Here is a 72089-nt window from a genome sequence, read left to right on the forward strand (position 1 = left end):
GGAAAAAATATTTTAAAATTTGAATTAAAATGTAATGATTACATGTTTTCTTAATAAGTTGGCCTTTCTATAATGAACAAACAAATTGAAACGAAGTATTATTTTTCATCAATATTAGTAGCACTATGATTTATGATATGCAGTCATAATGTTAGGTGAAATTAAACATCAAGATAGTACAATGTATGTGATAACCCTGTTCCGTATTATGCTAATTGATCCTTATTACGAATGTGATTATGTGTCTGATATGATTTTGTGTGCCATTTATATGAATATATGTGATTTTGAATTTCTATCTGTTCACCGTAGGAATATCTATTCAACTTACTGTTATAAACTGAAAATTGAAGGCCTTATCGGCCCTAAAAACCAAAATTGACTACGCCTTTGTGATTAGCGTAATTTTTAGAGCCTACGGTGAAATTTAATTAAAAATTAATTCGGATCAAAATAATTAGATTCAGAACAATTAATTAAGTGCCATTAATTGGCTATAATCAAATTTGATTAGGAGGGGCTATATAAGGGCCATTATACACTCAATTCCTCTCCTTTTTATTCAATTTGGATGAAATTATGCTCTAGAGAGAGAGAGGAGCCGAATCTAGAGAGAGAGGGAGCTCAAGATAGAGATTTGGCTAAAGAACTTGGTGATCTTGAAGCTACACTCAAGAATTGATCATAATTTGGAAGATTAAAGCCCTAGGTGAGTAAATTCATGAATTTGAACTTGTGATTTTGTGAATTGAAGTGATTTGGTAGCTCATGGCAAAGATTTAGTTGAAAATGAAGTTAGAATGTACATGCATGCATAAAATTATCATAAATTAGCAAGGATTGTATGATCTATCATTTAGCTTGTTAATCATGAAAAATTGAGTTGTTGGATCATACATACAAGCATGATTTGAATGAATTTCATGTGTGTAAGCATCACTTGACCCATTTGAAATGGAATTGGAGTTAAAAGATTACATGCATGTTTGATTATTGAAGATATGGAGCTCATATGAGGTTTGAAAGCATGAGCCACGACTATACAAAAAATGTTGATTGATTTTGAAGAATTGAACCATGATTTTGAGCAATTGGCCTCATATTGTTTGTGTACTCATGATATATAAAGTGTTTCCTTATTTTGGTACCTTAATTTGAGCTTTGAAGCCTTTGAATATCAAGTTTGAGCCTCAAGAACAATTCGAGATTTTCCAGAATTTGGCATGTCCGCTCGAGCGGGGAAAGCGCCGCTCGAGCAGGAAATACGAGCTCCCAGAAGTTTTGCAGACATGGGTGTCCGCTCGAGCGGGGATATTCACGCTCGAACAGGGAGCCATGTAGTGAGACCTTCAGCTCGAGCGCCCGGCTTCATGCTTGAGCGTAAAAGCGAGGCAACCAATACTTTTGCAGACCTAATGGTTGAGCGGGCAAGTCCACGCTCGAGCGGGGACCCCTGTTTCTGAAATTTTGTAAATGTGTTATATGTTTCATTTTTCGTTCTCTTTCATTTTTAAGCACTCTTAGGCATGCATTGAGCATCATGAATGAATTAAAAGGATAAAAAAGAAGCCTAAGAGGAATGTATGAATTAAGAACGGATTGAATCGTTTGTGACCCATATGTGTTATGTAATGTGTAGGGTCAAGCTCAAGGGTGAATCCACCGACAGAACACTGTGAGTAATATCTTGATAAAGATATCTGAAGTACGTTATTTGTCCAATTGCTCACTTCTATGTAAGTCTTATAAGTTCGTTAATTTGAATGGTGGACAAATGTTTGCTGCCGAAAGGTTGGGCCAAAGACCAGTCTGACATGAATGAATGGTTGGGCCAAAGGCCAGTCTGACATGGATGAAAGGTTGGGCCAAAGGTTGGGCCAAAGGCCAGTCTGACATGAATGAATGGTTGGGCCAAAGGCCAGTCTGACATGAATGAAAGGTTGGGCCAAAGGCCAGTCTGACATGGTTGAAAGGTTGGTCCAAAGGCTAGTCTGACATGAATGGAAGGTTAGGCCAAAGGCTAGTCTGACATGAATGAAAGATTGGGCCAAAGGCCAGTTTGACATGAATGGATTAGGCCCGAGGCCGTCTGATGTGTTTGGAACCGCAGTTACTTGACCTATATATATATACTAGATAGAAATATGAATTGGACCCAAGGTCGTTTTGTGCATGTCGTTCTAAATATTGTTCGTGTACCTTCTTTATTTGATATTATTCACTGGGCTTTCGCTCACGCTCATTTATGTCTATGTAAGTGAGCCAAGGGATGTTCAAACCCAGCTTCAGTGAAGTTTGTATAAAACAGTCTAGGTGTTGAAGAGTCAGCCCAAACGTCTCACACACGAGACTTGTCTTCGCCTATTTTGCTCTTTTGATATGGTTTTGTTATATTGGCGAAAACATTGGATTACCTTTGTACATAAACTTTGGGTTTCACCGATTTGGGCTTAATGATCCTGTATGTACAGAACCTTGTGTTATTACTTATGTTGATGTGAGTTATTAACATGTATACGTATGGATTGTTATGAAGTGTCATGTAAGCACAGCTTTATGGACAAAAGTTTTGATTTTGCTTCCATTTGGCCCCTTAACTCTGTTAAAATATATTTTCTTTGGTTTGAGGCCGTAGGTGATCTCGTGATTACTGGCCAGTTATGTCCTTAACCCATAGGGGCGGGTTCGGGTCATGACAAAGTGGTATCAGAGCACGAGTTAATAACTCACACACTTGTCCAAAAGAGCAATAAGCATCTAGATAAGAACTAGGATGCATTAATGTGATAAGTATGAATCTGAAAGCATTAAGAACATGCTTAAATGTTTCAAAGTGAACAACTATGTGCTATAAGTTTGTGAATTGCTTGCATTGCAAATTATTTGAATATGTATGCTCTTTAGTATATGCATACCCGTGAATCTTTTGTATAAAGTGTAATGCAAGTTTAATCAGATGGTGAAAACAAGAGGTGATGAGATAGAGGAGTCTTCTACTGCCAGAATGGATAGAATGGAAAGATTGATTCAAGAAATGGCAGAGACATTGAGGCAACAACAGTAGTGGCAACAATAGTGGCAATAACCACACCCTCCGCATCCCCCTCTGGTACCACCTGTGCAAGATAATCAGACTGATGACCGAATAATAGCTCTCACCAAAGAGTTCAAGAAAATGTAACCGCCACATATTCATGGGGGATTAGATCCATTGAAAGCCGAAGCATGGGTCCTCGGCATCGAAAAGCTATTTGAAGTGTTCCCTTGTTCGGAGACACAGAAAGAACTTTTAGCCACCTTTATGCTAGAAGATGAGGCAAGAAGATGGTAGATGTTAATACGTGAAAATCACAAGGATGTTGACTGGGTCAAATTTCTGGAAATTTTCTATGATAAGTACTTCCCTCAGTGTGTCTGGGACAGGAAAGTATCAGAGTTCATGGAACTAAAGCAAGACAGCATGACAGTGGCTGAGTATGAGGCCAAATTCACCGAATTGGCCAGGTTTGCCCTACATGTAATTGATACCGATTATAAGAAAGCAAGGCGTTTTGAAGGTGGGCTTCGAAGCGACATTTTAGAAAGGGTGAATGTCTTGAAGCTAGAAACCTATATTGGGGTGCTAGACCGGGCCATAATATCAGAAGCTAACATAGCTAGGTAGGCTAAGTCAACAACTGACTGGAAAGGCAACAAAAGGCAAGGCTTTTTTTCAAAGAAGAAATTTTCGAAAAAGCAAAACACGGGCTCCTCAAGTACTTCGAATTCTTCCCTAGATACATCTCCTATGTGCAATATTTGTAGTAAAGGCATCGTGGGGTTTGTTACCGTGTGTCGGGAGCCTGTTTTAAATGTGGTAAACAAGGGCATATGGCCAGAGATTGTAATCAAAATAGTGGAAAGCTAGCTGCTAGCTCAACTGCATCAATCCCGAAGCCGGGAAATACTATGAGGACTACTACCGCCAGAGATACCGTGAGACAAGGGAGAGTTTTTGCGCTTGTTCTAGGCGATACACAGAACGCTAACGCAGTTGTCTCAGGTACTATTCCTATATGTAATCAGGATGCCTTTGTGTTAATTGACTCTGGATCAACACACTCTTTCGTAACATGTGCATTTGCATCTAGACTGAGTAAACCCCTAGAATTATTGTCATATCTGCTATGTGTATCTGCTCCATCTGGGGAATCTGTATTGTGTGAATCTATATATCGATTTTGTGACATGCGTATTGAGGATGCTATCCTATATGTAGATTTGTTGCCCTTGAACTTTAGACATTCGATGCAATTTTGGGCATGGATTGGTTAACTAAATAGTGTGCCACTATTGATTGCGTAACAAAACGGGTTGTGTTTAGACCACCAAAACAGGAAGAAATTGTGTTTGTGGATAACGGGGTAGTACCTCCACCTTATTTAATATTTGCAATGAAGGCATGTAAATTGATCATGAAGGGTTGCCAGGGTTATTTATGCTGTGTTGTCTGAACAATCTGTGAATGTTGAATTAAACAGTATTCCTATTGTTAGAGAATTTCTAGATGTGTTTCCAAATGAATTACCAGGGGAATTGGTGGACAGGGAGATAGAGTTTACAATTGAAATTATGCCAGGCACCCAGCCTATTTCTAAAACTCCCTACAGGATGGCTACTGATGAAATGAAAGAACTGAAAGAACAGTTGCAAGACCTACTTGACAAATGGTTTATCTGACTTAACACTTCACCATGGGGCGCACTGGTGTTATTTGTGAAAAAGAAGGATAGGACCTTGCGCCTGTGTATTGACTGTAGAGAACTGAACAAGGTGACAATAAAGAATAATATCCTTTACCTCGTATCGACGACTTATTTGACCAATTGCAGGGATCACAAGTGTTTTTCAAAATTGATTTGAGATCCGGGTATAATCTGTTGAAAGTAAAAGCAGAAGATGTTGAGAAAACTGCGTTTCGAACAAGGTATGGCCATTATGAATTTCTTGTTATTCCATTTGGGGTAACTAATACTCTGGCAACGTTTATGGACTTAATGAACTGAATTTTTAAAACCTACCTTGATGAATTTGTTGTGGTTTTTATTGATGACATTTTGATATACTCCAAGAATAGACTCGAACATGAACATCATTTGAGGACTGTCCTACAAACCCTTAAAGAAAAGAAACTATTTGCTAACCTAAAGAAATGTGAATTTTGGTTGGATGAAGTTATCTTTTTAGGGCATGTGATCAACAAGAAAGGGATATCAGTGGACCCGCAGAAAATAGAAGCGATTGTGGATTGGCCTACACCAACAAATGTAACAGAGGTCCGTAGTTTCATGAGTTTAGCTGGGTACTACAAGAAGTTTGTGAAAGATTTTTCAAAAATAGATGTACCTCTTACCCAACTGACACGCAAGGGACAACCATTTGAATAGGATGACGAAAGAGAATCTTCCTTTCATGAACTGAAAACAAGATTGACCACTGCACCAGTTTTGACACTACCATCAGGTTTGGAGAATTTTGTGATTTTCAGTGATGCATCATATAAAGGTTTGGGTTGTGTGTTAATGCAGAATGGGCGAGTAATTGCTTATGCTTCCCGACAATTGAGACCACACGAGAAGAACTACTCAACACATGATTTGGAACTAGCTGCAGTTGTTTTTGCTTTGAAAATCTGGCGGCATTATTTGTATGGGGCAAATTGTGAAGTCTACACGGATCACAAAAGTCTGAAATACTTCTTTACGCAGAAGGAGTTGAACACGCGACAGAGGAGATGGCTTGAATTGATAAAAGATTATGATCTTGAAATCCAATACCACCCCGGGAAAGCTAACACAGTTGCAAATGCCTTGAGTAGAAAATCAATGAGGAGTATGGCTTGTTTGCTTACTGAATAGAAAGAGATCTTGCAGGATTTCGAGAGTTTTGAAATTGAAGTGGTATTGTGTGAACAGGGCAGATTGATAGCCGTTATTTTAGCCGAGCCGGTGATCATTGAGGAGATTAAACAGAAACAAAAAGAGCATGAGTTCCTCAAGAAAGTGATTGATGAATTTGAGACAAGTCCGAAAGCAAAGTTTAGCATTGAAAATGAAGTGTTGAGATTTCGGAACCGAATGTGTGTCCCAGATATTTCAGAATTAAAGAAAAGGGTTTTAGATGAAGCCCATAAATCAGTGCTTGTTATGCATCCGGGTAACAATAAAATGTATCAGGATTTGAAACAAAGCTATTGGTGGCCTAAAATGAAGAAAGAAATTACAGAATATGTGTCCAAATGTCTTCAATGTCAGCAAGTTAAAGCTAAACATCAGAAACCGGGCGGTCTACTTCAACCTCTCTCCATTCTTGAATGGAAGTGGGAGCATGTGACTATGGATTTTTTTATTAGTCTACCTCGAACACCTCGAGGTATGGATTCTATTTGGGTTATAGGTGATAGACTGACTAAGTCTACACATTTTTTACCTGTTAAAACTATATTTAATGCTTATAGACTGGCTACGATATATGTTGACGAGATTGTCTGTTTACACGGAGTTCCGATATCTATTGTGTCGAATAGAGATCCGAAATTTTTATCTAGATTGTAGAAGAGTTTGCAGGAAGCTATGGGGACAGAACTGAGATTTAGTACTGCATTCCATCCACAGATAGATGGGCAATCAGAACGGACCATACAGACATTAGAAGATATGCTAAGAATGTGTGCCTTAGATTTTCAGGGGAGTTGGGAAGACTATTTGCCACTAACAGAGTTTGCATGCAATAACAGCTTCCACTCCATCATCGGCATGGCACCATACGAGGCTTTGTATGGTAGAAGGTGTAGATCACCAATTTGTTAGACAGAAGTCGGGGATAGAGCTTTGCTTGGGCCCGAAATTGTGCAAGACACTTCTGAGAAGATCAAAATTATTCAACAAAGGCTCAAAATAGCTCAGGACTGACAAAAGAATTATGCAGATGTTCGAAGGAGACCTCTCGAGTATGAGGTTGGTGACCATGTGCTTATTCGTGTGACCCCAATGAAATGCCAAATTAGGTTTGGAAAGAAGGATAAGTTGTCGCCCTGTTACATTGGGCCATTTCAAATTCTAGAAAGGCTTGGTCCAGTTGCTTATAGAGTTGCTTTGCCGCCGGGATTTGAGCAGATCCATAATGTGTTCCATGTGTCGATGTTGAGGGGTTATCTTCGAGACTCGTTTCATGTGATTGACTACCACCGGGTAGCTCTTGATGAAAATATGGAGTACGCTGAATGGCCGGAATGAATCATTGACAAGCAAGTGAAACAATTGAGAAGCGAGTCCATCTCAATGGTGAAAGTGGAATGGAAAGAACACTATGGGACGGATGCCACATGGGAAAAAGAGGATGAAATGCGACTACGCTATCCACATTTGTTTCCCGACAAAGGTAAAATAAGTTTGGAGGACCAAACTTCCTAAAGAGAGGAAGGTTGTGATAACCCTGTTCCGTATTATGCTAACTGATCCTTATTACGAGTGTGATTATGTGTCTGATATGATTTTGTGTGCCATTTATATGAATATATATGGTTTTGAATTTCTATCTGTTCACCGTAGGAATATCTGTTCAACTTACTGTTATAAACTGAAAATTGAAGGCCTTATCAGCCCTAGAAACCAAAATTGACTACGCCTTTGTGATTAGCGTAATTTTTAGAGCCTACGGTGAAATTTAATTAAAAATTAATTCGGATCAAAATAATTAGATTCAGAACAATTAATTAAGTGCCATTAATTGGCTATAATGAAATTTGATTAGGAGGGGCTATATAAGGACCATTATATACTCAATTCCTCTCCTTTTTATTCAATTTGGCTGAAATTATGCTCTAGAGAGAGAGAGGAGCTGAATCTAGAGAGAGAAGGAGCTCAAGATAGAGATTTGGCTAAAGAACTTGGTGATCTTGAAGCTACACTCAAGAATTGATCATAATTTGGAAGATTAAAGCCCTTAGGTGAGTAAATTCATGAGTTTGAACTTGTGATTTTGTGAATTGAAGTGATTTGGTAGCTCATGGCAAAGATTTAGTTGAAAATGAAGTTAGAATGTACATGCATGCATAGAATTATCATAAATTAGTAAGGATTGTATGATCTATCATGTAGCTTGTTAATCATGAAAAATTGAGTTGTTGGATCATACATGCAAGCATTATTTGGATGAATTTCATGTGTGTAAGCATCACTTGACCCATTTGAAATGGAATTGGCGTTAAAAGATTGCATGCATGTTTGATTATTGAAGATATGGAGCTCATATGAGGTTTGAAAGCATGAGCCATGACTATACAAAAAATGTTGATTGATTTTGAAGAATTGAACCATGATTTTGAGCAATTGGCCTCATATTGTTTGTCTACTCATGATATATAAAGGGTTTCCCTATTTTGGTACCTTAATTCGAGCTTTGAAGCCTTTGAATATCAAGTTTGAGCCTCAAGAACAATTCTGGATTTTCCAGAATTTGGCATGTCCGCTCAAGCGGGAAAAGCGCCGCTCAAGCGGGAAATACGAGCTCCGCGAAGTTTTGCATACATGGGTGTTCGCTCGAGCGGGGATATCCACGCTTGAGCGGAGCCATGTAGTGAGACCTTTAGCTCGAGCGCCCGGATTCACGCTCGAGCGTAAAAGCGAGGTAACCAGTACTTTTGCAGACCTAATGGGTCCGCTCGAGCGGGGACCCCTGTTTCTGAAATTTTGTAAATATGTTCTGTGTTTCATTTTCCGTTCTCTTTCATTTCTAAGCACTCTTAGGCATGCATTGAGCATCATGAATGAATTAAAAGGATAAGAAAGAAGCATAAGAGAAATGTATGAATTAAGAACGGATTGAATCGTTTGTGACCCATATGTGTTATGTAATGTGTAGGGTCGAGCTCAAGGGTGAATCCACCGACAGAACGCTGTGAGTAATATCTTAATAAAGATATCTGAAGTATGTTATTTGTCCAATTGCTCACTTCTATGTAAGTCTTCTAAGTTCGTTAATTTGAATGGTGGACAAATGTTTGTTATGCCGAAAGGTTGGGCCAAAGGCCAATCTGACATGAATGAATGGTTGGGCCAAAGGCCAGTCTGACATGAATGAAAGGTTGGGCCAAAGGCCAATGTGACATGGATAAAGGTTGGGCCAAAGGCCAGTCTGACATGAATGAATGGTTGAGCCAAAGGCCAGTTTGACATGGATGAAAGGTTGGGCCAAACGCCAGTCTGATATGAATGGAAGGTTGGGCCAAAGGCCAGTCTGACATGAATGAAAGATTGGGCCAACAGCCAGTTTGACATGATTGGATTGGGCCCGAGGCCGTCTGATGTGTTTGGAGCCACAATTACTTGACCTATATATATATATACTAGATAGAAACATGAATTGGGCCCAAGGCCGTTTGGTGCATGTCGTTCTAAATACTATTCGTGTACCTTCTTTATTTGATATTATTTACTGGGCTTTCGCTCACGTTCATTCATGTCTATGTAGGTGAGCCAAGGGACGTCCAAACCCAGCCTCAGTGAAGTTTGTATAAAACAGTGAAGGTTTTGAAGAGTTAGCCCAAACGTCTCACGCACGAGACTTGTCTTCACCTATTTTGCTCTTTTGATATGGTTTTGTTATATTGGCGAAAACATTGGATTACCTTTGTACATAAACTTTGGGTTTGACCAATTTAGACTTAATGATCCTGTATGTACAGAACCTTGTGTTATTACATATGTTGATGTGAGTTATTAACATGTATACGTATAGATTGTTATGAAGTACCATGTAAGCATAGTTCTATGGACAAAAGTTTTGATTTTGCTTCCGTTTGGCCCCTTAGCTTTGTTAAAATATATTTGCTTTGGTTTGAGGCTGTAGGTGATCTCGTGATTACTGGCCGGTTATGTCCTTAACCCATAGGCGCGAGTTCGGGTCATGACAATGTAGCTGTGACAAATTTAAGCCTTTAATTTGATAGTTTTTAAGAAATGGGTAAGGACTCCTCTCCAAATGTAGGGAATACATGCAGAGCAATGATGCCATGAACCAAAGTAATCAAAATTTAAAATATATGGATTAAGTATGTTTTGAGTGTAATTTACACCGCATGAAGTTTAATTTTACATTATTTATTTAGAAAAAATCTCTAAACATAGAAAATAAACTCAAAAACTTATTCGAAAATGCAAATTTATAATGTAAATTAAATTTTCTTTATATGAGCTCTTTTGTTTTGTATTATGGATGAATTTTTTATTTTTCCCCCCGAATTTATAAATCCATGATTAATGCTAAAAATACAAGCATTAAACACAAAATAAGATACATATATATCACATAAGATGAAATTCAAATTATGGGAACCCTGTGTATGGTAACTATCTCATGTGAGATATATTTACCCTAATTTTTATTTGGTGGCTGTGTTGATTTATTGCTTTTCTAAACCATCTTCATTTTGTTTTCTTTGTTGGTACAAACACAAAAACGAATGACCCAATCATTTTCATCTTCTTTGATGACAGTGGATCAACAATAGTATCTCTAGTCTATTCAATAATCCCAGGTAAAAATTATTCATAATTCTATAATAGTGTTAGGAATACAGGTCTTGTTTGGTAAGATTTTTTTAAGTTAAAAGATGATAATCAAAAAGTAAAAAGTAAAAAGTTAAAAGTATCTATTTCTTAACTTTCAAATAATTAATTTTTTTCAATTTATTTAATTTATTTAAGTCTAAAAAGTTATACGTAGAAGCTATAATAAATAGTTTGTCACAGACTTTCAAATTAAAATAAGTTATAATCAACTCTCAAAAGTTGTAACAAATAGTCTCATTAATTTCAACTAACACCCCAAATAAATATAATGTTAGGTGAGAGTTATGCTAAGTGGTGAAATCCATTTGTATGTCACGTGTCTTAATTAGTGTGTTAATTTATATACTAAGGGAATGTTTGGAAAGTAAATATTTTACTAAAAAATAGAAAAAAAAAAGTCAAAAATTAGTTCCTTTTTCTCTACTCTTTTTCAAATTTTGTCATAAAAAGTTAAAAAGTCATTCAAAAACATTTTAATTTTTTTTCATCTCATATTTTCGTCTAAAAGTTAAAAAGTCATTAAAATAGTCATTTCGCAAATCAATCCTGCATAACATTATTATATTGGGAGACTTACACTAATACGATGTCAGTGAGAAATAATTACAAAAAAATAAAAATATTTTAAATAATAATAATTAAAATTATAGACTTTTTCATTTGTTTGTACATAAGTTTTTCTGTTTATATTGTTATGTTATTCCCCCTATTATAAATAACCAAAAGCATACAGTGGAATTTGTCTAAATATGGGGAACAAAATCATCTTTACACACATGCATAGATTCTAAAAAAATATTTTGCTATTTAGATACATCTAAGTAAGGTGCATCTAAAAAAGTAAAAAAAAAAAAAATTATTTAAAATTTCAAAAATATTCACTGAAAACAAAAAAAAATACAAAAAATAAAAACTCAATTTTCAAAAAACTTTATTCAGAAAACTGAAACTAAACATATTGATTATTTTTACATGTATTTAGGTTGGTGCAGGAGTTTATAACCCATTAAAAGTACATTATGTGTATTGTTTTAATAATTGTATGGAATTATAATTTCTTTGATTTATGTATAAATAAGATATTTGTGTAATTCTAGATGTGTGAGTTTTAGAGGGTTGAGACGTAGCGGAGACACACAAAAAAAATTAAAAAATTAAAAAATTAAAAATAATAATAATAATAATAATGACGGCACCAGGGTGTATGGGAAAATGGGTGTAATTTTAGGCTTCATGTTTTTGGTGTTTTTTCAGTCTCACGATTGCATTTTTTTTTTTTTTAGTTATATGGTGATTTTCTCACCCATTAATATAAGTAATTGGTTTGAACTTTTTGACCAGCACCCTAAAAATAACGTTCGACTTACATGTATAAAACATTCTATGTGATTTTTTGCTTTGATGCGTCAGGTTTAGGAATGTCTAATAATCTTAACATAAATAACAAATTAAACTTGAATAACTTGATCTTTTCAGGTTTGGGAATGTGTAATAATCTCAACACAAACAACAAATTAAACTTGAATAACTTAATTTTTTTATAATATTTATAAACTTATTGAACCAAATAATAACTTGTCAAAATTTGACTTGAAAATTTAATAATATTAAAATATATTTAACCTTAACTTATTTATATAACGAACCGATTTCGAACAATTTTTAACGTGTAACGCCCTCAAAATAAACACATAAATCATACATTCATGATACAAAAAAGAGATATCATATTTCATACATCAGAATATTAAGTACAAAAGTATTATATGTTGACGACAAAAGTAAATGTCATGCGAGCTAACAACTTTCCAAATAACACTTGGGTTCAACAAAAGAAGAGTTCTAACTCTTTATACAAATAAGCTATTGGCTTGATTTACATTTATTACAAGAAGATTACAACAAAAAAATCTTTCAGCCTCTAAACCTCCCAAGCTACGTCCTTGGAGGTGGCATCCCATCTGTACCTGAAAATGATGTCCCATAAAGGGTGAGCCAAAACCCAGTAGAGATATACTAAACTAAGTATGAGAAATAACTAAAACATTAACATTCGAGAAATGGTTAACACTTGTAAACCAACTTACAACACAACCCAGTTCCACAACGTACTCATCTGTGTTTCATTCCACTTTCCTTTACTTATCCAATTCAAATTCATAAACATGCCTCATTACCTAGCCAAACAACTAAATGAGACTACAACTCATATTAAGACACTTCCATCATCCATAATTCAAATGAGACTACAACTCATATTACAACATTTCAATACTTCAATTATCTACATTATGCAAACGTAATTAGGATTTCGGGACTTTCACTCTGGACACTCCGGCCAACTTAGTTATCAATGGAGTCTATCCTCTATCTCCTCCCAAACAGGTTTGAGAGTACATCCCCTATCTCCTCTCAAACCTTGGAGTACATCCCCTATCTCATCTCAAACAAGATACATATGCAATGTATTTAAAACAGTTTGTCATATACAATGATCAACCCAAGCACATATTCAATGTGTTAATTCAACCGTCATATTCAATGACTTAACCATTTGATTAGTTTCAGTTTTCCCTAATCATCATACAGTGTCTACAACAACCAAGACTATCCTCCACCGATAACCCAAAGCAGTTATCTCTAAACAGATAATAAATTCACCAAACAGATAAATTATCAACATTTTCATGAGTGAGTGATTAATCAATCCACTACCATTCAATTCCATATTTCCCCAATTTCATGATTTCTGACTTAATTTCATATTTCCCCAAATTAATTACTCAAATTAATTATAAAATATAATTAAGGCATTTTTCCCCTTTTTCAAATATCAACCCTAAGGCCCAATTTCATCACTTTAACAACAATAATTCTATTTTCCAAAGTCTCACATACACATGGAGTTTAACCATTGAAAACCCCCCTTTTTCTATCTTTAAAACAAACCCTAATTTTCCCAAAATTACCATAATCCACCATTTATACAAAATGACTAAAATCTATGTCAAAACTCATAAGAAGGAGTAGAGTATCCCTACCTCAAATGAAGAGACCAAATGGAGAAGATGAAGAAAACTCAAAATGCTCCAACCCAACGATTTTCGGATCAAAACGTAGCCCACACCAACCTCCACACTTTTTACAAAGGGACTAGAGTAAACACACCCAAGAACCAAGGGTATTTCTAGACAGAAGATGTAATATAAAGAGAGAGACAGCCGTTTTAGGGTTTGAGAAGAAAAGGAGTTCAAAAAGTGAGAGAGGAGACTGTTGTTGCAAACTGATATAATCGAGCCTCGCTTGAGCAAAGGAACGGTCGCTCGAGCGACCGGACACAAAGAAACCTCGCTCAAGCGCAGAAAGCCTCGCTCGAGCCAACAATACGAAGTTTCAGGTCTGCAACCCAGAAGCACGCTCGAGCGCAAGAATGCTCGCTCGACCGAAGAAATCCAAAACATAGTCCTCGCTCGCTCGAGCGAAAGAAAGCTCGCTCGAGCCAAGAAATGCAACCTTCAGGTCCAAAACTACACGCAGACGCAAGCTCGAGTGCAAGACTTCTCGCTCGAGTGAAGGAACCCTGGCTCGAGCGATGGAACTAAAACACAGAGCTCGCTTGAGCAAAGACACCAAAAACTGGGCAGCAACCATTTGTTTCAAAACACACCCAACCTGTTACAAACCTGCCCAACACATCCCAAAATTCAAATACAGATAATTAAAGGACGAAAATGAAACATATACAACAATAGGCATTTACGAAACCGAGTCTGGAATACAATAACTAATGGAAGGGAAAACCGGAATCGCTATATAACATATATTTTAAAATATATTATTAACATCAAATAATAATATATAATAATAATAATAAAAAAATTAGTACATATTTGAATTTATAAAAAAATTTATCAATATTTTACTTTTTAATTCTATTTAAATTATTAGATATTAGATTTTCATATAAAAGTATATTTTAAATATAAAACATGAAGAAATTTTTGTATCTTTAATCACCAAAATTGAGAGGAAAAAATAATAATAAAAAACGAAAAAACAAATTTAAAAAATAAAACCAACGAAAGTGGTTCTTGTTTAGAATTGTTGATATTATACCTTGGTTATTAAAGTACCATGTAAAATATTACAGTTCATAAAATATAATTTAAACAAAAAGAAAGTGGATGAAAATAACTTCAGAATTTTTAAGATGCAGTACAAATATCTGTTTTTAAAAACGCATGCTTCCTCTGTCTAAATTCGAACGAATGAATACAACTTTAAGATTAACCACAATTATTTACAGTGATTTGGTCCATGATTAATAATTGCAAATATTATGTATATCAGTATAGAAGCTGACACAGAAAATAAGAAAAAATAAATATTTTTTATTCTTCAATCATCATCAATGTAAAAAGGAGACGATTTTTTTTTTATATATAAGAAATGAGACCGTTTATTTATATTTATATAAGACTCTGGAAACAAATATATATCGTTTTTTAATATTCAATTCTAAAAATAAAGAGATAATTAATTTATATAGAACGTGTTATAACTTTTAAAAAATATAATAAATTTAAAAAGATAAAATTAAAATTTAGAAAAAATAAAAAATATTGCAAACTCTTTACACCTTTATTATAATAATAATAATAACAATAATAATAATAATAATAGATGATAGGTGAGTTGGCTAGATCTTCCGCCCTCATCCCAAATCATATTGGGAACAAGGTAGTTGAGAGTAGGTTCCTATCCAAAAAAAAAAAGGCGAGCACAGGTTAATTTTAGGATAAATTACAAATATACAGATTTCCTTAAAATATAAATTATTTTTTATGATTTAAAAAATTATAAATATTCTTTTGTCATAATTTTTTTATTTAATAAAATTAACTAAAAAATGAAATTCATAATTGCTCTCCTATACAATAATAAAATTATTTATATTATTAATTGAAATATATTTCTAACGTCATTAAAAACTGTTAATTAACTTGATTATTTATTAATAAAAATGACGATTTGTTATAAAATTAGAAATCTTAGAAGGTGGACTATAATTTCGAAAACTATAGGGGACGATTTATATTTTAATTAAATTTCAGAAAGTGTACTTATAATTTGTCCTTAGTTTTATTATGTTAGGAGTGATAGTATTAATAAAAATGAGAAATAATGTTATATTACGAATAATTATTCATAAATGATAAAAATTAAAAGATGTGGGATGAAAAATAATTTTTTAAATAAATAAGCATCTTGAGGTAGAATATTTTAACAGTTTAGAGGATTTTTAGAAAGCAAAAAAAAAAGTCAATGTTTAGCTTTTTACCCATTTTAAGTCAAATCGCCTTTCACATTTTTTATTCACAAAAAGAAAAATTAGATTAATAAAGTCAAAAAATTAAATTTTTATTAACTTTCCAAAACACTCCTTAGTTGTGATATATTGAAAAAAAAAATTAAATTAATATTTTAATAAATATAACTTGAGCTGGGCAATTAGAGTTTCAAATTTTTTATCAGGATGGGACAAGGTGAAGTGATTATCCCTATACCTAACTCATACTAACGAAAAACTATTGATTAATCTTACGTGACAGTTTTTTTCACCAATTATAAATCATTATTTTTTTTTATATTTTTTAATTATTCAACAGAAAATTATGAATTCAATCTCTTTTATCTTTCACCATACCATTAAAATATTAGTGGTGCTACATGCATTAATTAATGCATCAACTAGTATTATGACATTATTACTGACCCTAAGTATGATACAAATTACAAATACTTAAATTTTTAAAATTATATTGCATCATCTATTAATATAATAATTGATACATATGACATTATTCTTAAGATATTACTCAATTATGTCTCAGAAAATAACTTCTCCATACTAAATCATTTAAATCCATTCATTTGCATCACATATACACATGTCACATCCTCACTTTCATGCAACAAAACTAAAGTTAATCAATCTCAACGCAATTCACATGTTGCACGAAACTGGCCCTCTTCCAACTAATGCATTAAAGTGATGAACTTTTTTTTTTTTTTGCCCCGGGGGAGGGGGAACCTCCAACTAGTGCATTAAAGTGATGAACCTTTTTTTTTTTTTTTTTTTTTTTTTTTTAGGGGGGAGCGATTTAAATTTACAGTAATGATTCAGATTCTCATAAAATATCACCTTCACAATTTCTACTAATTTGTAATTGATCCAAGTAAGAAAAAGAAAATATATATATATATATATATATAAATACATCATTAGTCCATATCACTGTGAGGTACAGAGGTCTCTTCAAAAGGGGATCCCAAACATTATTGTTAAATTTATTTCTTTAAAAAACAAAATACATACATACATACCCACTGACTCACACTCACAGCACACACACTCTTTCTCCGTCCTTTCTCACTGACACGCACATGTTTTGACAACTTAATTAAAAATTAATTTTTAATTTTTAGTCCATTTTAAGTAATATCATCTCTCACATTTTTTATTCATAAAAAGGTAAAATAACCAACAAAAGTTAGAAAGTTTGTAATAACTCGAAATTTTAAATTGCCTCTTAAATTTTATATTAGTATTATTTAATTATAAATGAGAAAAACCTTAAATGTTTAATTAAATATTTTGTAAGAGTAAAATAAAATAAAGTGTAATTTATTGACATTAGGGTCATTATATAGAGAAAAAAAAAAAAGAACAAACCGAAGAAACACGTAACTTAGGATGATGATTAGGCAGCATAGGTGTAGTGAGTCACATATGTTGGATAAGCATGAATTGATGGAGAAGCATATGGATGAGCCACGTGTATGAGTGGTGACTTGGGGCTCACGAATTAACTCCCTATAAATAGGGAGAAGATGTTCAAGTTAAAGAAAAAGAAACTAAAAAAAGGGAAAGAAAATATAGGAAGACGAAAGGGTCTTTGGTAGTGGAAAAAAATAGTGAGGTATTAATTTTAAGGTGAGTTATATTATACTTTGAGTTACCATTATATGTTTTACGTATGTTTTGAGTTACCATAGTTTATTTTATGTAAATTGTGTTTTATAAATTATATTAGCATTTTTATTTTATGAACCTTATTTTATATAATAAGGAAAACCTATGGATATAACTATTTATTAAAATGTGTTTTGAATAATTGTTTTATAAGTATCACCACGGAGGTCCCATGCCTTGGGGGACTTAAATAACCATTGGCCCTCTGATTAGTCACTTTGTGACCCTATGTTTGTCATGGATCCATTGACACTCTGATTTCTGGTGTGGAGCAAAGTATTGTACAAAGTTAAGTGCTACACTATTGTGGGAGTCATCTCTTGAGTCCATACATCTGTTCTGTTCCGTTCTGTACCATGGTTATGATTATTTTGTTTATATAATTTCTGTATTATATGTCAAATGATTTCCATATTATATATTATGTATCTTAATATCAAGCTCTGTTTAGCCCAATAATTATCCATGGTGAATTTTATGCCCTTATGCTCTTAGTATATATAGCGATCCCGATTTTTTCCTGACATTTATTGCATTCCGGACTCGGGTTTCTGTGGTTGTTGTGGTTGTCTATGTCTTGTTTCCATCTTTTAATTCCTTGTATTTGAGTTATGGGATGTGTTGGGTAAGTTGGAACAGGTTGGTTATGGGTTGAAACAAATGGTTGCTGCCCAGGATTCGGCTTCTTCGCTCGAGCGAGACTTTTTGAGCTCAAGCGAGCCTAGGGTGTTTGCTTCTTCGATCGAGCAAGGGTTTGTGCGTTCGAGCAAGTGTTGTGGGTCTTTAGGTTTCTTTTTCAGACGCAGTTTCCGCTCGAGCGAGCTTTCTTGCGCTCGAGCGAGCCTTGTGTCTTGTGTCTCTTCACTCGAGCGAGAAGTATTACGCTCGAGCATGCGTCTGCGTCTCTTTTAGACCTGTAGGATGGCATTCTTCGCTCAAGCGAGCTTTCTTGAGCACAAGTGAGCCCTGTGTTGTTTGTTCCGTAGCTCGAGCTAGAACTCTTGCGCTCGAGCATGCGTCTGCGTTGGTTCAGACCTAAAGCTTCTCATTGTTCGCTCGAGCAACGACTCTTGCGCTCGAGCGAGGTCCTTTAGTGTCTAGTCGCTCGAGTGACCACTCCTTCGCTTAAGCGAGCCCTGTTTATATCAGTTCGCAGCAACGCGATTCTATATCACTTTTTCATCCTCATTTCTCTCCAAACCCTAAATCTAGCTGTCTCTCTCTCTCCACTCCCTCTCTCTACAAATACACCTTGTTTTAGAGGTTCTGTACCCTAGTCCCTTTGTGTAATAGTTAGAGCTTGGCTTGGGCTATTTATTAATCCGAAAAAGTTTGGTTTTGGAGCATCTTCAGGTTTCTCCTCCTTCTCCTTTGAGTTCCTTCATTTGAGGTAAGGCTAAACTACTCATTTCTATGAGCTTTAACATAAATGTTGGTCATTTTGTATAAATGGTTAGATTTGGGAAGTTTAGGTGAAGTTAGGGTTTGGGTGTTGATTTGTGAAAGAGAGATTTTAAGTTTTCAACTCCATATGTGTATGTGGGTCCTAAAAATGGGGTTATTGGTGTATAATTGTTGAAATGGTGAGATTTGGACCTTTGGATCAATGTTGTGGAATTTGGGGGAAAATACCCTAGTTTGGGATTAAATAACTATTTTGTATAAACAGTAAATTCATTGTGGAATTATGGAATTGGGAAAGATTGTGATTAGATGTTGTGGTTAGATTGAATAATCACCCACCTATGGAAAAGTTGATAAATTATATGTTTGATAAATTTATTATCTGTTTAGAAATAACTGTTTTGGGCTATCAGTGGAGAATAGTCTTGAATGTTGTAGACACTGCATGATGAATAGGTAAATTGAAACTAATCAATTGAGTTATGTCATTGAATATGACGGTTGTATTAAAATGTTGAATACGTGAATTGTTGGGTCATTGTATATGCCAACATGTTTAATACATTGTATATGTATCTTTATATGGGAGGAGATAGGGGATGTATTCCATTGTGCGAGAGGAGATAGAGGATGGACTCCATTGATAATTAAGTTGGCCGGAGTGTCCTGGGTGAAAATCTCAAAATCTTATTTATTTATAGGTGCCAATTCCCTCAGACGTAGTTCCGTAAAATAGAAAGTGAACGGAAGTGCATGAAAAATGTTTCTAATTAAAGTGTTAATAATATGAGTTGTAGTCTCATTTTAACTTGATTTGGATAAATAAAAGAAAATGGGTTGAAACGTGGATGTAAATGTTGATTGGGCATGGAAAGTGTATAAGTTGGCCTTATATGTTAAACATTTATCAGATACTAACGTTTTAGTTAATTCTCATATCCTGCTTAGCATATCTTTACTGAGCTTTGGCTCACCCTACTTGGGACATCGTTTTCAGGTACAGGTAACATGCCACCACCAAGGTCATAGCTTGGGAGGTCTTGGGGTTAAAGTCTCTGTTTTGTTGTTTTCATTTGATGTATATATATATGCTTTTCCTTTCAAGCCGAGGGCTTTAAATTGTAAAGGGCTTCTGACCCTTTTTTGTTGTAACCAAGTTATACTTTGAAAGTTGTAAGCCCGTAGGGTACATATTTTTGTTGTTAACAGTTAGAATTACATTCTATGGTTTCAAGATAAACATTTATGAAAGTGTAGTAGGTGTAATACCTTTTGTAATATTAACTCTGATGAATGAGAATAGAACCTTTCTATCATGTGTTATGGATCTTGGGAATGGTTGGGTTATGTTATACTTTGAGGGCGTTATAGTATAATATTTCTTACTCTGCCATGTGCTTATAGTTGTTTACCAAACTTCAGGAAACAATGCAATTCAAAATAGCTTTTAGAGAGTCTTAGACGCGGGGTTGTGGAATAGACACACACAACACTTTTATATTATTTATAATTCTATTATTCATATGTAAATATTGGCCCTTTTTGTCAATAAATTTTGTTATAAAAATAGAACCTTCAATAATTATTTTGGTTCCCTCACTTAAATATTTTTCCACTCGCGTTCAGTAATTTGTTTAAGAATTGGCTAGAGGTAATTCCAGTTACTGGTCATCACGATGCTTAACCCTTAGGTACGGAGAACGGGTCGTGACAAAGTTAATTTTTAATCAACTTTCCAAAAGACCCCTTTGTCTCTCTCTATCACATTTCTAATAAAAAAAATTAAAATCACACACACTCACAGTACGCACACTCTTTCTATCACATTACGAATAATTATTAATAAATGATAAAAATTAAAAGATGTAAGGTGAAAAATAATATAAAAAAAAAAATAAGCATCTTGAGGTGGAATATTTTAATAGTTTAGTCATATTATATTGAAAAAAAATAAATTAATATTTAAATAAATATAACTTGGGTTGGGCAATGAGAGTTTCAATTTTTTCATCAGGATGGGATGAGGCGAAGTGATAGTGTTTCAATTCTTTTTATCCCTATACCTAACTCATACTAACGAAAAATTATTGATTAATCTTATGTGGTAGTGTTTTTTACCAATTACAAATCACTATTTTTTTTTTTATGTTTTCTAATTACTCGACATAAAATTATGAATCCAATCTCTTTTATCTTTCACAATACCATTAAAATATTACTTAATTACGTCTCGAGAAATAACTTCTGCATAGTATGGCTTCGTTTGATAACATTACTTTTTAGCTTAAAAATCAAAAAGTCACTAAAAAAACTAAAAAGCTAACTACCTATACTAAAAAGTCAAAGATTCTATTTTCTCTTTACTTCTTACACATCTTTTCATTAAAAATCAAAAGTCATCTCAAACATATTAATTTTTTTACATCTTATTTTAACTAAAAAAACCAAAAAAATTACTAAAAAAATATATTCCCAAATGAGATCCAAATCATTTAAACCCATTCATTTGCATCAAATATACACATGTCACATCCTCACTTTCATGCGACAAACCTAAAGTTAAGGGTTATTTGGGAAGTGTTAGATTAGCATATTTTTTGATTTTTTACGAAAAAATGTAAAATATGAGTTAAGTTTGAAGTGATGTAATAGAGAAGCAATATAACCTAAATAAGATAATTATGACTCAAATAAAATAATGTACTAAAATAACATACCAAACAAACACTTAAAATCAATCTCAACGCAATTGACTTGATTGCACGAAACTGGCCCTCTTCCAACTAATGCATTACGTTGATGAACCTATTTTCGATGAAATAGCATTTTCCTTGAAACTGATACTCAAGCCTGGCCCTTAGATTTTTGAGGCCCAAAATTAATAATAAATTAAAAAATATCACTAGATCATTGGGAGTCTTTCATATTTTTTTTATTTAACCAAAAATTTTTTTGAAAGTAAAGGACAAAAAATTTGTGTTAAAAGAGTTAGGGTTAGGAATTAGATAGGGAGAGAGAGGGCCTTTTTAATTTTGAATGTGTCTTTTAATTTTTTAATGGGTCAATTTATTTTAAGTTAGTTTGGGCCTTCTTTAATTTTTTTTTTAGATTTAAAACATACCTAATATATTACACTAAACTATAATAGAAGAGGGCCCATTTTTTAAGTATATTATGAGGGGCCTTGAACCATGGCCTGGTGGGCCTATGTCCAAGGCTGACCCTATTCATACTAGGTAGGTGTACTATGAGTCTAGATAATCTCCAATCTCTTTCTCTCTGTAACGCCCTCAAAATAATACATAAAATCAATCATTTATAAGATCCCAAAATTATAAAAGATATATTATATTTCCATTCATCAGAGTATTCTTTACAAAAAGTATTACATGTTGACAACAAAAATAAATGCCCTAAGGGCTTACAAACTTTCTAAGTCAACACTTGGTTACAACAAAAGATATTTCTAACTCTTAACATATTAAGCCCTTGGCTTGAATTACACGTAATACAAAAAGGTGATAACAAAAATAGGCCTTCAGCTTCTAAACCTCCCAAGCTACATCTTTGGAGGCAGCATATCATATGTACCTGAAAATGATGTCCCATATAGGGTGAGCCAAAGCCCAGTAGAGATACACTAAACCGATTATGAGAAATAACTAAAACATTAGCATTCGATTTACATCATTTCTATAACCCATCAACATTCACAACCATGTTTCAATCCATTCCCTTTCCTTTATCTAAATCAATTCGTCAACATGGTACATTATTTATCCAAACAATTCAAAATGAGACTACAACTCATATTATCAACATTTCTATCATCAACAATTTCAAATGAGACTACAACTAATAAAGACAACACTTCTATCATCAACATCATTCAGATGTATATAAGATTTCGGGACTTTCACCCTGGACACTCCGGCCAACTTAATTATCAATGGAGTCCATCCCCTATCTCCTCCCAAACAATGGAGTATATCTCCTATCTCCTTCCAAACCATGGATTACATCCCCTTTCTCCTCCCAAACAAAGATACATATGCAATGTACTTAAACACTTTATTATATACAATGATGATTTAATGCACATATTCAATGTGTTATTATAACCGTCATATTCAATGACATATTCCAGGTGATTGGTTTCAGTTTACCTAATCATCATGCAGTGTCTACAACAATCAAGACTATCCTCCACCGATAGCCCAAAAGAATTATTTCTAAACAGATAATAAATTTATCAAACAGATAAATTATCAACAATTTCAAAGGTGAGTGATTAATCAATCCAACTATACCATTCAATCTCATAATTTCCCAATTTCATGATTTTCAACTCAATTTCATATGTCCATATTTCCCCAAATTAATTACACAAATTAATCAATCACGTTTAATTAGGGCATTTTCTCCATTTTCTCAACTTTAGCCCTAAGGCTCAATTTCCTAAATTTTACACCAATAATCCCATTTTCCAAGGTCTCACACATACATGGAGCTCAAACAATTGAAAACCCCCTTTCTATAATTTCAAATTCAAACCCTAACTTTCCAAAATTTCCATAACTTCACCAATTAGTCAAATTGACTAAAATTTATGTCAAAACTCATAAAGACGAGTAGTTTATCCCTACCTCAAATTTCGGAGCTCAAAGTGCTCCAAATCCAACCTTTTTCGAATCAAAAGATAGCCCACGCAATACCCTAGCTTTTTAACAAAGGGAGTAGGGTAGAAATCCCTTAGATCAAGTGTATGTGTAGAGAGAAGGAGTGTATAGAGAGAGAAAGAGTCGGATCTAGGGTTTGGAGGTAAAAAGAGATCAAAAAGTGAAGAAGAAAGCCGTTACTGTGAACTGGTATAGTCGAGGCTCGCTCAACCGAAAAAGTGGTCGCTCGAGCGACCAGACACAAAAAAACCTCGCTCAAGCGCAAGAAGCGTCACTCGAGCGAACAATGCGAAGCTTTAGGTCTGCAACCCAGAAGCACGCTCGAGCGCAGGACTCCTCGCTCGAGCGAAGAAACACAAAACATAGAGCTCGCTCGCTCGAGCGAAGGAAAGCTCACTCGAGCGAAGAAACACAACCTTCAGGTCAAAAAGAGACGCAGACGCACGCTCGAGCGCAAGAGTGCTCGCTCAAGTGAAGAGACACACCACTCAAAGCTCACTCAAGCGAAGGAATCCTGGCTCGAGCGAAGAAACTAAAACACAAAGCTCGCTCAAGTGACAAAAGCCTCGCTCGAGGGAAGAAACCAAAATCTGGACAGCAACCATTTGTTTCAAAACACACCCAACATGTTCCAAACTCACCCAACAAATCCCAAAACTCAAATGCAAAGAATTAAAGGACGGAAATACGATATTGACAACAACAAACATCCACGGAACTGAGTCCGGAATACAATAAAAAATGGAGGGAAAACCGGGATCGCTACACTCTCGTTGTTCTTGCAGGGAATGACTCAGATAGAGCCACGTCACCCGCAATATAGCGATCCTGATTTTTTCCCGTCATTTATTGTATTCTGGACTCGGGTCTAGTGATGGTATGTTGTTGTCTGTATCTCGTTTTCATCATTTCATTCTTTGTATTTGAGTTTTGGGATATGTTGGGTGAGTTTGAAACAGGTTGGTTGTGAATTAGAACAAATGGTTGCTGCCCAGAATTTGGCTTTTTGCGCTCGAGCGAGGCTTTTTGCGCTCGAGCGAGGCTTGGGTATTTGCTTCTTCGCTCGAGCGAGCTTTCTTGCGCTCAAGCGAGTATTGTGGGTCTTCAGGTTACTTTTTCAAACGCAGCTTCCGCTCGAGCGAGCTTTCTTATGCTCGAACAAGCTTTGTGTCTTGTGTCTCTTCGCTTAAGCGAGAACTCTTGCGCTCGAGCGTGTGTTTGTGTCTCTTTTTAACCTGAAGGTTGGTATTCTTCGCTCGAGCGAGCCCTGTGTTTTGTGTTTCTTCGCTCGAGCGAGAACTCTTGCACTTGAGCGTGCTTCTGCATTGCAGACCTGAAGCTTGGCATTGTGTACTCGAGCGACCCTTCTTGCACTCGAGCGAGGTTCTTTTGTGTCTGGTCGCTCGAGCGACCAATCCTTCGCTCGAGCGAACCTCGTAAATATCAGTTCGCAGCATGGGTCTTCTTCTTCACTTTTTGACCTTCTTTTCACTAAAAACCGTAGATCCGGCTGCCTCTCTCTCTAAACTCTCTCTCTCTCTCTCTCTACAAATACACTATGTTCTAGAGGTTTTCTACCTTAGTCCCTTTGTTAAAAGGTTTGAGCTTCGCGTGGGCATCATTTTGATCCAAAAAATCTTGGATTTAGAGCATCTTGGGTTTCACTCCTTGTCTCCTTTGAGTTTCTCCATTAAAGGTAGGGATACACTACTCTTTATTACGAGTTTTAACATAAATTTTAGTCATTTTGTATAAAATGGTGAGATATGGGGAAGTTTGGTAAAGTAAGGGTTTTGGGTTGAAATTGTAAAAGAGGGATTTTCTAATATTGGGCTTCTTTGTGTATGTGAGGTCTTGATAATGGAAATATTTATGTAAGATGAACAAAATCTGGCCTTGGTTGCAATTCTTGAGAAAGGGAGAATAATGCCCTAATCTGAGCTATATTAATTATTTGTCTAAATCATGATAATATCGGAAAATTATGGAATTGGGAGAAATTGTGATTGAATGGTGTAGTTGGATTGATAAATCACTCACCGATGGAAAGTGTAATAAATTATCTGTTTGATGGGTTTATTTATCTGTTTAGAAATAACTGCTTTGGATTATCTGTGGAGGATAGTCTTAATTGTTATAGACACTGCATGATGATTAGAGAAAATTGAAACTAATCAATTGGATTATGTCATTGAATGTGACGGTGGAATTAATACAATGAATATGTGAATTGTTGGGTCATTGTATATGACTGTGTGTTTAAATACATTGTATATGTATATTGTGTGGGAGGAGATAGGAGATGTACTCCATTTGTTTGGGATGAGATAGGAGATGGACTCCATGGATAATTAAGTTGGTCGGAGTGTCCAGGGTGCAAGTCCCAAAATCTTATTTATGGGTGTCGGTTCCCTCGGACGTAGTTTCGTAAAATGGCATGTGAATAGAAGTGTTGAATGGTATTTGTTATTGAAGTGCTAATATATAAGTTGTAGTCTCATTTGGTTTAAATGGTCTGGATAACATTGGACTATGTCAATGAATTGATTTGGATAAATAATGGAAAGGGAATTGTATATGAAGCAGACGTTGATTGGTTACAGAAATGATGTATATGGTTTACTAGTGTTAAACATTTATCAAATGTTAATGTTTTAGTTAACTCTCATATCTAGTTTAGCATATCTCTACTGGGCTTTGGCTTACCCTATTTGGGACACCATTTTCAGGTACAGGTGACATACCATCTCCAAGGCCGTAGCTTGGGAGGTCCTGGGGCTGAAGTCTCTATTTTGGGTTGTTTTGTTTTACGTTATATGTTTTCATTTCAAAACCAAGGGCTTTAACTTGTAAAGGGCTTTGACCCTCTTTTGTTATAACCAAGTTACACTTGGAAAGATGTAAGCCCTTAGGACATTTACTTGTTGATTAACATGTAACATCTTTGTAAAGAACACTTTGATATATGGAATATAATGCCTCTTTTACATTTTACGGATCTTATGAATGAATGAATTATGTCTTATTTTTTTTAGGGCGTAACACGCAAAGAAATGAATGGTTTAGATTTGTTTCTTTAAATAAAAAAATATATATACACCCACTGACGCATACTCACAGCACACACACATACGCGCGCGCACACACACATTCTCTCTCTCTCTCTCATTTCAAATAAAAAATTATTCAGTGTGCTTGATTTTAGTTTTTTGAATTCAATTTTTTGAAAGTTAAGTTTTTTGTTTTTTGAATTTTTTTTTTTGTTTTTAGTGAATAATTTTTAAATTTTAAGTAATTTTTTTACTTTTTTAGATGCACCTTATTTAGATGTATCTAAATAGTAAAATATTTGTGAAAAAAATATTTTAAAATTTTAATAAATACACAAAAATACGAAAAATATTCTGAATTTTTGTTTTTTTGTTTTTTTTTTGTATTTTTTGATATTTAGGGTATTTTTTAAAGATTTTTTTCATAAATATTATACTTTTTAAGTGTATTTATGTTAGGTGTGTCTAAAAATTAAAAATAAATTGCTTAAAATATTAAAGAAATTCATTGAAAACATTAAAATACGAAAAATAAAAAAGTAGAAATTTTTGAAAACTGTTTTCTGAAAACCAGAACCAAACATGCTAATTTTAATCTTTTTCATTTTATTTTCATTATAAGCATATATAATTTTTAATATAAAATTTTAATTTTTATAAATTAATATCATTGGAAATATACTTTTAAAATAAGACTAATATTAAATATATTTAATAAAAATTTAAATAAAAAAATTAATTTCTTGGTTTAGTTATTCTTTCAAATTATTATTTTTAAAATATAAAAATTATTTTGATGAAAATAAACACAAAAATCATACATTTTTTAAATTCTCAAAGACAACCTTCATTTCAAAAAAATATATGAAAATAATGATTTTTACTTTTATTTTATTAACCAAATGAGTTTATAATTTTTTTTTTTTGAAGGAAATAAAAACACACATAAATCCAATCTGTACATAGGTGTAAATTTTTTTATTTTCTTGAAAACACAAATTCAATCTATGCATAGGTGTAAATCAAATATAGAATTTTTTTTATTTCCTTTAAAAAAAATTATAAACTCATTTGGTTAATAAAATTAAATTAAAAGTCATTATTTTCATATGATTTTGTTTGGAATGAAGATTGTTTTTGAGAATTTCAAAAATATATGATTTTTGTGTGTTTATTTCATCAAATTAATTTTTATATTAAAAAAATAATAATTTGAAAATACAACTAAACACAGTAATTACTTTTTATTTACTTTAATTTTTTATTAAATATATTTAATATTAGTCTCATTTTAAAGGTATATTTTTAATGATATTAATTTTATAAAATTAAAATTTTATTTTAAAACTTATATATGCATATATTATGAAAATAAAATGAAAAAGATTAAAATAATTTTTTAAATTTTTTTATTAGAAATGAGAGAGAGAGAGAGAGAGAGAGAGAGAGAGAGAGAGAGAGTGAGTGTGAGTGGTGGGATGTGAGACGTGTGACAGTGAGGGAGAGAGAGAGAGAAGGAGTGTCACAGAAAAAGGGAATGAAATTCAGTGTGGGTGTGTTTTGAAATTTTTTTGTTTAAAGAAACAAATCTGAGTCATTCATTTCCTTGCGGGGTGATGTGGCTCTATCTGAGCAATCCCCCGCAGGAACAACCAGAGAGAGAGGTTGGAGAAGATCTGGACTTGGTGTACTATGGCCTTTTTGGGAAAAGTAAAAAAAAAAAGTTAATTAATTAATTTACTTAGGTCACATCATCTTTTTATTTTTTTTTATACATTTTTTTTAACAAAACGTTAATAAAAAAAATTTACTTTCCAAAATAGTTCATAACATGGACAAGACTTTAATTCTACTTTCAAGTAATTTTGTGGTATACACTCCTCAAAAAGTGTGTATCATATGCACATGCACCCTTGTTATGTAATTTCATTTTTGTAGTTGTGTTATGTATTTTTGTGATATATTACATCAGAGATACACATCATACGCGCCACGTTGAGAAAAATACACTAAGTAATTTTTATTTTTTTTAAGTGTCACATCATACCCGCCACGTTGTCACATTTGAGAAAATTACACTAAGGAGTTTTTATTTCATTTTGTGATATGTCACGTTTGAGAAAAGTACACTAAGGAATTTTCATTTTTTTTGAAGTGTCACATCATACCCGCCTCATTGTCATATTTGAGAAAAGTACACTAAGGAGTTTTTATTTTTTTTTAAGTAAAAGTTTTGGAGTGTCACATCATACCCTCATTTTGTCACATTTAGAAAAAGTACACAAAGGAGTTTCTAATTTTTTTTTTTGGAGTGTCACATTAATACCTGCCACATTGGAGTATTACATCATACCTGTCACATTAATAAAAGGGTATAGTTGTCCCCCAAAACACTATCAAAATAAAAAATAAGACCATACAGAAAGAAACTCTCCACTAATAGGATTTAACAAATCAATAGAAAAAACTTGGGATTAATTGGAGTACTTGTTTGTGAGATAGGATTTATTAGTAAATATCTATTTTTTTATCTAAATATTTTCTAACAAAAAAATGTGTAACATTAGCATAAAATGTATAACTTCATTTTTGAATAACAAATTATCATTACTCTAGCAAAAAAAAAAGTAATATTTATCACAAAAATGCATAACACAACTACAAAGATGAAATTACATAACAAGGGTGCATGTGCATGTGCATATGATACACACTTTTTGAGGAGTGTATATCACAAAATTACTTGAAAGTAGAATTAAAAGTCTTGTCGTTGGGTGTGTTCCGGCGTTGAGTGCTCGGCGTTGGGTGTGTTCCGATGCATTGAGTGCTCGGTAGGTGTTCAGATGGGAGGCGTAGTTGGTAGCAGCAGGTTGGTTAGCAGGGGAGCTACCGTGGGTGTGAGAAAGAAGAAGATCTTGGGGTTTGGATCTGCAGTGGGTGTTGGTTCTGCAGTGGGTATGGGTGGCTCGGCTGGCAGTGTGAGTTAAAAGAGGTTGCTAGCATGGAGTTAAAAGATGGTTTCATAGGTTAGAAGGTTGGTGTACCGGGGTAGAGACGGAGCATTGTGGAGGATGATGATGGCGGCAGGAGCAAGGTGGTAGGTGAGTCCGCTAGGGGCAACAGCAGAGTGGAAGTAGGGGCTGTTGATGGTGAGTCAGGAGAGGTAGGGGCTGATGATGGTGAGTCAGCAGAGGTGTGGGCTTTGGGTGTGCGGCAGGCGTGAGTTTTGGCTGTGGTGGCGTGCGTGGATCTTGGCAGTGCAGCAGCTTGGGAGTGCAGCAACATTGGGAGTTGGTTTGTTTAGTTTGGCTGTTTTGGAGTTGGTGTTTGGGTTCGGGTTGTGTGGGTTGATGTTGTGGGCAGTCTTGTGTTTTGTTTTATAGTTAAGTTCTTCTTAACTTTTTTGTTTAAAAAAGAAAAAAATTCGTGAGGCCAAGGGGTTGGTTGTATGGATGCGAGTAGCAGTAGTAGGGGTATTCTGTACTTTTCGAATCTCTCTCGATGCATGTCATCTGCCTGTACCTTTAATTTCATGCTGTTAATGAAATTTTTCTTTGCTGATCAAAAAAAAAAAAAAGTCTTGTCCTTGTTATGGAATATTTTGGAAAGTAAATTTTTTTTTTTTAAAAAAAACGTATAAAAAAATAAAAAAATAATGTCACCTAAGTAAATTAATAAATTAACTTTTTTTACTTTTCCCAAAAAGGCCATAGTACACCAAGTCCAGATCCTCTCCAGGCTCTCTCTCCGGTTGTTCCTGCGGGGGACTGCTCAAATAGAGCCACGTCACCCCGCAAGAAATGAATGACTCAAATTTGGACGATTAAACAAAAAAATTTCAAAACACACCCACATTGAATTTCTTTCCCTTTTTCTCTGACACTCCTCTCTCTCTCCCTCACTAACACACTCATACGTCTCACATCCCACCACTCTCTCTCTCTCTCTCTCCCCCTCTCTCTCTCATTTCTAATAAAAAATTTAAAAAATTATTTTAATCCTTTTCATTTTATTTTCATAATATATATATATATATATATATTAATATAAAATTAATATCATTGAAAATATACCTTTAAAATGAGCCTAATATTAAATATATTTAATAAAAATTTAAAATAAATCAAAAGTAATTACGATGTTTAGTTATGTTTTCAAATTATTATTTTTTTAATATAAAAATTAATTTGATGAAACAAACACACAAAAATCATATATTTTTGAAATTCTCAAAAACAATCTTCATTCCAAACAAAATCATATGAAAATAATGACTTTTAATTTAATTTTATTAACCAAATGAGTTTATAATTTTTTTAAAGGAAATAAAAAAAAATTCTATATTTGATTTACACCTATGCATAGATTGAAGGAAAATTTACCCATAAATCATATTTTGTGGAAAGTTGAACCATTTAGTCCTAAGAGTTTTTTTATGCACCATTTAATCCCCTTTTATTCGATATTGTTTGCTTAGTTAATTTGGGCCTTATACAGTTTACAGTAATACACTTTGTGGGATTCTTTTTTTCTAAATAGAAGGTTTGGTGTGTTGGCTGGGGATTTGGTAATGTTAACGTGTGCAAGGGTTTGGTTTGACTTTGGGAGTGGTGGATGTTGATTTGGTTGTTCCATTGGTTTATAGTTTTGGGTGTTTTTTTCACTCGCCCTCATTGTGCTGCAACAGGTGATTCGCGGTGTCGTGTGTTTTGCATTTGTAATTGTCATTGCCCATGACGTTGTGGTTGACAGTGTGGTGGGTTGCGATGTTCTTTTCCGTGCCATTGTCATTGTGATTGGTGTTTTTGTGCAATTATTTTCCCCTATTTTTTAAAGGTTTTTCAGTTGTTCACATAGCTTCATTGTGGGTACTGATAACATCCACATATGCACAGTTGCTTTTAATTGGTTAGTTTTAGTGCCAATGTTGTTGATGTTATTTGGATTTGAATTTTTCTAATATGTACAGTTGCTTTTAATTGGTGAGTTTAAGTGTCAATGTTGTTGTTATTTGGATTTGAATTTTTTTAATGTGTAAGCTAATTTTTAAGGGGGTGAAGTGTGGGCGTGTTGTTTATCTCATTGATTTTGCAGTCTGATTTTTTTCACAGTTTGCAACATTAGCAGCAAACAGTTGGTGTGAGATGTCAAATGTCATTTTTTATTCATTCATTGTCGTATGTGTTAGCGGGCTAATGGTTCGATTATGGGTTGCGTGACAGGTATGGATAATGTGTTGTTGTTGTTGTGCACTTACGAGCAAACCAATGTTGTTGTTCGGTTGCATCACGCGATGATATTCGCACAGGTGGTCGATGCTATTTGTGGGAAGTTCGACGACTTGGTACGGGATGCGGTGTATATGTTGCGGGATGTCCCCGGGTATAAGAAGTTTAAGGTTGACAGTGATGATGATATCCGAAACATGTTGTGCCTTGCGAAGTCATTTGAGCTTAACCATTTTGATGTTCTTATATTCAGATCCAGGATTGTTCCGATGGGTGGTAATTACGGGGGTGCGTATTGCAATGAAGGCGGGAATGGGTTAAAAATTAGAGCAATGCTTGGTAGCCCGAACATGAGGTGGCTCGAATGGCTCGAAATTCACCTTGCCGATCGTCCGGCAATCATCGGGCGAAGAGGCAGACAGTGGCGGTCGACAAAGGTGACAACCGTGGTAGACAATCTTTCACCTGGTCGTCCGGGAAGATGTCCGACCGATCATCCAGGCGGATGATTGGCGAACACTCATTCGGGCCATTCGCACCCCTCCTTTTTAGGCTACCAAACATTTTTCTAAAAATTAAAAAATAGCTTTTAACTAAGTTGTCAAAACATGTGTGCCACTGAGAAAGGACGGAGAAAGGGTATGTATGTTGTGAGTGTATGTCAGTGAGAAAGGAAGAGAGAGAGTGTGTGTGTGTTGTGAATGTGTGTCAATGGGTATGTATGTATTTTTATTTTTTTTTGTTTAAAGAAACAAATTTAAACCGCTCATTTCTTTGCGGGCAACGTGGTTCCATCTGAACTGTCTCCCACAAAAGCAACCGGAGAGAGGCTATAGAGGATTTGGATTCCTAGTACACCTACTTATGTACTATTAGTTGCAAGGAAAATGCTTTTTCATCGAAAATAAGTTCATCACTTTAATGCATTAGTTGGAAGAGGGCCAATTTCGTGCGACGTGAATTGCATTGAGATTGATTAACTTTAGGTTTGTCGCATGAAAGTAAGGATGTGACATGACGTAAATGAATGGGTTTAAATGATTTAGTACGGAGAAATTATTTCCTGAGACATGATTGAGTAATATTTTAAGAATTATGCCATATGTATCAATTAATATATTAATAGACGGTGTGATACAATTTTAGAAATTTTAGATATTTATAATTTATATAATAGGTGGAGTTAGTAATAATGTCATAACACTAGTTACTACATTAATTAGTGCATGTAATATCACTAATATTTTAATAGTACTGTGAAAGATAAAAGAGATTGAATTCATAATTTTTGCATTGAATAATTAGAAAATATTATAAAAAAAAAATAGTGATTTATAATTGGTGAAAAACACCATCACACAAAATTAATCAATAATTTTTCCTTAGTATGAGTTAGGTATAGGGATAATTACTTTCACCTCGTCCCATCCTGATAAAAATTTTGAAACTCTCATTGCCCAGCCCAAGTTATATTTATTAAATTATTAATTTAATTTTTTTCAATGTGAGACGACTAAACTGTTAAAATATTCCACCTCCAGATGCTTATTTTTTTTTTTAAATTATTTTTTATCTCAGATCTTTTAATTTTTATCATTTATTAATAATTATTCGTAATATAACATTACTTCTAATTTTTATTAATACCATCACTCCTAACATAATAAAATTAAGGACAAATTATAAATACATCTTCTGAAATTTAATTAAAATATAAATCGTCCTCTATAATTTTGAAAATTACATTTCACCTTATGAGGTTTATAATTTCATTACAAATCGCTATTTTTATTAATAAATAATTAAGTCAATTAACAATTTTTAATGATATTAGAAATATATTTCAATTAATAATGTAAGTAATTTTATTATTGTATAGGAGAGCAATTATGAATTTTATTTTTTTAATTAATTTTATTAAATAAAAAATTCTGACAAAAAAATATTTATAATTTTTTAAATTAGAAAAGGTAATCTATATTTTAAGTAAATCTGCATATTTGTAATTTGTCCTAAAATTAACCCATGCTCGCCTTTTTTTTTTTTTTTTGGATAGGAACCTACTCTCGACTTACCTTGTGCCCAATATGATTTGGGATGAGGGCAGAAGATCTAGCCAACTCACTAGGAATGGCAACGGGCCGGGCCGGGGATCGCACTCCCCGTCCCCGATCCCCGAAGGTGAAAAAATCCCCGTCCCCGCCCCCGCCCCCGCCCCCTAACGGGGATCGGGTTTCCCCGACCCCGAAATATCCCCGACCATTTTTTTTTGGTTCAACACACAACACAAGAACAACAATTTAATCTGTTTTGCAACAACAATCATCAACAATTTAATCTGTTTTCAACAACAATCATCATCAACAACTCTAAAAAAAAAAAAAATCAGAAATTGAAGAGGAGAACGCAGATCTGAAATTGCAGAGTAGAGGGCTGAAAACAGATCTGCAAAAAAAAATAATAATAAAACAAAATCACTTCATCATTCCATAAACTCAGATATGTAAATTTAGAGGGGAAAAAGAAAAAAAAAAGTAGGTTGAAACAGATATATATATATATACATATATATATACTCAGATATATATATATACATATACATATATGTATGTATGTCAACCCTAGATCGAAATCCCTAGATCGATTAGTTTAACGCGAGAAAGAGAGAGAGATAACCTTGAAATCCCTAGATCGAAATCCCTAGATCGATTAGCGGCAGTGAGGGAGGATCGACGGTGAGAGATGAGCGGCGGTGAGGGAGGATCAGTAGTGGTGAGGGATGAGCGGTGGCCGTCGTTGTGTGAAAGAGAGAGAGAGAGAGAGAGAGAGAGAGAGAGAGAGAGAGCAGCGTTGTGTTGTGTGAGAGTAAGAGAGAGGGAGCAGTGTATATCAACCAAACCCTACACACACACATATATAGGAGGGCATAAGAGTAATCTTATCTCGGGGCTCAACGGGGCGGGGATCGGGGGCGGGCCGGGTCGGGTCCGGGGCTGGGACACGTATCCCCGTCCCCAGCCCGAACATCTTCGGGGATTTTTTTTTGAATACCATCCCCGGCCCGTGGGGGATATTTTTCGGGGAATAACCGTTCAATTCGGGGTCAGGGGATTGAGTCACTGTCGGGTCGGGTTCAGATTGTCATCCCTACAACTCACCTACCATCTATTATTATTATTATTATTATTATAAAGGTGTAAAGAGTTTGTAATATTTTTTATTTTTTCTAAATTTTAATTTTATCTTTTTAAATTTATTACATTGTTTAAAAGTCATGAAGAGTCTTATATAAATTAACTATCTCTTTATTTTTAGAATTGAATATTAAAAAACGATATATATTTGTTTCTAGAGTCTTATATAAATATAAATAAACGGTCTCATTTCTTATATATATATATATATATATAAATCGTCTCCTTTTTACATTGATGATGATTGAAGCATAAAAAATAATTATTTTTTCTTATTTTTTGTGTATGCTTCCATATTGATATACATAATATTTACAATTGTTCATCATTGACCAAATCACTGTGAATAATTGTAGTTAATCTTAAAGTTGTATGCATTCGTTCGAATTTAGACAGAGGAAAGCACATGCGTTTTTAAATACAGATATTTGTACTGCATCTTAAAAATTCGTAAGTTATCTTCATACACTTTCTTTTTGTTTAAATTATATTTTATGAATTGTAATATTTTACATGGTACTTTAATAACCAAGGTATAATATCAACAATTCTAAACAATAACCACTTTCGTTGGTTTTACTTTTTAAATCTGTTTTTCAGTTTCTTATTTTTTTATTTTTTTCTCAATTTTAGTGATTAAAGATACTGAATTTTTTTTCATATTTTATATTTAAAATATACTTTTACATGAAAATATAATATCTAATAATTTAAATAAAATAAAAAGTAAAATATTGACAATTTTTTTTATAAATTTAAATATGTACTTATTTATTTATTTATTATTATATATTATTATTTTATGTTAATAATATATTTTAAAATATAACTTAAAAATTATTCGAAATCGGTTCGTTACATAAATAAGTTAAGGTTAAATATATTTTAATATTATTAAGTTTTCAAGTCAAATTTTGACAAGTTATTATTTGGTTCAATAAGTTTATAAATATTCTAAAAAATTAAGTTATTTAAGTTTAATTTGTTGTTTGAGTTGAGATTATTACACCTTCGCAAACCTGAAAAGATCAAGTTATTCAAGTTTAATTTGTTGTTTAAGTTAAGATTATTACACATTCCTAAAACTGACGCATCAAAGCAAAAAATCACACAGAATGTTTTATACATGTAAGTCGATCATTATTTTTAGAATTGAATATTAAAAAACGATATATATTTGTTTCCAGAGTCTTATATAAATATAAATAAACGGTCTCATTTCTTATATATATATATATATATATAAATCGTCTCCTTTTTACATTGATGATGATTGAAGCATAAAAAATAATTATTTTTTCTTATTTTCTGTGTATGCTTCCATATTGATATACATAATATTTACAAATGTTCATCATGGACCAAATCACTGTGAATTATTGCAGTTAATCTTAAAGTTGTATGCATTCGTTCGAATTTAGACAGAGAAAAGCACATGCGTTTTTAAAAACAGATATTTGTACTGCATCTTAAAAATTCGTAAGTTATCTTCATACACTTTCTTTTTGTTTAAATTATATTTTATGAATTGTAATATTTTACATGATACTTTAATAACCAAGGTATAATATCAACAATTCTAAACAAGAACCACTTTCGTTGGTTTTACTTTTTAAATCTGTTTTTCAGTTTCTTATTTTTTTTATTTTTTCTCAATTTTAGTGATTAAAGATACTGAATTTTTTTTCATATTTTATATTTAAAATATACTTTTACATGAAAATATAATATCTAATAATTTAAATAAAGTAAAAAAGTAAAATATTGACAAATTTTTTTATAAATTTAAATATGTACTAATTTATTTATTTATTATTATATATTATTATTTTATGTTAATAATATATTTTAAAATATAACTTAAAAATTATTCGAAATCGGTTCGTTACATAAATAAGTTAAGGTTAAATATATTTTAATATTATTAAGTTTTCAAGTCAAATTTTGACAAGTTATTATTTGGTTCAATAAGTTTATAAATATTCTAAAAAATTAAGTTATTTAAGTTTAATTTGTTGTTTGTGTTGAGATTATTACACCTTCGCAAACCTGAAAAGATCAAGTTATTCAAGTTTAATTTGTTGTTTATGTTAAGATTATTACACATTCCTAAAACTGACGCATCAAAGCAAAAAATCACATAGAATGTTTTATACATGTAAGTCGAACTTTATTTTTAGGGTGCTGGTCAAAAAGTTCAAACCAATTACTTATATTAATGGGTGAGAAAATCACTATATAACTAAAAAAAAAATGCAATCATGAGACTGAAAAAACACCAAAAACAGGATACAAATACATGAAGCCTAAAATTACACCCATTTTCCCATACACCCTGGTGCCCTCAGCATTATTATTATTATTATTATTATTATTATTATTATTATTATTATTATTATTATTATTATCTTTTATCTTTTAAATTTTTTTTTTTTTTTTTTTGGTCTCCGCTACGTCTCAACCCTCTAAAACTCACACAGCTAGAATTACACAAATATCTTATTTATACATAAATCAAAGGAATTATAATTCCACAAAATTATTAAAACAATACACATAATGTACTTTTAATGGGTTATAAACTCCTGCACCAACCTAAATACATGTAAAAATAATTAATATATTTGGTTTCAGTTTTCTGAATAAAGTTTTTTGAAAGTTGAGTTTTTGTTTTTCGTATTTTTTTTTAATTTTTAGTGACTATTTTTAAAATTTTAAACAATTTTTTTACTTGTTTAGATGTACCTTACTTAGATGTATCTAAATAGTAAAATATTTTAAAAAATTAATAAATATACAAAAATATGAAAAATGTACTGAATTTTCGTATTTTTTTTATATTTAGTGTATTTTTTAAAGATTTTTTCACAAATATTATACTTTTTAAGTGTATTTATGTTAGGTGTGTCTAAAAATTAAAAAAAAAATTCTTAAAATATTAAAAAAATTCATTTAAAACATTAAAATATGAAAAATAAAAAAGTAGAATTTTCTAAAAGTTGGTTTTTTGTAAACCAGAACCAAATAAACTGAATAATTATATGAGTCTCATAAAACTACAAACTCCCAAGTTGAATCATCAAACCATTAATTTTTGGGCTAATTCAATCTATGTGGCTCATAAATATTATTTATAATTGGTGTTTTGTGAGAAAAAATAAATTTAAAAAATAAAATTTTGGAGCAAGGTTGTTATAATTGTTAACATTTTATATATTGGTACATACTGAAATTTGGTCTTGACTTGCCATTTTGACAATTCAACATCAGAGAAATTCTAGACGCATTCTTCATTGTACAACTAAAACCTATGAAATTACAAGAGCCTATATGAGTTCATGCAATGCTAAATAAATTACAAAATTTGTAACACTTTGTACTTTTGGGTTTAAAATTGATATGAAGTGTAATTGAATGATGTTAAGGATTGATAGGTATATATATATATATATTGTTACTATCATGCCTTATTATTAGATTGGGGTTTGTTGCTATATTTTGTTGTGGTTTTCAGAATGGATGCAATTTCGGGGACGAAATTCCTTGAGGAGAGAAGATTATAGCAATCAAGAATTTTTCCCTCCGCTCGAGCGGGGGAGTTGACGCTCGAGTGGACTTGTGAGGCTTCCAGTACTTTTGTAGTCTATTTGAGATTCTGAGAGTTGTGAATTCCCGCTTGAGCGTAGGAGTGATCGCTCGAGCGGCCGGTTTTGTTGGTCTGCGCGCTCGAGCGCAAGATTGGGTGCTCGAGCGGTCTGCCTGATTGAGTTTGAATTTCTCAGACTAGTGGGATTGTTTTTGACCATTTATTATTGTGTTTGGAGCCTCCCTATTTCATTTTTGGGTCATTGATCAAAGTGGTAACATGATGGTAAAGTAAGATTGGACCAAAAACTTTAATTCGGATAATATTCCTACGAACAGCTGTCACTCTTTTGCCCTTTTCTTTTTTCACACTCTGAATTTGGATGTGAGGATAGAACCATTGGAAAGCTTGTTTCCGGGGCTTCAATTTGGACACAAGAACGACCTAAAATGGAGTCCGGATGGAAGAGTTATACCCGTTTTAAGTTTTAGTCTCTGTGCTGGAAGCATGTACGCACGAGCGGGAAAAGTGACGCTCGAGCGGACTGCGCGAATTTAGCGACTTAAAAAGTGAATTTCTAGATCATGCTTTGCACTTTTCTTTTCCTTCTTCCTTCCTCTCACCCTAGGTCCGAAAACCCTTGATCTCTTGACCTAAATACCTTCCATTCATCAAAGATTTGGCCAAGATCTCTTACCCAAAAGTAAAGAATGCTTAAAGATCTCACGTTTCAATAGATTGAAGTTTGGATTTATGAAGGAATCTCATCAAAGCTTTGCTCTTTTGCTTGAATGTTGAGGCAGGGGTCCTAGTTCTTCTTCAATACTTGCATTTATAGATAGATTTGTGGTATTTTGATTATATAAATACAAAATCTCCATTTTTGAGCATATAGTGTTATATCATGGAATTTGGGAGTTTAGGGTTTGAAGTGTTGGGGTTCAATTGTTGGGTTAAGATTGTGGAATATGAATCCTAGGTGTATAATCAATGGGAAATTTGGAATAAAAAGTGGTGGTATGAAAAGTTTTAATTTTTCTTGAAAACCTTAATTTTTCTTGAAAATCCTAAGTTGATTCATGATGATAATTAATGATTTTGCCCAAATTGAAAGTAGAATCATGAAATTGAGAGGTTAAATTGTATATATACAAGTTTAATTGAATTTTGGAAGTGTTTGAAAATTATGTATGTTAGGTTTTATTTTTGACAACCCCGTTTGACAAAACTCCTTTCAGTTGTATTTATTTTCGCTCTTTTATTTCAGTGAGGTTATGAGTGTTTAGATGCGAATCCAACCCGAATTGTGCCTTTCAGAGAAGTTTGTAATGATAATGCATTCCAAGTTGCCTGTCCGCTCGAGCGGACATACCCGCGCTCGAGCGGAGAATCCCTGGTTCCAGCAATTTTTGGTCGCCTGCAAAAGTACTGAGATGTGTGATTTCGCGCTCGAGCGGGCTGTTGGGCGCTCGAGCGGACCTCTGTTATATCACGCGCATATTTTGCTGAAGCCGCTCGAGCGGGCTTTTGAGCGCTCGAGCGGAGATCGCGGGACAGATTCTATAAATTCGCGTGTTGGGTCAGATTTTAGGACTACTACTCCAGATCTACTTTTTGGGTTCTAGGGTTTATATCTGGGGATACTTTGGGAGTTTTCTTTGATGTTTTATTGAGTATTCAACTCATGGTTTAAAGAGAGTACATCAAAGGTTGTGTTTTGTTCTACAAAAGAGAGAGTTATTCTTCGGTGGATTCTGAAGAATTCGAGCCTGAAGCTTTGGTGGATTCCGAGGTGGCTCATCGTAAAGACAATTCCGAGGTGAAGACGGGTTGGAAGAGGCACATAGAGGTTGGTTCAATTAGGCGTGAATTCGCTAGGTAATTGAGAGTATACCTGTGTAATTCCTTTAAATCTTCTTAGTGGATTGTTTTTGTGGCTGTTGCCCGTGGTTTTTTGATCACAGTTGGAGGTGTCCAATTGTGGTTTTTTCCACGTAAAATCGTTGTGTCTCTTTGTCTTGATTGTTTGATTGGGATTGTTATATTCTGCTTAAAATTGATACATAATCACAAATCAACATCTAGGGGATTTCTAGATTTTTCAATGTAAAAAATTAGCAATTGAACCTTTATTATGGATATTGTAAATCATGCTATAATATGAAATGAATTTGGAGAAAAAGATTTGTTAATGATATGGATGGCACGAGACTTGGGATGAAAAGATGAAATGGAGATTTAAGAGTTCACCTTGAATTATGTTGAATTACATTTAGTGGTGTTGAATTGAATCATGTTGAATAGTGTTGATTATGTTGAATTGTGTTTACTATGTTGAATTGTGTTGAATTAAGTTGAGTTGTGTTGGGTTGTATTGAGTTTGGGTTGATATTTGGAAACAAAAAAAAAATAAAAAAAAATAGGGAGTTTTGCCCTAATTGGATCAAATTGTTATTTTGTATAAATAATTGAAATTGTCATTGTAAATGTGAAATTGAAGGATTATTAATGATGATGGTGGAGCTTGATATGCATTATCACTCCCATATGAGATTTTGGAAAAGCGTATCTTTAAAGGAATTTATTTATCAGTTTAGATATATTTGTTTTGGGCTATCGGTGGAGGATAACTATGATTGTTGTAGAAATTGCATGTCGACTAGTGTAAGGCCGTCAAAAAAAAAAAAAAAAAAAAAAAAACATAATCCCATCATCTAACAGTTTTATATACATGATAGATAAATCACATTTTCATACATACATCAGAGTTAATATTACAAAAGGATACTTCATATAAGTTCCAAATGTTTACAACATAACAGAATGCCCTGCGGGCTTACATCTTCCCAAGTTGCTGCTTGGTTACAACAAAAGAAGAGTTCTAACTCCTTTACAAGTAAAACCCTTGGCTTGAATTTACATGTAATCAACAAAACAAATAACAAACAGAGTCTTCAACTCCTAAACCTCCCAAGCTAAGACCTTGGAGGCAGCATGTCACCTGTACCTGAAAATGGTGTCCCAAGTAGGGTGAGCCAAAGCCCAGTAGAAATATGCTAAACCAAATATGAGAAATAACTAAAAATTAGCATTCGATAAATGGTTAACATTTATAAGCCAATTTACACTCTTTACAAAGCCACCAACAAGTATATCCATATTTGTAACCGACTTCTATTCATCTACCCAAGTTAATTCTTAAGCATGGGTCATTATTCACTCAAATAATTCAAAATGAGACTACAACTCATATCATCAACACTTCAATCATTAACAATTCGAAATGAGACTACAACTCATATTATCAGCACTTCAATCATCAACGTCATTCAAACGTATATAAGATTTCGGGACTTTCACCATGGACACTCTGGCCAACTTAATTATCAATGAAGTCCATCCCCTATCTCCTCCCAAACAGTGGAGTACATCCCCTATCTCCTCCTAAACAAAATATACATATGCAATGTATTTAAACACTTTATCATATACAATGATCAATTAAAGCACATATTCAATGTGTTAATCCAACCGTCATATTCAATGACATAATCCCGTTGATTAGTTTCAATTTACCTAATCATCATGCAGTTCTACAACAATCATGGTTATCCTCCACCGATAGCCCAAAAAAATTATCTCTAAACAGGTAAATAAATCTATCAAACAGACAAATTATTACATTTTCCGTAGGTGAGTGATTTATCAATCCAACTACATCATTTAATCACAATTTACTCCAATTTCATAATTCTCAATTCAATTTTCATATTTATACCAAATAATTTTTTTAATTTCCAATTAGGGAAAAACTTTCCCTTTTCAAACATCAAGTCCCAAATACTCAATTTCATCAATTATACACAAATGGACCCAACCTCAAGACCTTTCATACACAATGGAGCCCAAGACATGAAAACCCCTCTTTTATAATTTCAAATCAAACCCTAACTTTACCCAAAACTCCCAAACACCACCATCTATAAAAAATAACCAACATTTATGTCAAGACTCATAATAAGGAGTAGATCATCCCTACCTCGAAGTTAGGAGCCCAAAGGAGAAGAAGAAGAAACTTGAAAATGCTCCAAATCCACACTTTTTCGAATCAAAAGATAGCCCACGAGATACTCTAGCTTTTTAACAAAGGGAGTAGGGTGGAAACCCTCTAGATCAAGTGTATTTGTAGAGAGAAGGAGTGCGTAGAGAGAGAGAGAGAGTGCCAGATCTAGGTTTGGAGTGAAAAAGAGGTTAAAAAAATGTAACGCCCTCAAAATAATACATATAAACCAATCGTTCATGACATCCATAGACATAAGAGAATAAAACATATTTTCATCCATCAGAGTGTTTTCTACAAAAGTTATTACATGTTGACAACAAAAGTAAATGGCCTGTGGGCTTATAACTTTCCAAGTCAACACTTGGTTACAACAAAAGAGGGTTAGAAGCCCTTTTACAATTAAAGCCCTCGGCTTGGAAATTAAAACATGTAATACAGAAAAATAACAACAAAAGGAAGCCTGCAGCCTCTAAACTATCCAAGCTAAGTCCTTGGAGGAGGCATATCACCTGAACTTGAAAATGATGTCCCATATAGGGTGAGCCAAAGCCCAGTAGAGATACGCTAAACATAATATGAGAATTAACTAAAACATTAGCATTCGATTTACACCATTTCTATAACCTATCCACATTTACAACCGTATTTCAATTCATTCCCATTTCTTGATCTCAATCAAATTGATAACATGGTACATTATTTATCCAAACCATTTCCAATGAGACTACAACTCATGAAGACAACACTTCAATTCATCAACATCATTAAGATGTATATAAGGTTTCGGGACTTTCACCCTGGATACTCCGGCCAACTTAATTATCAATAAAGTCCATCCCTTATCTCCTCCCAAACAATAGAGTGCATCCCCTATCTCCTCCCAAACCATGGAGTACATCTCCTATCTCCTCCCAAACAAATATACATATGCAATGTATTTAAACACTTCATCATATACAATGATCATTTAATGCACATATTCAATGTGTTATCCCGACCGTCATATTCAATGACATATTCCAGTTGATTAGTTTCAGTTTCCCTAATCAACATGCAGTGTCTACAACAATCAAGACTATCCTCCACCGATAGCCCAAAATAATTAGTTCTAAACAGATAATAAATTTACCAAACAGATAAATTATCAATATTTTCATAGATGAGTGATTAATCAATCCAACAACACCATTCAATCTCATAATTTTCCAGTTTCATGATTTTCAACTCAATTTCATATTCCCATATTTCCCCAAATTAATTATACAAATTAATTATTTAAACTTAATTAGGGCATTTTCCCATTTTTCTCGAACATCAACCCTAAGGTTCAATTTCATCAATCCTACAACAATAACCTCATTTTCCAAGCTCTCACATACACATGGGGCTCAACAATTGAAAACCCCTCTTTATATATTTCAAATCAAACCCTAACTTTCCCAAATATCCATAACTTCACCGTTTAATCAAAATGACTAAAATTTGTGTCAAAACTCATAAAGACAAGTAGTTTATCCCTATCTCAAAGTTAGGAGCTCAAAGGAGAAGATGAAGAAATTTGAAAGTGCTCCAAATCCACGATCTTTCGGATCAAAACGAAGCCCACACCAAGCTTTAACTTTCTTACAAAGAGACTAGGGTAGAGAGACCCAAAAGCAAGGGGTATTTGTAGAGAGAGAGAGTGTATAGAGAGAGAGAGTCAGCCGATTTTAAGGTTTTGAGTGAAAAGGAGATGAAAAGTTGAAGAAGAAACACGCTGCTGCAACTGATATATTCGAGGCTCACTCGAGCGAAGTTGTGGTCGCTCGAGCGACCAGACATAAAAGGACCTCGCTCGAGCGCAAGAAGCGTCGCTCGAGCGAACAATGCAAAGCTTCAGGTCTGCAACCCAAAAGCACGCTCAAGCGCAGGAGTCCTCAGTCGAGTGAAGAAATCCAAAACATAGAGCTCGCTCGCTCGAGTGAAGAAACACAACCTTCAGTTCAGCAAGAGACGCAGATGCACGCTTGAGCGCAAGAGTTCTCACTCGAGCCAAGAGACACACCACTCAAAGCTCACTCGAGCGAAGGAACCCTGGTTCGAGCGAAGGAACTAAAACACAAAGCTCGCTCGAGCGACACAAAGCTCGCTCGAGCGACACAAGCCTCGCTCGAGCGAAGAAACCAAAATCTGGACAACAACCATTTGTTCCAACACCCAACCAACCTGTATCAAACCTGCCCAACACATCCCAAAACTCAAATACAAAGAATCAAAGGATGGAAATGAGAATAAGACAACAACATACAACCACTAGACCCGAGTCAGGTACACAATACATGACGGAAAAAATCGGGATCGTTATAAAAAATGTGTAAAAACACGCTGCTACGAACTGAAATACACAGGGCTCGCTCGAGTAAAGGAGTCGTCACTCGAGCGACCAGACACAAAGAACCTCGCTCGAGTGCAGGAAGCGTCGCTCGAGCAAACAATGCAAAGCTTCAGGTCTGCAACGCAGAAACACACTCGAGCACAAGAGTTCTCGCTCGAGTGAAGAAACTCAAAAATAGGGCTCACTCACTCGAGCGCAAGAAAGCTCGCTCGAGCGAACAATACCAACCTTCAGGTCCAATCTAGATACAGACGCACGCTCGAGCGCAAGAGTTCTCGCTCGAGCGAAGAGACACACCACAGAAAGCTCGGTCGAGCGCAATAACCTTCGCTCGAGCAAAGAAGCAAAAACCCAAGGCTCGCTCGAGCGCAAAAATCCTCTCTCGAGCGAAGATGCCAAATTCTAGACAGCAACCATTTGTTCCAACACCCAACCAAACCTGTTCCAAACTTACCCAACACATTCCACAACTCAAATACAAAGAATTAAAGGACGAAAATGAGATATAGACAACAACAACCACCCACGGAATTGAGTTCGGAATTGTAGACACCCCATTTTTGACCGTCCTCAAGACTTGGACGTCACCGTTTGAACACTCGGTGATTATCCTTGTTTGTGTTCGTTTGGAGTTCCCGGAGGTCTCGACTCACGCGCCTTGCCTCAGGATCCCTGAACTCGACCGTTTAGTGTCTGGTTTTGCACCAAACACTTGCATCTTGCCTTGGAGAGGCAGAGTGGGGCTTGTAGACCATCCCCACCCATCACCGGCAGTGGCTAGATGCCACCGGCTGGTTTTTGCTGCCACCGGCAATATAGTTTGCCGGCCGGCACTATATTTTGCCGGTCAGCACTATTTGTTGCCGACCGGCACTCTTTTTGGCCAAGATGACATTTTTGGCCGGCCGATTGCTGTTCATCTGCTTTTGCAGATATTTTTGGACAGCTGTATTGCTTTTGCTCCCCTCCATACACGTGTATGGAGGGATCTCCCTCTTGCAAAGCTTGTCTTGTAAGCTTTACAAGAGGCATATAGAGAGGGTCTCTCTCTAAGGCAAAAAGAGGGCTTTTAGACATTTTTGAGGGAGGAAAATACAGACCAAGCTCTGGTTTTTCTAGGGTTAGGGTTAGATATACACTCTCTATCTCTCTTTCCCTCTTATTTGTACACTAGGTGTTTTGTGTCTCACTATTGCACACAAACACCTAGTGTTTCACCTTCCTCTTGGAGCTGAGGTTCTAAAGAGTGTGTTTTGAAGTTTTGGTGTTGGATTCAAGCTCAAGGAGGCCATTGGAGCACCATTTGTGAAGGGGTCTTCAAGGGTGAGATTCTAGTCCCTTTTTCCCCCATTCTTGCATTGATTTTATACCTATCTTAGAGCTGTTTTTGTGCTTATTGTATAATATAAAAAAGTTCTATTTTTAGGCCCTCTTCATTGTTTATTAAGAGTGTTTTGTTGTTTGAGGGGTGTTGACCACCCTTAGGCCTCAAAAGGCCTCATTTTGAGCCATTTTGTGTTAGCTCCGGGATTTTGGTGTTGAGGTCTCTTCACCACTGAAATCTTGAGGGATTTCAGTGGTGAAGATGATGCTTTGAAGTCCCAAGAAGGAGAGGGCCACCCCCTCTCCTTGTTGTCCTTGAAAAGGGCATATTTTGGCCTCTTAAGGAAGCCTATGCTTGAGTGTGTGTTGAGCATATTTGGTTTGTTTTTCATGCTTATATATTCATAATATAACATGATTTCAAGTTGGTTTTGAAACTCCATGCATGTTTAGCATAGTTGCCATGTAATGCCTTATTTGTGCCTTAACATGTTCTAGGTTGTTAGCCTTTGTTGGAGCATGTTTTAGGCTTGCATTTGTGAAGATTATGTGCTTATTTTGCCATGTTTTAGATCTGTCCATAGGTATTTGGGTTGATTTTTGCATGCATTATATAGCTCCTTTGTATTTGGGCTTGTTGGCCTTGAGTATGTGCATGTGTAGCATGCCACCTTTGCATTGTTTTGGTGATTTGGGATCATTCTATATGCCATTTCAGTCCCATTTCCATACTTGTTTGATTGCCTTGCATGCCTCTTTAATGCTTTGAAAGCATGTGTTGCAATGCTCCATGTTTTGGCCATGGTGTATGCCTTTGTTTTTTGAGACACTTAGATGCCATCTAAATAGTCCTTTAGCTTTGTTTTAACATGCTAAACCTCTGATTTTGGTCCTTCCTTTCATGCCATGTTTGGTCTTGTTAAGTGTAGCTCAATGCCACTTTGGTTTACTTTGAACACTTAGGCCATTTGTTGCATGCTTGACTTGATTTATAACTTGATTTGGCATCATTTTATAACATGATTTTAGGGCTCATGTCGCATGCTAATTGTCCATGTTTCCTCCTTTCAAGTGTGCTTGAATGTTGTTTGATTTGTGCTTAAGTGTTGGTCCTTATGTGCATGTGTGTGTGCATGCCATTTAGCTCTCACTTTTTAGCACATTGGCTACTGTTTTAGGCCTTATTAGAGTTGCCTAATTCACGTATAAGACCATCTTGCCATCCATTTGCATTGCCATATGTATGCTTGCATGATTGCATAAGTGCCTTGCCATGTCATGTTGCATTCCTAGCTTGTATGCCTAGGTTGCATTGCATCTTGCATGCATGCCTTGTTCCTTGAATTGGTGATAGGAATAGGGCCTTGTTTGTTTGATTGGTTTGCATTGCATTTGAAACCAAAGTTGCATACTTGGTTCTTTGAGCCATCATGCATGGAAATGCGTGATTGGTGGTCCGAGAACCGAGGCACATGTCCCTTTGAGTCATTACAATGATAAGAGACATGGTTGGTGCATACATGCCTTGAATTGTGCTGCCATGCCTTGTTTTGCCCTCTGTTGCTGTGAGTTGCAGGTTCTGCAGGAATACTCTGCCGACCGGCAGTGTAATGTGCCGACCGGCACAATTTTCTCTGCCGACAGACCCTATTTTGTGCCGATGGCCATACTACACTGCCGGTGGAAATTTCAATCAGCCGGTGGTGATCCTCTCTGTCCAAGGGATCAGTCCTGAGGCTTTGACAGCCTCCAAAGGAGGAAAGGAAGGAAAACAGAGGCAGCTTGCGCATGGTGGCGCGCTTCCCGAGGCATTTTCCTGCTTTAATTAGTTTATTTAATTTGTTAATTAAATTAGTTAATTTCTAATATTAATTAGCTTGCGTAGTTAATTAATTTGTAATATTTATTCGGTCCCTCCGAGCGAGGGCAATTCTGTAATAAGTGTGCGTGAGTGTGTGTATGTCTTCCAACCTCACGTCTTTCTTCCCTTTTATTTACCTGCTTATGATGGTAGATTAGGGCACGTTTAAATTTAGCATACCTTATGCTATGCATGTGTGTATCCATGCATTTGTATTGCATGCATTAGGCTCGGTACATCACGCTAATTGCATCAATACTTCAATTCCCAAAATGAACACGTGATAATTGTGCATTTTCACATGACATGTTTAGGATAGCCGAGCCTATTCTAGTAACATTTTGTATGCGATGCATTAGGCACTTCACATGGACTTGGATCATGCATGTTTGCTAACAAGTTCTTTGTTTTGGCACGGAGTACTATGTAAGTATTCCCGCTTTAGCATATCGCATGAGTGTGAATGTTGCCATGACAGCATGCTTAACATATGGCTAGATGCTTATGTGTTAAAATGTTTTGAATGCCTGTGGGTGAAGGTTGGATTGTTTGAGTTGGAAAAATTCGTTGAAATCCACATTTTAGCCTACTTGCGAGTAACAAATTCCAAAACATCTTCAAAACCAAACGGATATGCAATGTTTATTTCCAAATTAGGCAATCTAGTCTATACTTGTTTGCTGTGCGCATAACATAGTAATTCTAGGCTAATAACGGGATAAGAACACATAACGTTTTCAAAATTGGATATCACGGTTAGTAGAGGCCGGTCTTCGGACCGGGCGAAAGGGGGTGCTCATAGCTGACCTTCCCCGATCGTACCCAAGCTCCCGAGCCGAGACAACTCCGGTGATGACGGACATGTGGCCTTCGGCACCGAGTCAGGGTTTCCTAAATTTCCCATTTTAAAAATATTTAGGTGGCGACTCTGTATCTGGCAAAGCAGTCCATGTTTGGCACTACTTTTTCAAAAATCTGTTTCTCAAAACGATTTGCCAGATTTGGACTCTTTGGTTCAGATTAAGAACCGCGACAACAAAAATCGCGAGTCCGAACTGTAGCACGAGGCCCACGCGGGCGCCGTCTACAGGAATACAATGAATAATGGAGGAAAAGCCGGGGTCGCTATAACCTTCCCCCTTAAAGAATTTCATCCCCGAAATTAGATATATAAGTTTCAAAATTGTGATCTTTTCAATACTCAACATGATTACAATACAACCCTTATCAACATGATCCACTACCGATCATTCCATCTCTTCTCAAGAGAATAACTTAGCAATATATAGCTCAATATACATTATCAATATGCATCCTTTTGAAATTCAACAAATTTCAATGCACATATTCCATAATTCCATAACATATTCAATGTTAATAACATATTTTCATTTCTACAACACATTCAACATATACAATGTTAAATTTAACTCACATTTCCGAAACATATTTAACAATTTCAATACTTCCATAATCCAAAACATATACAATGTTCTTAGAGTTTATCAACAAAACAAAATTCTCAATACATGGTCAAACATTAACAAACAAGTTCGGATATTTCTCTCGGACCTCCAATTCATGTTCCCAAGTTGCTTCCTCAACCCCATGATGCTTCCACAACACTTTGACCAAGGGAATTGTCTTGCCTCGCAAGACTTGGTCCCGCCTATCCAAACCCTCACCAGTCTCTCCTCATATGAAGCATCCTCGTCTACCTCTAAGTCAGTCCAATCTAATACATGAGATGGATCCGGCTCGTATTTCTGAAACATACTAACATGAAACATGTTATGCACTCCGGACAACTACAGTGTAAAGCTAGACGGTATGCAACCTCCCCAATCCGCTCAAGGATCTCAAAAGGGCCAATAAACTGAGGGGACAACTTCCTACTCTTCCCAAACCTCATCAAACCCCGCCTAGGTGATATTTTTAGAAAGATGTGATCATCCACCTCAAATGACAAAGGTCTTCTCCTACGGTCGGCATAACTCTTTTGGCGACTCTGGACTATAACAAGTCTCTTACGGATAAGTGCCACTTTCTCCGTCGTTTCTTGAACCAACTTTGGACCTAACAGAGGTGCATCATCCACCTCAGCCTAACACACTGGAGATCTACACGGTCGGCCATACAAGGCCTCAAACGGTGCCATACCAATACTCGATTGGAAACTATTATTGTAGGCAAATTCCACTCAGGATAAGTGTCTCTCCCATGACCCTTTAAAGTCAAGGACACAGCCTCGAAGCATATCCTCAAGTATCTGAATGGTGCGCTTGGACTGCCCGTCAGTCTGAGGATGGTAAGCCGTACTAAAAGTCAATCTAGTGCCCAGGGCACTCTGCAAATTTTGCCACAACCTAGCAGTAAAATGTAGATCTCTATCTGAGACAATCGACACTAGTACCTCATGCAACCTCACTATGTCTCGAATATACAAGTCGGCGAGGTGATCTACTGAATCTCTATGCATCGAAATAAAGTACGCTGACTTAGTCAACCGGTCCACTACCACCCAAATGGCATCACTACTCCGTTGAGTCCTCGGAAGACCTACAACGAAGTCCATCGTGACATGCTCCAATTTCCACTCAGCTATAGGCAAGGGTTACAACAAACCCTCTGGCCTCTGATGCTCGACCTTCACTTGCTGACAAGTAAGGCACTTTGATACAAATGCCGCCACATCCTTCTTCATACCCCTCCACCAAAACTGGTGACTCAGATCATGATACATCTTTGTGCATCCTGGATGCACCGCAAGGCGTGAATGGTGAAACTCTCGGAGTACTTCCTCTCGGCAAGACTCCGATACAAACAAACGGTCTTGGTACCTCACACTCAGGTCAGGATACACGGTCAAACCCTTCTCTACCTTCCCACTGGATATCTTCCCCCGAAGAGATTCTACCTCAAGGTTATCCTTCTGTGCCTCTAACACTCGATTCACAAGTGTAGGTTGTGCAACTACAAAAAACAAGGCTGCAAACTCAATAGACTCGCCCAGATGCAAGTCAAATTCCTCAAGAGCACGCAACATCTCCCATTCCCGGATAGCAATATAGGTTACATCGCTAATGGACTTCCTACTTAGGGCATCGGCTACAACATTGGCCTTCCTTGGATGATAATGCAACTTGAAGTCATAATCTTCTATGAACTCCATCCATCTCCTCTACCTCAAATTCAAGTCCTTCTGTGTAAACAGATACTTCAGACTCTTATGATCTGAGAACACCTCGAATCTCTCACCATAAAGATAGTGCCTCCAAATCTTGAAGGCGAAAATCACAGCTGCTAACTCCAAGTCGTGAGTAGGGTAATTCCTCTCGTGTGTTTTCAATTGTCGCGAACCATAGGCTACTACTTTTCCTTCTTGCATCAATACACAACCCAAACCCTCTCGTGAGGCATCACAATACACTACATAAACCAAACCCCTCTCCGGAATAATCAAGACCGGAGCGGTGGTAAGTCTAACCTTGAGTTCTTGGAACGACTTTTCACAAATGTCACGACCCAAACCTGCCCCTATGGGTTAAGGCCATAACCGTCCAGAAATCACGAGATTACCTACAGCCTTAAACCAACTAAGACAAAACTCATCAAAGTAAAATGGGCTAAACGGAAGCAAATTTAAAACTTTGTCCATAGAGCTGTGCTTATATGCACATCATAACATTCCAAACATACACATGTTAATAACTCACAATGGAGAATACAATACATATAGTTCTGTATAGACAGAATCATTCGAGTTTAGGTCAGCCAATCAAACCTATATACAAACAAAACCAAAGTCCTCGCCAAATTGACAAAATAACACAAGGTAGCAAAAGGCGAAGACGTGTCTCGTGCGTGAGACATAAAGGCTGACTCTCCAAAACCTTGGTTGTTCTTCACAGACTTCATTGGGGCTGGGTCTAGACCTCTCTTGGCTCACCTACAAACACATGAATGAGCGTGAGCAAAAGCCCAGTGAATAATGTCAAATAAAGAAGATACATTGGAACAATATACATTAGACGGCCTTGGGCCCAATTTATATTTCTATCTAATATATATATGTATATCAAATGGCTGCGATTCCAAACACATCGGACGGCCTCGGGCCCAATCTATTCATGTCAAACTGGCCTCTGGCACATTCATTCTTTCGTTCAGATCATACTGGCCTTTGGCCCATTCGTTCTATTATGTCAAATTGGCCCTTGGCCCATTCATTCATTCATGTCAAACTGGCCTTTGGCCCATTCATTCATTCATGTGTAACTGGCTTTTGGCCCATTCATTCATTTATTCAGATCATACTAGCCTCTGGCCCATTCATTCTATCATTCAGATCATACTGGCCTCTGGCCCATTCATTCTATCATGTCAAACTGGCCTTTGGCCCATTCACTTGGCATAGCAAACATTGTCCACAGATCGAATTAACGAACTTATGAAACTTACATGAAAGTAAGCAATTGGACAACAACGTATTATAGATATCTTTGTTTAGATAATACTCACAGTGATCGGCTGAGTGATTTGCCCTGGAGCTTGACCCTACACATCACATAACACATATAGGTCACAAATGATTCAATTTGTTCCTTTAATTCACATATTCCTCTTTAGGCTTTATTCTTATCCCTTTAATTCATTTACAATACTCAATGTATGCCTAAGAGTACTTAGAAGTGAAAGAGAACAGAAAACGAAACACAGAAGGCCTGTTCAAAATTTTAGAAAATAGGGCCCCCGCTTGAGCGGACCCAATAGGTCTGCAAAAATACTGGTTAAGCCATTTTTACGCTCGAGCGTGAACTCGGCCGCTCGAGCAGAAGGCTATCCTATATAGCTCCCCGCTTGAGCTTGAACTTCCCCGCTCGAGCGGACGCCATGCCTGCAAAATATGCTGGGAGCACGTATTTCCCACTCGAGCGTCGGTTTCCCCGCTCGAGCGGACACCATGAATTCTGGGTTTTCCAGCAGTGTTCTTGAGCTCAAATTCATCATTCCAACCAACATTTCTTGCATAATATGGCTCAAACTTAACATATACATATACTAACATGGCACCAACACCAAATTACAACATTATGGGGCTCAATTCCATGAATTACCCACATGCATGTTCTAAATTACACCAAACTTGCTTTCATGATAACAATTCCATGTATTTCAAACTCATTTTCTCATGAATTGTACATGCATGTGATATATAACCCTCATTCCCAACTTAGATGATGAAGAGATGGTCAAAAACATGAGCTTCAACTAAAACCTTACATGGATCATACATTTTGTGCTCAAACATGCAAATTCAAAGCAATTACACACATGCATGCATACATTGACCTTCAATTCAACATGATCAACTCAATTTCATTTCAATTCTTACTCTTGATTACCCAACTAACTTGAATACACAATTTACAAACTTATACTTTTGAATTCATGCTCACTTGCTTACCTGGAGATTCAATTCTTCTAATATATAGCAAATTCTTGAGTAATCTTCAAGATTTCCAAGCTCTCAAGATCAAACTTCACTTGTGAGCTCTCCCTCTCTCTAAGCCAACCCTCTCTCCTTTTCTTAGAATTAAATCAGCCAAAATGAATCAAAAAGAGAGAGATTGAGTGTATATGGCCCTTTATATAAAAGCCCCACTAATCAAAATTATAATATTTAAATAATTGGGCACTATATTAATCGTTCTAAATCTAATTATTTTGATTCGAATCAATTTTCAATTAAATTTCATTGTAGGCTCTAAAAATTACGCTAATCACAATGGCGTAATCGATTTCGGGTTCGGTGGCCGATAAGGCCTTCAATTTAATTTCCAAAGCAGATAATCAAACAGATATTCCTACAGTGAACATATAGAAATTCAAAACCACATATTTTCACATAAATGGCACACAACATCATAACAAACACATAATCACATACATAATGAGGACCAATTAACATAATAGGGTACAGGGTTATCACAGTCTTCTCCCCTTTAGGAAGTTTGGTCCTCCAAATTTAATTTACCTTCATCGGGAAACAAATGTGGGTAGCGTAGTCGCATTTCAACCTCTTTTTCCCATGTAGTATCCGTCCCATAGTGTTCTTTCCATTCCACTTTCACCATTGGGATGGACTTGCTTCTCAATTGTTTCACTTGGCGGTCAACAATTCGTTCCGGCCATTCGGTGTACTCCATATTTTCATCAAGAGCTACCCGGTGATAATCAATCACATCAAACGGGTCCCGAAGATAACCTCTTAACATCGATACATGAAACACATTATAGATTTGCTCAAATCCTGGTGGCAAAGCAACTCTATAAGCAACTGGGCCAAGTCTTTCTAAAATTTGAAACGGTCCAATGTAACGGGGCGACTACTTGCCCTTCTTTTCGAACCTGACTTGGCCTTTCATTGGGGATACATGAATAAACACATGGTCACCGACCTCATACTCAAGAGGTCTTCTTCAAACATCTGCATAATTCTTTTGTCGATCCTGAGCGGTTTTGAGCCTTTGCCGAATAGTTTTGATCTTCTCAGAAGTGTCTTGCAAAATTTCAAGCCCAAGTAAAGCTCTATCCCCAACTTCTGTCCAACAAATTGGTGATCTACACCTTCTACCACACAAAGCTTCGTATGGTGTCATACCGATGCTAGAGTGGAAGCTGTTATTGTATGCAAATTCCACAAGTGACAAATAGTCTTCCCAACTCCCTTGAAAATCTAAAGCACACATCCGAAGCATATCTTCCAAAGTTTGTATTGTTCGTTCTGACTATCCATCTGTCTGTGGGTGGAATGCAGTACTGAACCTTAGTTCTGTCCCCATAGCTTCCTGCAAACTCTTCCACAATCTTGAAACAAATTTCAGATCTCGATTCGACACAATAGATACCAGGACTCTGTGTAAATGGACAATCTCATCAACAAATATGGTAGCCAATCTATAAGCATTAAACGTAGTTCTAACTGGTAGAAAATGTGCAGACTTAGCTAGTTTATAAACTACAACCCAAATAGAATCCATACCTCGAGGAGTCTGAGGTAGGCCAACAACAAAATCCATAGTCACATGCTCCCACTTCCATTCAGGAATAGGGAGAGGTTGAAGTAGACCGCCTAGTTTCTGATGTTCAGCTTTAACTTGCTGACACTGAAGACATTTGGACATATATTCTGCAATTTCTTTCTTCATTTTAGGCCACAAATAGGTTTGTTTCAGATCCCGATACATTTTATTGTTACCCAGATGCATAGCAAACACTGATTTATGGGCTTCATCTAAAACCTTTCTCTTTAGTTCGGGAATATCTGGGACGCACATTCGGTTTCGAAACCTCAACACTTCATTTTCAATACTAAACTCTGCTTTTGGACTTGTCTCAAATTCATCAATCACTTTCTTGAAGAATTCGTTCTCTTTCTGTTTCTGTTTAATCTCATCAATGATTACCAGTTCAGCTGAAATAGCAGCTATCAATCCGCCCTGTTCACACATTACCACTTCAATTTCAGATTTCTCGAAATCTTGCAAGATCCCTTTCTGTTCAGTAAGCAAACAAGCCGTACTCCCCATTGATTTTCTGCTCAAGGCATCAGCAACTGTATTAGCTTTCCCGGGGTGATACTGGATCTCAAGATCATAATCTTTTATCAGTTCGAGCCACCTCCTTTGTCGCATGTTTAACTCCTTCTGTGTAAAGAAGTATTTTAGACTTTTGTGATCCATGTAAACTTCACACTTTGCCCCATACAAATAATGCCGCCAGATTTTTAAGGAAAACACAACTGCGACCAATTCTAAATCATGTGTTGGGTAGTTTTTCTCATGCGGTCTTAACTGTCGAGAGGCGTAAGCAATAACCTTTCCGTTCTGCATTAATATACAACCCGAACCTTTATAAGATGCATCACTGAAAATCCCAATATTTTTTGTACCTGTGGGCAATGTCAATACTAGTGCAATGGTCAGCCTCATTTTTAGTTCATGAAAGGCAGATTCCCTTTCGTCATTCCATTCAAATGGTTGCCCCTTGCGTGTCAACTGGGTAAGAGGTACAACTATTTTTGAAAAATCTTTCACAAACCTCCTGTAATATCCGGCTAAGCCCATAAAACTGCGGACTTCTGTCACATTAGTCAATGTAGGCCAATTCACAATTGCCTCTATTTTCTGTGGGTCCACTGAAATTCTTTCCCTGTTGATCACATGCCCTAAGAAAACAACTTCATCCAACCAAAACTCACATTTCTTTAGTTTAGCAAACAATTTCTTCTCCCTAAGTATTTGCAGGACAGTTCTCAAATGATGTTCATGTTCAAGTTTATTCTTGAAGTATATCAAAATGTCATCAATAGAGACCACAACAAATTCATCAAGGTAGGTTTTAAAAATTCGGTTCATTAGATCCATAAATGCTGCCGGGGCATTAGTTACCCCAAATGGCATAACAAGAAATTCAAAATGACCATACCTCGTTCTGAATGCGATTTTCTCAACATCTTCTGCCTTTACTTTCAACTGGTGGTACCCGGATCTCAAATCAATTTTAGAAAATACTTGTGATCCCTGCAACTGGTCAAACAAGTCATCAATACGAGGTAAAGGGTATTTATTCTTTGTTGTTACCTTATTCAGCTCTCGATAGTCAATACACAAATGTAAGGTTCCATTTTTCTTTTTCACAAACAATACCAGTGCACCCCAAGGTGAAGTGCTAGGTCGGATAAACCCCTTGTCAAGCAGGTCTTGCAGCTGTTCTTTCAGTTCTTTCATTTTAGCAGTAGCCATTCTGTAGGGAGTTTTAGAAATAGGCTGGGTGCCTGGCACAGTTTCAATAGTGAACTCTATCTCCCTGTCCACCAATTCCCCTGGTAATTCATTTGGAAACACCTCTGGAAATTCTCTAACAATAGGGATATTATTCAACTTAACATTTTCAGATTGTTCAGACAGCACATAACACAAATAACCCTGACACCCTTTCCTGATCAGTTTACATGCCTTCATTGCGGATATTAAATAAGGTGGAGGCACTACCCCGTTACCCACAAACACAATTTCTTCCTGTTCTGGTGGTCTAAACACAACCCGTTTTGTCACACAGTCAATGGTGGCACAGTATTTAGTTAACCAGTCCATGCCCAAAATTATATCAAAATGCCTAAAGTTCAAGGGTAACAAATCCACATATAGAATGGCATTTCCAACACGCATGTCACAAAAACAATACATAGATTCACACAATACAGATTCCCCAGATGGAGCAAATACACATAGTAGATATGGCAATAATTCTAGGGGTCTACTCAGTCTAAATGCAAATGCACATGTCACAAAAGAGTGTGTCGATCCATAGTCAATTAACACAAAAGCATCCTGATTACATATAGAAATAGTACCTGAGACAACTGCATTAGCGTTCCCTGTATCGCCCGGAACAAGCGCAAAACTCTCCCTTGTCTCACGGTATCTCCGGCAGTAGCAGATCTCATAGCATTTCTCGGCTTCGCGATTGATGCAGTGGAACTAGCAGCTATCTTCCCATTGTTCTGATTACAATCTCGGGCCATATGCCCTTGTTTGCCACATTTAAAACAAGCTCCTGACACACGTTGCCGTTTACTACAAATATTGCACATGGGAGATGTGTCTCAGGAATAATTTGAAGTATTTGAGGAGCCCGTGTTTTGCTTTTTCAAAAATTTCTTTCTCGAAAAGAAGCCTTGTCTCTTATTACTCTTCTAGTCTGTTGTTGACTTAGCTTGTTTAGCTATGTTAGCTTCTGATATTATGGCCCTGTCTAGCACCCCGATGTAGGTTTCTAGCTTCAAAACATTCACCCTTTCTAAAATGTCACTTCGAAGCCCACCTTCAAAATTTCTTGCTTTCTTGTAATCAGTGTCAATCACATGTGGTGCAAACCTGGCCAATTCAGTAAATTTGGCCTCATACTTAGCTACAGTCATACTGTCTTGCCTAAGTTCCATGAACTCTGACACTTTCCTGTCCCAGACACATTGCGGGAAGTACTTATCATAGAAAATTTCTAAAAATTTGCCCCAATCAACATCTTTATGATTCTCACGCATTAACATCCACTATCTTCTTGCTTCATCTTCTAGCATGAAGGTGGCTAGAAGCACTTTCTGTGTCTCCGAACACGGGAACACTTCAAACAATTATTCGATACCAAGGACCCATCCTTCGGCTTTCAAAGGATCCAATCCCCCGTGGAACTGTGGTGGTTTCATTTTCTTAAACTCTTTGGTGAGAGCAATTATCCGATCATCATTCTGATTATCTGGCACTGGAGGTGTCGGAGGTGGTGACGGAGGATGTGGCTGCTACCACTGTTGTTGCCACTCTTGTTGTTGCCTCAACGTCTGTGCCATTTCCTGAATCAATCTTTCCATTCTATCCATTCTGGCAGTAGAGGACTCTTCTATCTCATCACCTCTTGTTCTCACCATAGTGATTAAACTTGCATTATACTTTATACAAAAATTTCACAAGTATGCATATTCTAAAGAGCATACATATTCAAATAATTTGCAATGCAAGCAAATCACAAACTTATAGCACATAATCGTTCAAATCAAAACATGTCAACGTATTCTAGACGCTTTCAATTTCATACTCATCACATGAATGCATCCTAGATCTTTTCTAGACGCTTATTTCTCTTTTGGACAAGTGTGTGAGTTATTAACTCGTGCTCTGATACCACTCTGTCACGACCAGAACCCGCCCCTATGGGTTAAGGCCATAACCGGCCAGTAATCACGAGATTACCTACGACCTCAAACCAATTAAGACGAAACTCATCAGAGTAGAAGGGGCCAAACGGAAGCAAATTTAAAACTTTGTCCATAGAGCTGTGCTTATATACACATCATAACATTCCAAACATACACATGTTAATAACTCACAATAGAGAATACAGTACATACAGTTTTGTACAGACAGGGTCATTCGAGTTTAGGTCAACCAATCAAAACTATAGACAAACAAAACCAAAGTCCTCGCCAAACTGACAAAATAACACAAGGTAGAAAAAGGCGAAGATGTGTCTCGTGCGTGAGACATAGGGCTGACTCTCCAAAACCTTGGTTGTTCCTCACAGACTTCACTAGGGCTGGGTCTGGACCTCTTTTGGCTCACCTACAAACACATGAATGAGCGTGAGCGAAAGCCCAGTGAATAATATCAAATAAAGAAGATACATTGGAATAATATACATCAGATGGCCTTGGGCCCAATTTATATTTCTATCTAATATATATATGTATATCAAATGGCTGCAATTCCAAACATATCGGACAGCCTCGGGCCCAATCTATTCATGTCAAACTGGCCTCTGGCCCATTCATTCTTTCGTTCAGATCATACTAGCCTCTGGCCCATTCGTTCTATCATGTCAAACTGGCCCTTGGCCCATTCATTCATTCATGTCAAACTGGCCTTTGGCCCATTTATTCATTCATGTCTAACTGGCCTGTGGCCCATTCATTCTATCATTCAGATCATACTGGCCTCTGGCCCATTCATTTTATCATGTCAAACTGGCCTTTGGCCCATTCACTTGGCATAGCAAACATTGTCCACCGATCGAATTAACGAACTTATGAAACTTATATGAAAGTAAGCAATTGGACAACAATGTATTACAGGTATCTTTGTTTAGATATTACTCACAGTGATCGGCTGGGTGATTTGCCCTAGAGCTTGACCCTACACATCACATAACACATATGGGTCACAAATGATTCAATCCGTTCCTTTAATTCACATATTCATCTTTAGGCTTTATTCTTATCGCTTTAATTCATTTACAATGCTCAATGTATGCCTAAGAGTACTTAGAAGTGAAAGAGAACAGAAAACGAAACACAGAAGGCCTGTTCAAAATTTCAGAAAACAGGGTCCCCGCTCGAGCGTGGACTTCCCCGCTCGAGCGGACCCAATAGGTCTGCAAAAATACTGGTTATGCCATTTTTACGCTCGAGCGTGGACTCGGCCGCTCGAGCGGAAGGCCATCCTACATAGCTCCCCGCTAGAGCGTGAACTTCCCTGCTCAAGCGGATGCCGTACCTGCAAAATATGCTGGTAGCACGTATTTCCCACTCGAGCGTCGGTTTCCCCGCTCGAGCAGACACCATGAATTCTGGGTTTTCCAGCAGTGTTCTTGAGCTCAAATTCATCATTCCAACCAACATTTTTTTGCATAATATGGCTCATACTTAACATATACACATACTAACATGGCACCAACACCAAATTACAACATTATGGGGCTCAATTCCATGAATTACCTACATGCATGTTCTAAATTACACCAAACTGCTTTCATGATAACAATCCCATGTATTTCAAACTCATTTTCTCATGAATCGTACATGCCTATGATATATAACCCTCATTCCCAACTTAGATGATGAAGAGATGGTCAAAAACATGAGCTTCAACTAAAACCTTACATGGATCATACATTTTGTGCTCAAACATGCAAATTCAAAGCAATTACACACATGCATGCATACATTGACCTTCAATTCGACATGATCAACTCAATTTCATTTCAATTCTTACTCTTGATTACCCAACTAACTTGAATACACAATTTACAAACTTATACTTTTGAATTCATGCTTACTTGCTTACCTAGAGGTTCAATTCTTCCAATATATAGCAAATTCTTGAGTAATCTTCAAGATTTCCAAGCTCTCAAGATCAAACTTCAATTGTGAGCTCTCCCTCTCTCTAAGATGACCCTCTCTCCTTTTCTTAGAGTCAAATCAGCCAAAATGAATCAAAAAGAGAGAGATTGAGTGTATATGTCCCTTTATATAAAAGCCCCACTAATCAAAATTATAATATTTAAATAATTGGGCACTATATTAATCGTTCTGAATCTAATTATTTTGATTCGAATCAATTTTCAATTAAATTTCACCGTAGGCTCTAAAAATTACGCTAATCACAATGGCGTAATTGATTTCGGGTTTAGTGGCCGATAATGTCATGCCCCCAAACTCGCCCCTAAAAGTTCAGGCATGACCTATGCAGAAACGGACACTTAACCTGATATACATAATATATGGGGCCTGAACGGAAGCATTTAATATTACAAAGTAACATAGAATAACATCCATTGAGCTAAAACTAACATGCCAGGATCACACACGTGAGAGCCATTTATCTATATGCATACCCATACACATAATGGAGCGTATAACCGAACATTGGTAAAGAAAGGGGTCATATACATACATTTCAACCATAGGTAAATAATTAAAGCGCAAGCCAAAATCTTAACAACACTCCACATAAATACATGGGCTTGGTCTGGGAGCCTAGGCATACTGAGGTTGACAACTGAAGGGTGAGCTTTAAGGGTTAGGACGGACTCCCAAAGTGATTACCTACAAAATGGACATAACACAAAGTGAGCGAAGTTCAGTGAATAATAGTACATAACAATTCAATACTCAACGTGAATTATAACACATTTCAATGCATACATAACTAAGAGGGCATAAGGTTAATTGATTCTGTACTAATTTCATAACGGCCTTAGGCCCAGTCTTGAAACATAATGTTTTGAAACATAACGGCTTGAAGCCTTTGAACAGAGTGGCCCTTGAATATAGTAGCATTGAACTTTTAAACATGTTGACATATAGCCCTTGAACTTATGGCATAAAGCTCTTAAACATGTTGGCATATAGCCCTTGAACTTATTCGTATGAATTCAAGAGGTATCTCACACGGATTCTAGAGGTGACTCCCATCGTAGCACTTAGTTCCGTGTATCACTTTGTTTCATATCATAACAACTTATACGGAATGGCCATAGGCCTCATAACTTTCACAATAAAATGGCTTTTAGCCTTATAACTTTCACAGAATGGCTTTCAGCCTCATAACTTTCACATATGTATGGACTCAAGAGGTGGCTCGCTTTGCAGCACTTTGTTCCATACTAGAAATACAGAATGGCCTCTGGCCTAATAGATCATACAGAATGGCCATAGGCCCAGATTGGCTTTAAGCCTAGTTCATATATGTATGGACTCAAGAGGTGTCTCACATGGACTCTAGAGGTGGCTCACAATGTAGCACTTAGTTCCAAGTAGCACTTTGTTCCATACCAGTAATTAACTGGTTTTACAGACCAACCATACATATCATGTCATGTTATAAACGGAAACAAATTCATACATATGCATTATGCTTGAATCATATACAGAAATCAGAATTCATACTTAATTATACCTGTCACTTCAATAGCGCTAACAAGTCAATAAATAGCATTCTTGTTAGTTCCATAAAGGAATTCCTCGGTATTAAGAACTTATAACATCCTTGAACTTGTAACATACGTGAACCACGGAATTATTACCCCCGGGTAAGGGCCTTGTGCTAAGGATGCCTTGAATACCTTTATATAAATGAACAATCATTCAGTGATTCAAAATGTAACATGTTAGAAAATAGGGCGTTTCTTGTCATATCATATTATTATCGTACGCTTAACAAAGATAGAATAATTCACATTCTCATGAGGGTTATATAAAAATGTTAAACTTTTGCCCTTATGTCGTGGTTTCATAGCTTTCCAATTATTCTGATTTTTCGAAGGTGTCTACCCTTGACAACCTATAACTATCTCATATTTACTCAAAATCCGTTCTTCAAGAATGAATATAATTTCTCTTTATTCCTTAAGAAACGGCGTAGTTCACTTGATCTATTAATCAGTAGCACATAGAAGCATACACCTTTGTTTGATCGTTCGTATGTGTTAACATAGTTGACTTGTAATTAACAGAGTACTCATGGTAACCGTTACATCATTCACATGAGTTAACATAGTTAACTTAAGTCTAACAGGACATTCCTGATAATTATTAACAGAAGGTAAGCATGTTATACAGATTGAATGATATCAGAGATACGTGAATACCATGGTTCCATAGTGCTTATACGTTCCCTTGGTTCGTCATGAATCACTATAGCTATCTTGCAAATAACGTTAGTATTCTTTATCAACAGTAAATAAAATGTACTACGCAATAATGCCCTTAGATTTTCCAATCAACATACTGTTAACATCATTGCTTACAAGGAACATAATGTTAACAATAAGAATCATTAACGATAATTGAACGTACGACTACCGTACTACTACTCACAGTGCTACAACGGAGTACTTGACCCTCCTGAAGTGTGCCCTGTACACATACATAACTTAGTCATTAGTTCTTTTTCTTTCTTAATTCAGTTCCTGCTTCATTTTACTTCGAATGAATTTACAGGCATCTTAGGGACATCAAACACCTATTTCAAAAATACTAGAGGGTTAAGCACGCGAAACGGAGCAAAACATTTTCCATCCCCATAAAGAAACCCCAATAAATCATCCTCTTGAGTTGAATGACTAAACAAGCCCACTAGGAATTTAATAAAATGATTTAAGATTAAACCCATTTTGGAAACTCTACATTTTAAATCACAAAAACCAAAATTAACATGATTCAACTCAACACCATTAAATATAATTCAAGAGGAATTCTTAAACCCCATTTCAACATTCCATAATCGAGTTTATGTCATCCACATCATTAATAAATCATTTCCCCCATTTTCCTTTCTCATTATAACATGATTTACAATGCTCATAACAAAGTTCATTCGCAAATTTTAAACATAATTTTCAAATATAACCAAATTCCAATTAAACTTGTACACATATAATTCAACCTACCGATTTCATGATTCTACTTTCAATTTGGGTCGAATCATTGATTATCATCATGAATCAACCTAGGGTTTCTAGAAAACCTAGAAATTTCAAGAAAAATTTTAAACTTCTTAACCCATTACTTCTTATTCCAACTTTCCCATTGATTATACACCTAGGGTTCATAATCCATCATTTTAACCCATCAATTGAACTTCCAAGCTCTCAAACTCTAAACCCCCAATTCCCATAATGTACACTATATGCTCAAAATGTGGGTTTTACATGTATATAATCAAAACACCACAGATTTATCTATTTATGGAAGTATGGAAGAAGAACTAAAACCCCTACCTCAAGAATCAAGCAAAAGAACGAAGCTTTGATGAGAATCCTTCGCAAATCCGAGTTCCAATCGGTTGAAAATGTTGATCTTCTCTTGTTCTCCATCCTTAATGCAAGAACCATGGTGGATTGTTGATAAAAGTGGAGGAAATCAAGGTTTTGGGGGCTAGGGTTTCGGACCTAGAATGAGAGGAAAGAGAAGGGGAAAAGAAAAATGTGAGAAATGATCTAAAAATCCCGTTTTTAAGCTGCTGAACTCGCGACATCCTCTCGAGCATCTCTATTCCCGCTCGAGTGTACCTACTTCAGCACAGATTTCAAAACTTCGAACAGGTATAACTGTCCCATCCGGACTCCGTTTTAGGTCGTTCTTGTGTCCAAATTGAAGCCCCGAAAATAAGTTTTCCAATGGTTGTAACTCACATCCAAATTCAAAGTGAAAAAGACAAATGAGTGATGGCTGATCGCAGGATGATTATTTGAATTAAAGTTTTTAGTCTAATCTTACTTTACCATCATATTACCACCTCAATCAATATCCCAAAATAAATAAGGAGGTTCCAAATACACTAATAAAAAAAATGCCACAAATGATCCACGTGTTTCAGAAATCCACTCGAGCGTCTAACCTTGCGCTCGAGCTCTCAGACCAACAAAGTCGTCCGCTCGATCGGCTACTTCTACGCTTGAGCGGGAATTTACAACTCTCAGAATCTCAGGCAGCCTGAAAAAAAATACTGGGGGCCTCACAAGTCCGCTCGAGCGTCAACTCCCCCGCTCGAGCGGAAGGAAAAATTTCGAGATCGTCACAATAAGCATATAAATACGCATAATGAGGGACAAAAATATACCGGGAACACATGTGAGGGTTAGGTTATTACAGATAAGGCTTTCAATTTAATTTCCAAAGCAGATAATCAAACAGATATTTCTACAGTGAACAGATAGAAATTCAAAACCACATATTTTCACATAAATGGCACACAACATCATAACAAACACATAATCACATACATAATGAGGACCAATTAGCATAATAGGGTACAGGGTTATCACAACAAGTCTCACTCCATGCAAATTTGACCCCTTACTGCGTCAATCTAGTCAAAGGTGAAGCTAGCTTGGAGAACTCTTTCACAAATCGACGGTAATACCCGGCCAATCCCAGAAAACTACGGATCTTAAAGGCATTCTTAGGTTGTGCCCAATCCTGCACTGCCTCTATCTTGGATGAATCTACCGTCACCCCTTCCGCGAATACCACGTGGCCTAAGAATTTAACCTCTCTTTATAGTTATCCCGGTTTTTCCTCCATTATTCATTGTATTCCGAACTCGGTTCCGTGGGTGGTTGTTGTTGTCTATATATCTTTTTCGTCCTTTAATTCTTTGTATTTGAGTTGTGGGATGTGTTAGGTAAGTTTGGAACAGGTTGGTTGGGTGTTGAAATAAATGGTCGCTGTCTAGAATTTGGCATCTTCACTCGAGCGAGACCTTTTGCGCTCGAGCAAGCCTTGGGTTTTTGCTTCTTCGCTTGAGTGAAGGTTCTTGTGCTCGAGCGACCTTTCTGTGGTGTGTCTCTTCGCTCGAGCGAGAACTCTTGTGCTCGAGCGTGCGTCTACGTTTAGATTAGACTTGAAGGTTGGTATTCTTTGCTCGAGCAAGCTTTCTTGCTCTCGAGCGAGCGAGCCCTCCCTATGTTTTGTGTTTCTTCGCTCGAGCGAGAACTCTTGCGCTTGAGCGTGCTTCTGCGTTGCAAACCTGAATCTTTGCATTGTTCGCTCGAGTGACGCTTCTTGCGCTCGAGCGAGGCCTTTTTGTGACTTGTCGCTCGAGCGACCACTCCTTCGCTTGAGCGAGCCCTGCTCATATCAGTTCACAGCAACGTGAATTATATCACTTTTTCATCTCTTTTTTCACTCCAAACCCTAGATTCGACTCTCTCTCTCTCTCTCTACACTCATTCTCTCTACAAATACACTTGATCTAGAGGGTTTCTACCCTACTTCCTTTGTTAAAAAGGTAGAGCTTTGCATGGGCTACATTTTGATCCAAAAAAGCTTGAGTTTGGAGCATCTTTGGGTTTCTCTCTTTGTCTCCTTTAAGCTTCTCCACTTGAGATAGGGATAATCTACTCCTTTTTATGGGTTTTGACATAAATGTTGGTCATTTCGTATAGATGGTAGTGTTTGGGAATTTTGGGCAAAGTTAGGGTTGATTTGAAATTATAAAAGAGGGGTTTCCTATTTTAGTTTACATATATGTTTGTGAGACCTTAAAATGGGGTTGATGTGTATTATGGGTGAAATTTGGCCTTGAGGGAAACATTTGAAGAAAATTGAAGAATTACCCTAATTGGAATTAAATAAATTATTTAGTTTGGTAATTATGAAATTGGAAAATTTTGTGATAGGATGGTGTAGTCGGATTGATAAATCACTCATCTATCGAAATGTTGATAATTTATCTGTTTGATAAATTTATATATCTGTTTAGAAATAACTGTTTTGGGCTATCGGTGGAGGATAACTGTGATTGTTGTAGAACTGTATGATGATTAGGTAAATCAAAACTAATCAACTGAATTGTCTCATTGAATATGTGCTTTAATTGATCATTGTGTATGACAATGTGTTTAAATACATTGTATATGTATCTTTGTATGGGAGGAGATAGGTTATAGCGATCCTGGTTCTTCCTTCTTTGATTGTTGTATCCGGACTTAAGTTCCGTGGAGTTGGTTGTTGTATATGTCTTGTTGTCATCCTTTAATTCCATATATTTGAGTTTTAGAATGTATTGGGCGTGTTTCGAATAGGTTGGTTGAGCTTTAGTCCCATTCCTTGTTGCCCAGATTTTTGGTGGTTCGCTCAAGCGGGTCTCTTTGCGCTCGAGCAGAGTTTACACACTTTCAGCATTTTGTGCCTCTGCAAAACTTCTGCGGGTGCGTTTTTCACGCTCGAGCGGATTTCCTTACGCTCGAGCGGGTTTCCCTTTGCGCTCGAGCGGGTGCTTTTTGATTTTGTGTCTTGGCGCTCGAACAGGTCTTTTTGCGCTCGAGCGGATCCAATTTTTTGTGTTTGACGCTCGAGCGTCCTATTCTCCGCTCGAGCGGGATAGTCGTATATCAGATGGCAGCTGGGTGATTTTGAATCACTTTTCACATTTCCTTTCTCTCTCTTACTTTTCTAAACCCTCTTCTGAGAGCTCCTCTCTCTAGAATATACCTTCTCTCTAGGGATTGATCTAGCTTGAGTGATCTACTCCCTTAGTGTCTTTGCAAAGAGTGTAGGGCTTGGCTTGGGCTTTCTATCAATCCGAAAATCTTGGGTTTTGGAGCATTTCGTGGTTTCTTCATCATCTCCTTTGAGTTTCATCTCTTGAGGTAGGGATAACTACTCATTTTTATGAGCTTTAACTTAAATGTTGAGCTTTTTGTATAAATGGTTTGATTTGGGAACTTAGGGTTTGAGATGTGTTATATTGGAAAGAGGGGTTTGTTCTTTTGATTCAAACATATGTGTTTTGGGTCTAAGAAGGAGGTTATTGATGTTGTTGATAATATATAGACCTTTGGGTCAATGTTGAGGAAAGGGGGAAAATGCCATGTTTGGGTATATTTGGGTCATTAGTGTAATTAATGACATTTATTATCTATTTAGAGATAACTGCTTTGGGTTATCGGTGGAGGATAGTCTTGATTGTTGTAGACACTGCATGATGATTAGGTGAATTAAAACTAATCAATTTGAGTATGTCATTGAGTATGACGGTTGGAATAATACAACGAATATATGTATTGATAGGTCATTGTATATGATGTGTATTTGAATACATGGGTGCCGAATCCCGCAGATGAAATTTCCGTAAAATGGCAATTCGGAAATAATTATACATGGGTGCCGAATCCCGCGGATGAAATTTTCGTAAAATGGCAATCCGAAAATATCTATACATGGGTGCTGAGTCCCGCGGATGAAATTTCCGTAAAATGGCCATAAGAAAATAAATACACATGGGTGCCGAATCCCGCGGACGCAATTTCCGTAAAATGGCAGTTTGGAGTATTGTTGACATGAGATGTAGTCTCATCTAAGTTGTTTGGCCAGGTTCTGAGTCGTGTCTATAAGTTGAGAATTGGATAAGTAAAAGATTATGGAGCTGGATTGTATTGTATGTTGGTTTATATGAGTTAAACATTTATCAAGTGCTAATGTTTTAGTCATTGTTCATATTATGTTTAGGATATCTCTACTGGGCATTGGCTCACCCTATATGGGATATCATTTTCAGGTACAGGTGTTATGCTACCTCCAAGGACGTAGCTTGGGAGGCTTGAGGCTGTCAGACTCTTTTTTGTCGTTTTTGTTGTATTACATGTATATCAAGCTAAGGGCTTATTTGTGTAGAGTTAGTACTCTCTTTTTGTAACCAAGTGTTGACTTGGAAAGTTGTAAGCCTATAGGGCATTTACTTTTGTTGTCAACATGTAATACCTTTTGTAAGAATACTCTGATGATTATAATATGAAATCTCTTCTATTTATCGTGAATGTATGCTATGATGGGTTTATTTTTGAGGGCGTTACAGGGGATGTACTCCATTGTTTGGGAGGAGATAGGGGATGAACTCCATTGATAATTAAGTTGGTCGGAGTGTCCAGGGTGAAAGTCCCGAAATCTTACATACATTTGAGTAACGTTGATGATTGAAGTGTTGATAATATGAGTTGTAGTCTCATTTCAAATTGTTTGGATAAATCATAAACCATTTCTATGAATTGATTTGGATAAATAAATGAAAGAGAATTGAAATATGGATGTAATTGTCGTTTGGTTATGGAACGGATGTAAATCGGTGTTATAAGTGTTAACCATTTGTCGAATGCTAATGTTTTAGTTATTTCTCATATTTGGTTTAGCATATCTCTATTGGGCTTTGGCTCACCCTATTTGGGACACCATTTTCAGGTACAGGTGATATGCCACCTCTAAGGGTATAGCTTGGGAGGTTTTGAAGCTGAAGGCTTCATTTTGTTGTTTTGTCTATTTTTTATTTAAATGTAAATCTAAGCCGAGGGCTTTACTTGTAAAAGAGTTAGAACTCTTCTTTTGTGTAACCAAGTAACAACTTGGAAAGATGTAAGCCCACAGGGCATTCTATTATTTTTGTAAACATTTGTAACTTATACGAAACTTCCTTTTGTAATATTAACTTTGATGAATGGGAATGTGACTTATCTATTATGTTTATATAACTGTTAAAGGATGGGTTTAAGTATTATTTTGAGGGCGTTACATTCTTAGCCAGAACTCACACTTCCCAAACTTAGCATACAGCTTATGGGCTCTAAGCAACTCAAGCACTACTCGTAAGTGTTCCCCGTGTTCCTCATTAGAAGGTGAATAAATCATAATGTTGTCCACAAAGATGTCTACGAAGTGATCTAAGAACTCTCGGAAAATCCGATTCATCAGATCAAACACAGCCGGTGCATTGGTAAGCCCAAAAGACATCACCAGAAACTCATAATGGCCATACCGCGTACGGAATGCCGTCTTCGGGATATCCTCCTCCCTGACCCTCAACTGATGGTAACCCGATCTCAAGTCCATCTTAGAGAATCAACGGGATCCTTTCAACTGATCAAACAAATCATCTATACGAGGCATAGGGTACTTGTTCTTAACCATAGCCTGGTTCAATTTTCGGTAATCGATGTAAAGTCTCAAAGCCCCATCTTTCTTCTTAGCAAAGAGGGTCGGTGCCCCCTAAGGCGAAGTACTAGGGCGAATATAACCCTTATCTAGTAAGTCCTGGAGTTGAATCTTCAACTTGCTCAACTTACCTGGGGCAAAATGATATGGTGCTGTGGAAATCGGTGCCGTGCCAGACACTAAGTCAATAGAGAACTCAATCTCTCGATGGGGTGGTAAATTAATAAAATCCTTGGGAAAGACATCCGAATACTCACAAACCACTCTTGGCAACTCAATCCCGGTCTCATCACACTCACTACCCATAAAGCTAGTGAAAAGACAACTAAGCTCACACCGCCCTCGTGGATCATACACCGGTGGTAAAACCCTACCAACCCAATCTCCCAAGAAATAAAAACACTCGCCACTCAAGGTATATATAGTAACCCTCTGGCGATAACATTCTATAACAGCCTGGTACGACGATAATCAGTCCATACCCAAAATCACATCAAATCTAGACATATCCATCAATACAAAGGAAAAGGGAAGTGGACAATCGGCAACCTCTATATCACAGCCCCGACACCCCTGCTTCAGAACTACCTCACCTCCAATGGGTGATACAACACAAATAGGAGCCGCTAATTGTGCTAACTCCAACCCCAAAATAGATGCAAATGCAGAGGATATAAAGGACTGGGATGCACCCGTATCAATTAACACATTAGCAACCGAGTTGCAAAACAAAAAGGTACCTCTCACTACTGATGGAGCCGACACAAGATCTAGCGCTGTAACAGCATACACGCGCCCTGTAGGTCTCTAATCTACCTACTCACCCCTCGGAGCATAAGACTGCTGCATAGACTAAGCCGAAGAGGCTCCTTGATTGGCCCTTGAGGGCTGTACTGACTAAACTGGCTGGTGACTCTGTGTCTGCCTCGAACTAGACTCACCAGATGTGCCACTCAATTGTGGGCAAAACCTCTTCAGGTGCCCCGCCTTCTCACACTGATAACAAGTGAGCGGCTAGCCTCTACCCTAACTCTGGCCCTGAGAACAAGCTGAAGATGAAGCTGCTCGTTGCCCTCTTCCCCTCTGCGGGCAAGATGGAGACTCGTGGCCCAGCTAGCCACATTTGTAACAGGTGATGTCTCCCTGACCGCCTCTTCTAGAACCTAAACTCGGTACTGGAAAGGTAGATCTAGAATGTGCTCCCTAGGACTGCTGAGGGTTAGAACCCCTCTGCCTCTTACCATCGCCCTGACCATACTGACTCCTCTTGGAGCCCCGCATCCTCTCCTCCTCAGTATGCATAATAGTCTCAAGATGGGCTGCAGCCTTCACAAGGTGCCCATACTCCCTAATCATGGACCCGGCCACTCAAAACATGAGTCCAGTCCTCAATTTCTTCTGAAACTCCAAGCACCTACGATCTTCGGTCGCCACCAACTCTGGTACAAACCTAGACAAGCTAGTAAAAGTGGCCTCGAACTCCGCCACCGGTGTATTTAGCTGCTTGAGCTGGCAGAACTGATCTCTCAACTTCTCCCTAATAGTGGGAGGCAAAAACTTCTCCTGGAAGGCGTCAACAAAAGCCTCCCAAGTCCCTCAAATACACCCTCGAACAAACTTCCACCATTAACCCAGACTTGGGCCTGGACTTGATTCTCAGCCCTAAGAATGTCCATGGATTTCCTCAATGCTCCGGCCATCTCGCGGGCTAAGGCGACCATGGCCTACTAACCCACTGGCTTGGCCACGTTGGCCTCCTCCTGCGCCGGAATTTCATCCGGTATAGGCTTCTCCTGCTTCCTAGGCCTACCACAACATCCTCGTCCTGACATCCTCATAAAGGTAACAAAAGGATTAG

At 36.3% G+C, this 72089-nt stretch overlaps 1 long non-coding RNA gene across 1 annotated transcript; it reads left to right on the forward strand.

The window, feature by feature from the left end:
- The first annotated feature begins 17518 nt into the window (after positions 1 to 17518).
- On the forward strand, positions 17519 to 20366 carry LOC114261907 (uncharacterized). The gene is made up of 2 exons (XR_014339493.1): positions 17519 to 19036; positions 20048 to 20366. It is a non-coding gene; the product is annotated as an uncharacterized LOC114261907 (long non-coding RNA).
- Positions 20367 to 72089: the final 51723 nt, after the last annotated feature.

Source organism: Camellia sinensis, chromosome 9 (assembly GCF_055761805.1).
Source record: "Camellia sinensis isolate YWXY chromosome 9, ASM5576180v1, whole genome shotgun sequence".
In the NCBI taxonomy this organism is placed as follows: Eukaryota; Viridiplantae; Streptophyta; class Magnoliopsida; order Ericales; family Theaceae; genus Camellia; species Camellia sinensis.